Source organism: Zootoca vivipara, chromosome 13 (genome assembly GCF_963506605.1).
Source record: "Zootoca vivipara chromosome 13, rZooViv1.1, whole genome shotgun sequence".
Lineage (NCBI taxonomy): Eukaryota > Metazoa > Chordata > Lepidosauria > Squamata > Lacertidae > Zootoca > Zootoca vivipara.
The window spans coordinates 41,635,258-41,699,551 of record NC_083288.1 but is presented as its reverse complement, the minus strand read 5'-3'; the positions used below and the strand labels follow the sequence as shown (position 1 = coordinate 41,699,551).

Sequence of the window (64,294 nt, the reverse complement as noted above, 5' to 3'; positions counted from 1 at the left end):
GAAAAATGGCAGGTTCTGCACTTAGGCTGGAAATATCAGCTGCACAAATCTAAGATAGGGAAAATCTGGCATGCCAGTAGCACATGTGAAAAGGATGAAGGAGTCTGCATCAACAGAAGTATAGTGCCCCAATCAAAAGAATTAATGGAGCAGTGCTATTCTGCCATGCTCAGTCCACACCTGGTGCCTTGTGCTCAGTGGTGTTCAGCACTATTTAAGAAAGATATTGACAACCTTCAACAAGTGCTGAGGAAGGTGACACATATGATCAAGTGTCTGGAAACCAAACCTTGTGAGGAAAAGTTGGGAGTGGGTGGGTATTTTTAGCTATGAAAATATAAGGCTGAGGTGAAGTAGGATTGCTATTCTCAAGTTTCTCAAGGGCTGTCACCAGGAAAATGGAGCAAGCTTGTTTTCTAAACATCTGGAAGAACTTGCTGATTATAATAACTATTCAGCAATGGAATCGAGAGGTAGTTAACTCCACTGTGTTGATATGTAAAATGATATATCAGTTCCTTCTGATACTGTTTGCAACTCTCATTCTAGGGTGCTGCCTAAGCTTTACCAGCATATCATTGCCTTGGCATTTGCAGTAAATGAGATCAACAAAGACCCTCACATCTTACCCAATATCACCTTGGGCTTTCACTTATATGACAGCTATATCAATGCAAGGAGCACATATCTTGCCACACTGCTGCTTTTATCCATGGCAAAGAAATTTGTCCCAAACTATATATGTGATGTTGAAAATCATCTGGCTGGGATCATTGGTGGACTTGATTCTGAAATCTCCTTTTATTTGGCAACTGTTTTGGATATCTATAAGATTCCACAGGTAAGACACCTATGTACAATACCTCTATTAGCTTGCATTGAGAAAGAGGCTGAATTCACAGCACCAGTTCTGGGTGAGGATGAAATTGGGAGCAGAACCAGTTCCTTGTAAAAAAAAAAGTACAGAATAAAAATAAAATAACCTGAACAAAGGAAAAGAAAGACTGCAATACTTGAAGAAAATATGTCACACACACCTCAAGGACACTGATATCCCAAAGGCCACTGAATGTTTAGGGGGAAAGGACTTTCAAATTAAACACACTCTGGAGGTATGAGAAATTGCAGATACTGTCCAATGCTGCAGGCGTTCATAAACTGAAGCGAAATTTCCCATTGAAAGTAATGGAAAGTGGATTAATCCGTTCCAGACAGGTCCGCAGAGTACTCAACCTGAAGCGTACTTAACCCGAAGCATGGGTGTAATTGGTTCTGGAAGTCTGTTCATACACTGAAGCGTTCATAAACTGAAGCGAACTTTGCCATTGAAAGTAATGAAAAGTGAATTAATCCGTTCCAGATGGGTCCGTGGCATTCTAAACCGAAAATTCATAAACCGAGGTGTTCATATACCGAGGTTCCACTGTAGTACTGTGCATCTGGTACCAATGTGAAATAAATGTTCATCAGTGAAGTCTGAGAAGCATTGGAGGGGAAAGAGGCAGAAATGGAAGTTGTGGCAGTTGGGGTATATGCACCATGAAGACAAAAGAAACTTCAGAGAAGAAATGTATATCTGACCCATGTTGCAATTCTGACACGGCTACCGTAAATATTGTCTCATGTAGGGGTAGACAATCCTCTATTTAGGGCATAGTGTGTCCTTCCAAACAGTTTTATCCATCATACAAGACCCTGCAAGTATGCATAGGTTTTTGGTTCGGTATGTTTTTAAAAATAGGAACAATGCCCCCCCCCAACCCGTCAACAGAACAAATATTTAACAAGCAGGAATGGGAGATGACCCCAATTTTCAGGCCATTTGCATGTGTATCTTTTGTATAAATGAGAGAGGCAATGCAACCTCTGGTGGGTGGCTAAGGGAATATTTGACTAACAGGATTCATCACATGATGTATATGAATACTTTGAAAAAACTCTGCAAATATTACTTTGCCTCTTCTCTTCCTCCATTTACTTTTTAGCTCATTTACGGCTCTGCTCCAGTGATGAATAACAAAACCCCAGGACTTCCCTTCTACCAGATGGCAGCCCCAGAAGCCCTTCAGTATAAGGGAATTCTCTCTTTGCTTCTGCATTTCAGGTGGACGTGGATTGGAGTCATTGCAACGGACAATGACAATGGAGAAAGATTTGTGCAAACCATTTTCCCAATGTTTACCAAGAGTGGTGTCTGCTTTGCATTCATAAAAAGAATCCCCAATTTTAGTTTTATTTCTGAAATTACTGGAATGATACAACAGGGTGCAACAATAAGCCAGAAAATGTTTATCAGCAACGCTAACGTAGTGGTTGCCTGTGGAGAATCTTATTCCATGGCAACTTTTAGATGGCTTCCTAACCTATCAGAATATGATGACATAAGAAATAATGTAAAAAGTAAAATATGGATAACAATAGCCCAAGTTGAGTTTGCTTCATTTGTCTTTCAAAGGAACTGGGATTCGGGAATATTCAATGGAGCTATAGCATTTGAAATTCATTTTAGAAACCCACCAGGATTTCATCAGTATGTTCTGCACAGAAACCCTTCCAGCACTGAAGGGGATGGTTTTATCAGGGACTTCTGGCAACAGGCCTTTGAATGTGAATTCCCAGATATCACTTCAGACAAGGTAGTGGGGAATATTTGCACAGGAGAAGAGAACCTGGAGAACCTTCCTGGATCACTTTTTGAAATGAGCATGACAGGCCACAGTTACAGCATCCACAGTGCTGTCTACGCAGTGGCCCATGCTTTACATGCCATGTCCACATCCAGACTCAGGCACAGAGGAATGGTGTATGGAGGGAGAGGGAAGAATCTGGATCAACAGTTTTGGCAGGTAAAGGCTGAACATCCTCAACTGTGAAAGCCCTGTTCCTTCCTGACACTTTTTGGGTTCCCAAAAATCCTATTAGCTTTCTCGTTCTTCTCAGAGTTCAAACATTTGCACTAGTGTATGAGGAAGAAGAACCCAGAACTGAATTCATAACTTTGCAGGCAGAATAGCAGGTGGCATGGATATGATGAAATCCTAGATGATTCCCCACATATTGTGCTGCAGGAGACCCTATAGGAAAGGGAAATGATGGCTGTGTCCTTCTCTGAGCAGCCATTGCCCTGTATTTGAGGAGAAAACATTTTTATGAGGGAAGCTTTGCAACCCACTGAGATGCCACTGCATTCTCAGATAGGAAGCAGTGGAATGGTTTAGAGCAGGGGTCTCCAAACTAAGGCCCGGGGGCCCTCAGCATGTTTTTACATGAGTAGAATGTGTCCTTTTATTTAAAATGCATCTCTGGGTTATTTGTGGGGCCTGTCTGGTGTTTTTACATGTGTAGAATGAGTGCTTTTATTTAAAATGCATCTCTGGGTTATTTGTGGGGCATAGGAATTTGTTCACCCCCCCAAAAAAAAAATTATAGTCCGGCCCCCCACAAGGTGTGAGGGACAGTGGACCGGCCCCCTGCTGAAAAAGTTTGCTGACCCCTGGTTTAGAGAGATGTTCAGCATTCCCTCTATCCCATATTAAACAAATCCTTCCTTAGAGGAGATGGTCACACACCAGTGCCCTGTCTTCTGAGATATTCAGTGGGGTGGGAAGAGAGAGAGAGAGAGAATGAGACCTCACTACATAAACATATTTATGGGCTAAAAGAAGGGTTCTAAGAAAGACTGAGAGAGAGGCATGTGTGTGAAAGAAAACTGATAGGCTCTTTCCATGCTTGGACTTGAATCCACTGACAGTTGACTGAATCATCCCCCCCCCACTTGCTGTAGGTTCTGCCCACGGGGGGGGGGGATGCTCCACCCTGCATTAGACTGCAGTTTTTCCCAAATCTCTGCCTTTTCTGTTTTCATTCTAGCTCCATCACTTTCTGAGAAATATCTCATTTAACAATACGGCAGGAGATGTGGTCTTCATCAACCAGAATGGGGAGGCAGAATCTAGTTTGGACATTGTCAATTGGATCATATTCGCCAACCAAAGTTTGCACAGAGTGAGAGCTGGCTGGATAGATCCACAAGCTCCTGCAGACCAATCATTCATCCTTGAGGAAGATGCCATCACATGGCACAGTTGGTTTAACCAGGTAGGGTTGAATTGTTTGCTAATTCCAAAGAGATTCATATTGAATAAGCAATCATTATTCACCTGCAGGTCTGCTCACTGTCTTTTGAGTCGTAAATTGATGAGTGGTGTATGACCAAAGCATCTAGATACTAGATTATGAACCAAAAGCTTACTGCTAGAAGCCACACTTGGATTAAAGGCAAATATTTTATTAAGGAGGTTACAAAAAAGAAGAATACAATGTAAATATGCCTTAGGGGGATCCTAATTCAGACAAAAATAACAACAGCTAGGTTGTCTCAGCCTAATCCCAACCATTCACAGACCACACTACAAGCTGCATCCATGCAAATGTGGTTTTTGCACCACAGAATCCTTCATCTGAATGTGGGTCATTGTTGTTGTTGTTTAGTCATTTAGTCATGTCCGACTCTTCATGACCCCAAGGAGCATAGCACGCCTGGCACTCCTGTCTTCAACAGCCTCCCGCAGTTTGGTCAAACTCATGTTCATAGCTTCGAGAACACTGTCGAACCATCTCGTCCTCTGTCATCCCCTTCTCCTTGTGCCCTCCATCTTTCCCAACATCAGGGTCTTTTCCATGGAGTCTTCTCTTCTCATGAAGTGGCCAAAGTACTGGAGCCTCAGCTTCAGGATCTGTCCCTGCAGTGAGCACTCAAGTCTGATTTCCTTAAGAATGGGTAGGTTTGATCTTCTTGCAGTCCATGGGACTCTCGAGAGTCTCCTCCCGCACCATAATTCAAAAGCATCATTTTTTGGCGGTCAGCCTTCTTTATGGTCCAGCTCTCACTTCCATACATCACTTCTCGGAAAGCCATAGCTTTAACTATATGGACCTTTGTCGTCAAGGTGATGTCTCTGCTTTTTAAGATGCTGTCTAGGTTTGTCATCACTTTTCTCCCAAGAAGCAGGCATCTTTTAATTTTGTGATGGCTGTCACACGATCTGCAGTGATCATGGAGCCCAAGAAAGTAAAATTTCTCACTGCCTCCATTTCTTCCCCTTCTATTTGCCTGGAGGTGATGGAAACATGGCCATGATCTTGGTTTTTTGGATGTTGAACTTCAGGCCATATTTTGCGCTTTCCTCTTTCACCCTCATTAAAAGGTTCCTTAATTCCTCCTCACTTTCTGACATCAAGGTTGTGTCATCTGCATATCTGAGGTTGTTGATATTAGGTCCAGGTAAAAAAGAATCAGTTTTTCTATGGGAAGGCCTGGAGACAGAAGGACAGGTCTTCTTTCAGTCAAATAGAGCTTCTGGTTACATTTCCCCAGCACAAGAGGGTAGACATGCTTAGAGACCATGAAGCAACAAAGTGGATTTCTTCACAATCATTGTGACCTTGAAACAACCTTACATCTAACACTGCAGACAAGTGATGAGTTGGACTAATTAAATGCATTATTATTTTCCGCTGGAAGGCTTCAACCAGAATCCTAATCCTAAAAAAGAAAACTATTGTAATATAAACAGAAGCAATTGGGATTTCTTTACACTTATTAAATACTGATTTCTGACATAGTGAAAGATGATGTATGAATTGAATAGCCCCAGAGTTTTGTATTTCTTGCTAGAAAGGTGGGGAAATTATAATACCAGAGGAAGAAATCGAGGACAGCAGCAGATGCAGGAGACCACTTATCTTCTAAGGCTGCCAGTGGAAGAGATGGAAACAAGAGAAGTGGTGAAGACTGAGAGAGTGAAGGAGGGACAGACGAAGACAGGTGTGAAGAGCAAGAGACAGAGCATTAGGAATGGATGCATCAAACTTTTAAAAAGAGTGATCTCAAAATATGTTTTCAGAGGTATATTTTGTTCTTAACATGGTGAGAATTGTTTTGCAGCATTCCAAGGAGTGTCATAGGTCTTGGATAGCTTCACTCCAATTCACAAATTTGTCCAGAATATTTTTGTATTAGAAATCACAAAGATTGCATTCCTCAAACAACAACAACAACACACCCCAATCTGGGTAGGTTTCCCCAGCCACTCTGGATGTCTTATTCGGAACTTTTCCCCAGGCAGCATCTGATGGGTCCAAGAAAAGGTGTAGCCACTGGCACCAAAATCAGTTCTAGAGCTGTCTACCTAGTGGACAACATACTCAAAAGTATCAATTATAACAAAATTAACAGGGAAACTAGAGTAACTTCAAAGTGTACCTTAATGGACAGAGCAATCTTTGCAGAACAGATGGGGCACTGCACATCCCAGAGCAATATCAAGGGAATATCACATAACTTCAAATATTACTACTACAAATCATAGCTGCCAAGTCTCCCATTTTTCGCGGGAAACCCCCCACCGTAATCCCCAATAGGAAAAAAACCCATAAATCCCCCGATTTCCTACCTGCCAGGTTGGCTCCTTCTGCACATTTCTGGACATGCACAGAACCGATTTCGGGTGCCGCTCTGCCCATGTCTGGGCACCAGAAATCGGGCAACGGCAGCACCGGATGTTGCTAATCCCAGATTTTTCAATGGGAGACTTGGCAGCTATGCTGCTAATACAAAAAGAAGCAATTGCTCTCTATATAGCCATTACATATTACTGGAGTGCTGTGTCACATTAGTAACAGAGATAGGCCTGAGAACATAAAAGATTCCAAACTCATTAGACTCTTGATGAACCTTCTCTTCTTTCATTTATGGATTAGACTCAGCCTCTTTCGGTCTGTACTGGGAGTTGTCTTCCAGGATCCAGCAAGAAAGTGAAGGAGGGACAGCCCCCTTGCTGCTACGATTGCATCCCATGTGCAGAGGGGAAGATTGCAAACCAGGATGGTAGGAGAAATAAATAGATTAAATAGATCCAGATTTAGGACTTAGATTAAATAGAACATTAAACATTTCAGTAAGCTGACATGATTGAGCTAAAGGTCATTTCCTTATTATTATTTTCCCCAGATATGAATGACTGTAATAAATGCCCAGACAAAGACTATCCAAGCAAGAACCGGGATGCATGTCTACCCAAGGATATCAGCTTCTTGTCTTATGAAGAACCTTTGGGCATCAGTTTAGCCTGTTTCTCTCTTTCCCTTTCCTTGATCACAGCTCTGGTACTTGGTACATTTATGAAAAACCACAACACACCCATTGTCATTGCAAACAACCGAAACCTCACCTACGCTCTCCTCATCTCTCTCCTGCTCTGCTTCCTGTGTGCATTGCTCTTCATTGGCCGACCTGAGAAGGTGACCTGCCTCCTCCGACAAACAGCTTTTGGCATCATCTTCTCAACCGCTGTTTCTTGTGTCCTGGCAAAAACCTTCACGGTGGTTTTGGCCTTCATGGCTACAAAACCAGAATCCAGGATGAGGAAATGGGTGGGGAAAGGACTAGGCCACTCCATTCTCCTTTCCTGCTCCATAGTTCAAGCAGGGATATGTACTGTGTGGCTGGCAACCTCTCCCCCATACCCAGATGTGGACATGCACTCAATGACTAAAGAAATTATACTAGAATGTAATGAAGGGTCTGTGATAATGTTTTACTGTGTCCTCATCTACATGAGCTTTCTGGCAAGTGTAAGTTTTGCTGTGGCTTTCCTCGCCAGGAAGCTACCAGACAGTTTCAACGAAGCCAAGTTTATCACTTTCAGCATGTTGGTCTTCTGCAGTGTTTGGCTGTCTTTTATTCCTTCCTATCTGAGCACCAAGGGGAAATATATGGTAGCTGTGGAGATCTTCTCCATCTTAGCCTCTGGTGGTGGGTTGCTGAGCTGCATCTTTGCCCCCAAATGTTACATAATCATTCTGAGGCCAGAGCTGAACAATAGGGAACAGCTAATAAGGAAGAAAAATTAAAGAAATAATACTGTATTTTGTGCTTTTATCTGTGTGTACAGTAGAATATTTGCAAACACATTTTTGACAGCTGTCCCATTTCCATATGTAATGATACCTGCAGTTCAAGTTATGAAAGAGCTAAAAAAAGAAGGGAAGGCATTTTACTGCTATGGTTGCTTTCCATGTCTAGAAGGGAAGATTTTAAACCAGAAAGGTAAGGAATGTCATAAGTATAAGTGTTCTATTTAACAGTTGCCACCTCTTTAATGGATGGTGTGACGTTTTTACGCTGTTTGTTATAGCTTTATCAACCCGACCCATCAAGGATTAACTCAGACTCCGTGTCGACTGACTGGACATTCTAGGAGGTGGAGGGGAATGGTTGAATGTTTAAAGAGAAGGGACAGCCGTTTGGTCAGTTGAGAGGGTGCTGGTGAGTGGGAGTGGGAGGGTGGTTGTAAAGAAGATCTAGGAGAGTAGGTTTAGGTTAGGTAGTCGTTAGGTTATCTAGTACATGAGTAACAAGGTTATTACCATTGAAACTAAGCTTGTACAACAGGAATACCTTGAAGCAACCATTACGTTCTTGAGAAATAAGATTTCCAGTGTTAAAGTGCCAATCAGAAAATCGTCTGTGTTATTTGCCAGCCAAGGTACATGAAACTCATTCATGAGGACACCCATTAAGAGGACAACATTTCCTTCAAGAGTGAAACTGTTAGTTTGTATCTTTGGGGTGCACCAAGAGGGCGAGCCTTGCACACAGACCCAGGGTGTCCTAAAGTTACCTCAGGGAAGGGGAAAGCTTTTACAGGAAGGGATTCTTAGAGGCAGAACTCCCTATCCTGTGGACACAAGGGATAGTCTCAGATACAGCCCTGAACTTTAATAGCTACCTGGCCACGGTTGTGCTGGAAGAGGACTCTCTTTTGTATAAAAGAAGACGAAATAGAAAAAAAACCCTTGAGTGCAGGAGGGAATACAGAAAGGCTAAGGGGAGCAATAGGGGGGAGGCTCGGCTTACCCCAGACCACCCCTATTACTTCTGTTAATAACAGGAGAGGTAGAATAAATACGACGGAAGCAAGGGTCTTTCGTCGCAGATGGTATATTCTATTTCATAAATAGATCGACTACAATCCAGCTTGCTCCCATCAGTGTTTTAAATGCTTAAACTAATTGCTCTAACATTCAAAATTGTGAAATGTTAGCATCCACAAAGCATATGTGAAGGGTTAACGGCAAGAACTGTAGAACTCTGTGATGTCATACACTCTGTGGCAGTTATGGCAGTTACGGTAGTTGAACGGTCTTAACAGTTAGAACAGGTGGTTTGTTGTGTGCTGTTTCCGTCTGCCTAAGAGTTATCTGAAGAAGTGTGCATGCACACGAAAGATTATACCCAGAACAAACATAGTTGGTTTCTAGGGTGCTACTGGACAATTTTCTTATTTTATTTATATATTTATTTTTTGCAAAGATTAAACAGTTAGAGCAGCAGGTTTGTTGTCTGCTGCTTCTGTCTGGCTAAGAGTTAATCAGTCTGTAACAGTTTTAGCTGTGTAAGACATAATAGCAATTTAAGTATCACCTACCTGCATCGAACATAATAATATCCAAAGGCAAGAATACTAAAGCAAAGTTATTTGTTCTTTAAAGTTCAAACAGAGTGTGTCTTATGGAGTTTTTATAGGAGGGAAAATAGAAATAATAAAAGGGTCAAACGATCCCGGGCTGTCTTCCACATACTTCACATGAGGTAGCTTGGGTGGCTGAACAGAATATCAGACAAATTCATAGAGAATAAGAATATTAGTGGGTTGGATCAGCTGAAACAAAAAGACTGTGCAAACGCCAGCCACAAACACACAAATCAATAGACACAGAGGCCCCTGACACCTTCAGCTGCTAGCAGGATGGTTTCGATTTGTTTATATTTCTGGATTTGCTTGGAACCCATGAGAAAGCAGACCCTTGATGTCATCAAACTCAGATTATGCAAGTGGTAGAATTTCCTATTACACTATTCTTACTGCAAAATTAACTTTTGATATTTCAAGTTCACTCATTCATGAACAGAATGCCATAATTAAGTACCATTTTATGTTTATTTTTCATATTTGATTTAAGACATGGATGACTGTGTTCAATGTCCAGAAGATCAGTACCCAAACATTGGCCAGGATATATCCTCTGGGATATATACCTCTGGGGATCAGCTTGGTCACTTTTGCTCTTTTATTGATTTTCACTACAGCTTTTGTGCTTAGGATCTTCATCAAGCACAAAGAAACTCCCATCGTCAAAGCCATCAGTCGGACCCTCACCTATGCTCTCCTCCTAGCTCTCATTCTCTCTTTCCTTTGTCCTTTGCTATCATTGGCCAGCCCACAAAAATAACTTGCCTCCTTCGACAAACTGCTTTTGCAGTGATCTTCTCAGTAGCAGTGTCTTGCATATTAGCAAAAACAACTACTGTATGGTGGTTCTAGGTTTCATGTCTACCAAGCCAGGGTCCAGAATGAGGAGATGGGTGGGGGGAAATCTGGCCATCTCCATTGTTCTTTTCAACTTCCTCATTCAAATGATGATTTGTAGCGTCTGGCTGATAGTTGCTCCCCCACTCCCTGATTTAGACAAGCACTCAGGGACTAAAAGAAATTGTACTGGAATGTAAGGAAGGATCAGTCACCATTGCAGTGTGTGGCTGTCCTTTGTTCCTACCTACCTGAGTACCAAGGGAAAGTACATGGTGGCTGTGGCGATCTTTTCTATTTTGGCCTCTAGTTTTGGGTTACTGGGCTGCATCTTCTTCCCCAAAAGTTATATGATTTTGCTGAGTCCAGAGTTAAACAGCAGGGGACTTCTTATTATGAGAAAGAATTAGAGAATGAATTCGTCTATTTGTCAACACTGTCCCCCAAAGCCAATACAGCAGCCAGTGGAGATGGTCAACTTGGACTTTCCACTGACATGCAAGTAACATGAAACTAAATCTTAAATGCAAATTTAATGTGTATCTATTCTCCCTGTCCAGTTTTTTTCTTTGAGAAACAAAACTAAGTTGGCTGGAAAAAAATGTCTGGAGCTCAGGATGGAGAATATCTCACTCCAGTTGCCAAGCACATTCCTGGATGTGTAGCTTACACCACACCAGGGCTGAACACTGGGTAACTCCTGGGAAGGGAGTTGGGTATTTCTCAACTCCAAAAGAGTGTCATGACATCAGCATGGGCTGGTGGAATGCGGAACTGGATCCTTGCCCTAGTGCCATGCAGTAGTCAATAAAGATTTGGACTGATTTCACCCAACTCTAGTATGTGTCTGAGTTATCTTCACCATTGTCACAGGGCCAGAGAATGTGCCTACCTGGATGATTCTGTTTGATTCGCTATTAGGGTCCAAATTTCATTTCTTTGGCTGCCTTGACTATAATGGGGACTCTAAAAATGTCTATAATAGTTTCCGTTTCTATATAACTAGATGGAATTTGCAAGGAATTTGCAGGGAAACATGCTGAAAGCCAGGTAGAAGCCCTAACCTAAGCTAGACAGAAATATAGCAACAAGGAAGCCCGATAGTTTTAATTTATAATTATTATTGACTTAAGGTAGAATCATAGAATCATAGAATCATAGAGTTGGAAGAGACAACCAGGGCCATCCAGTCCAACCCCCTGCCAAGCAGGAAACACCATCAAAGCAATCTTGACATATGGCTGTCAAACCTCTGCTTAAAGACCTCCAAAGAAGAAGACTCCACCACACTCCTTGGCAGCAAATTCCACTGCCGAACAGCTCTTACTGTCAGGAAGTTCTTCCTAATGTTTAGGTGGAATCTTCTTTCTTGTAGTTTGAATCCGTTGCTCCGTGTCCGCTTCTCTGGAGCAGCAGAAAACAACCTTTCTCCCTCCTCTATATGACATCCTTTTATATATTTGAACATGGCTATCATATCACCCCTTAACCTTCTTTTCTCCAGGCTAAACATACCCAGCTCCCTAAGCCGTTCCTCATAAGGCATCGTTTCCAGGCCTTTGACCATTTTGGTTGCCCTCTTCTGGACACGTTCCAGCTCATCAGTATCCTTCTTGAACTGTGGTGCCCAGAACTGGACACAGTACTCCAGGTGAGGTCTGACCAGAGCAGAATACAGTGGTACTATTACTTCCCTTGATCTAGATGCTATACTCCTATTGATGCAGCCCAGAATTGCATTGGCTTTTTAAGCTGCTGCATCACACTGCTGACTCATGTCAAGTTTGTGGTCTACCAAGACTCCTAGATCCTTTTCACATGTACTGCTCTCAAGCCAGGTGTCTCCCATCCTGTATTTGTGCCTTTCATTTTTTTTGCCCAAGTGTAGTACTTTACATTTCTCCTTGTTAAAATTCATCTTGTTTTTCATTTTTCTAATTTTTCATTTTCATTTCATTTTCAGGTCTTTCATTTTTCTAATTTTTTTTTGAAAATTCAATAGTACACTGAAAAGAAGAAGGGACCTAGCATCTATCTCTCCCACTTGAGAAAAGACTTTGGCGGAGATATGATAATCATGTTTTCCTTAAAATATTACACAGAATCTGTAATTCAAAGCAAGTGATTACCTCACCTGTAATTACCAGATTATTCAGAATTACATCTTCTCCCCTTCCCTAGGGACCTCTTTTGTCCACATGCAGAATGATGAAACTAAGACTGCAAGGTCTTATTAATAACCATGAGGTATACATGGTTGGGTCTATAGATATACAGAGGCTCATCAGTATGGCTTTGAATCCGCTAAGTGAGTCATCATTCAAGTTAGTCTCAACTGCTCACAATCACTTGAAGAGGTGAACTTGTGCCTAAATGAATAATCCCTTGCAAGATGGTAGTGTTTCGGTTGCTGCTGCTCTTACTGCCACTGCAGGGGCTGTGCAAGTTTCTTCATATTCCTCAATGTTCCCTCAGAGAACCTGCCCCTATTCTTCACAAATACTATCAGTCAGGAGACCTCATCATTGCTGGCATTATTTCTCAGATCTACATATTTTCAGAAAGCCTATCCTTTGAAAAACACCCATCTCAGGAAATTTCAGATGACCATATGTAAGTAGTTGAATGTTTCTTAAAAAACATATTATATACTGATGAAATGTGTCTGGTCTGCTCACTTTTGCATGCATTTACTCCTAAATCTCTTTCCCCATCTTTCTGCATTAATCTGTTTCTTTGTTTTTTTCAAAAAGAACAAACATTCCACAAACAAAAATAAATTAACATTTGTTTTAATTTTGCCACATCAAATACTCTTTAATTCACACAAACTTTATTGAAGAATTTAAAAACATTTATATAATGTTAGCTTCCAGGACAACGGCTTGTACAGATGTCAAGTCTTGCATGCAGACATCCACATGGCATCAAAACAGGCTTGAAACATATTTTACATTATAAATTAAGCTCACATCCACAGGATATACTTAAAACTGGGGCATTAAGATAATTTCTCCATAGTGGCTGCTGTAACCCTATGTATTTTTTAGCCCCTTCTAACATAAACCCAAACAAAAACACTATTTGCTTATTACGGAGGATATTCTGTGTGAATGAAGAACATGCACACTACAAATAACATTTGAACAGCAGATATTAAACATACAAAACATCTCATCCAGATTCCCTAGAGGAGAGAATAAATAAAAACACCTTACTGAATTATGTCTTCTGTAGATATACCAAGAGACTGCCTATGAAGTCCTGGAAGTTGAGGTGGTTTTAAGAGAGGTCATAGATTCATGAGCCAGTTTACTTTTACACGCCTGTGAAATGTGAGATTACAACCTGGTTTTGTACAACATTTGAACTGGATACTGAACTGAAAAGCAGTCAATGTTATGATCTGAAGCAGATGACCTTTGATGCAGCATGTAACTCTCAATACAGGGTGCTGACTCACCTCTACCAGCACATCCTGGCCTTGGCATTTGCTGTAAAGGAGATCAATGGAACTCCCCAGATCTTGCCCAACGTCACCCTGGGCTTCCACATTTATAACAGCCATTTCAGCGCAAGCTGGACCAATGAAGCCTCAATGGAGCTTCTCTTCAGAAGGACCAGGGTCATTCCTAACTATAAATGTGATGCTGAGAGCACTCCAATAGCAGTCATTGGGGGACCTAATTCTAATGTCTGTCTTCACATGACACCCATCCTGTCTACCTACAAGATACCACAAGTAAGATCTAAATACATTCACACGTGAATTTCATTGAATTCACGCTTTCAGAAGCAATACATGAAATGCATCCATTCTTTGAATTTCCCACTTCTCTGGATTTTGCAAAGCAGTTCTCCAGTCAAATAATGTGTCCAAAAATGCACAGATTAAGGTAAACTCTGCATTAAAAATACATGTTAGTAAAAATATCCTTAAAATGCATTGTATCAGTGATTATTGCTTTGCAAAAATGTGCATATTAGGCAAAATTTGCATACAAGTTATGTATTTTATGAGAAATTTTCCTGAGGCTTAAAAAAACTCTAATTGATGTGGTTAAATAAGAAATTTAAGAGAAATATTGACAGATCCTCTCATTCCTAACACACAGATGAGTCAGATTTAGCCAGAGCCCAAATCCTGAATTGGACAAATTTGGGTGAAACTAGATGAGTTAAGCAGAAACAGTCCCAGATTCGGTCTGGTCTGCAGGAGTGATCTGGGGCTGTTGGGACACGGTCTTGGTAGGAAGAATAAGATTTGTGTTCACGTGGCTGTACAAAGCAGTGGATTGAAGCACACTCTAAAACTGAGCAATTATATACCCTAGGCTGAGCATCTGGTGAGTTGAGGTTTCAATCCTGCTAGTTGCAGGGGCCTGCTTCCTCAGTGTGTTCTTTGCAGGAAATGCACAGGGAAAGTAGACTCCAGTAGGTGAACAGAAAATTCAATCCTGCAGTCTGCAGGATCTACTTGATCTACTTAACCATTATGGTCCTGGCCAGAAATAAGCAGAAGAAAGAAAACAAAAGTACACACAAGTAATTGTTTCATATTGAAAACCATTCTTCTCATCTTTCTTTTTTATTTTTATTTTTTTTAAAAACTTAGCTCATATATGGCTCTTCCCCAGTCATGAATAAAAAGTCTCAAGGAGTTTTCTTCCACCAGATGTTCCCAAATGGGGACCATCAATATAGAGGAATTATCCAGTTATTGCTGCATTTCCAGTGGACATGGATTGGAGTGGTTTCTCAAGATAGGGAAAATACAGAAGGTTTTATAGAGAATGTACTTCCAATGTTTTCCCAGAGTGGCATCTGCTTTGACTTCATAGAAACATTCCCAAAGTTAACATCTTCCAGTGGTGTCACGGACATGGTGAAGGAAGGCTTTCACACTATCAGTGTTATTATGGGAAGCACTACCAATGTTGTGGTTGTACATGGAGAAATTCATTCCATGATGGCATTGAAAATGGTGCCCCAGGTTTTAAACTTTGAGCATCAACCAATGAGGACCAAGGGTAAAGTCTGGTTCATGACAGCCCAGATGGACATCACATCATTTCCATTTCAAAGAAATTGGGACATAAGTTTCCTTCATGGTTCTCTGTCCCTTGCAGTTCACTCAGTGGATCTGTTAGCTTTCCAGAAGTTCCTTCAGATCAAGAACCCAAGCGCAGAAAAAGAAGATGGTTTTATCAAGGACTTCTGGGAAGAGTCATTTGAATGTTCATTCCCAAGTTCTGTGACAGATAATATAGGTAGGCAAATTTGCACTGGGGAGGAGAAGATGGAGGCACTTCCTGTGTCTGTTTTTGAAATGAGAATGACTGCCCATAGCTACAACATCTACAATGCAGTCTATGCAGTGGCACATGCTTTGCACATCAGACATTCATCCCAATTCAAGCAGAGGGGAATGGCAGAGGGAGAAAGATGGGAGCTTCCAAATCCACAACCATGGCAGGTAATGTCCTGATCAGATGGAAGCTGAAGATACCTACGTATCTTTTGGTGCAAGAATAATGGGCGAGTTTTCTCAACCTTCCATGAGATTAACAAGAAAGTTATCTCATAGAAAAATTTTAAAAAGTTAATCTCATAGAAAAACATACTTCAAGCCTTTTATTTTGCCTCCACAGCAGAGATTAACAGAAGTCCTATCAGTTTGTCAAATAATTCTTTTCCATCCCTTCACAATCAAGGTAGCAGGTGCAGCTGTGCTTTTTTTGTTTTGTTTTGTGGAGGGAGTTGCAAAACATTGTGCTGCTCTGTATGTAATTCATTCCTTGAGGAGGATGGGAGAAGATGGTAGCATCATTTATTTGATTAAAACTTTGGTTAGGTTTTGTTTTTGTTTTGTTTTTTGGTAAATAATTTTTATTCATTTTCAATTAAAAACATTTAAATTAATAACAAACCAGATTGAATCTTGCCACCAATTATACAATCTGCATAAAATAATTTCAACAAGGTTTCCCATGTTCTGGATGTCAGGAGAGATGCCCCCCCCCTTTCTCTGTTGTTTTCCCAATTTCCCAATTCTTATCTTAACCTATTATCATATCTCCACAGTCGCCGGCTTATGACTCCTGAATCGTATTGAGCCCTTGTTGTCCCTCAATAAGTTCTTTTTCCTTTTCCTTTTTTTCCTTTCAGCACAGACCCCCCCCCTTCCTTTCCACCATCCTGTCTCCAGATCTGGGCTGTTTTCCAACTCTCAGTTGTTTAACAAGCTGTTATTCCAAAGTCTTTTGAAGAAAATTAGTATCAGTATCATAGGGTAAATTTCACAGTCTGCAATCATTTGGTGATTGATCAACTTTTCCAGAAACCAAACCTGCCCCCCAGCCCCCCCCCCCCCCGGAGGGGCAGCCAGATCCTAGCTTAACCTTCACTTGAATGAATTTTTCCCCAAGTTAAAATCCAAATGGTATTTTCAACTCACTCGAAAGGGGGTGGAGTTCGTTTCTTTCTCTTCTGTGCCACACCAACAGACACCATTTTCTCAGCTCCTTCATCTTTTGCTAAGTCTAATTAAAACATACCACAGGGACTGCACAGCCAAATAGTGAGTTAAGATTAAAAGTCCTCCTGCCTTCCATTTAAATAATTAGTTCTTTCTTGGTGAGGTTCGGCATATAACAGCAGATGTAGGTATATAGAAGGAAAATTAACCGCTCACCTCACATTAATGAAAACACAACAATAGGAGTCGTTTTCAAATCCCAACCTTGACATCAAGTGACTGGTTCATTTAGCAGATCTTTTTTATCTCCTTCTTTCCAGAACACACCTATTTCTTAGTTCGAATTTTAATAATTTTTAGAAACAGGGATCCTTGGCTCGTAAGACTGACTCTGGAGAGTTTCCAATTCGTGAGTTGGTTCACCCAGTGTCCTTGCCCCCTATCTTGATGTGGATTGTAGATAACGGACAATCTGTGGGTGACACAGCCCCCCCCTCTACCCTGGGGGAGTCAGCAGGGCTAATTACCCTCATATTAACCCTGAATTACTGGCACGAGTGGGGGGCCAATCTCTTGGGAGGCACTCATATCTCATGTCCGGAACTGGTACCAAAACTTTGGTTAGTTTTAAGTTCATCTGTTCTTTGGTGGAGATTAAAATGCCTGACATATTAAATCCGTGTGACTTCTATTGTTGATGTTTTATTTAGCTGTATCATTTAGGTCTGATTATGTATTGCACTTCACTCTAGGATTTCTAAGTGTAGAGTGGGCTTGAAATATGTTTTTAAAAGCAAAACAAAATAAATAACCAAGTTGGGGCTAGGGTATCAAATATTTCTTCAGAGTGTCTCACATTGCATAGAAAGCTGCTTTATACCAAGTAGAGAACTCTGGTCCATGTTGATCAGTATTGTCTACACTGACTGGCCGCAACTCCCCAGTATTTCAGGCAAAAGCCTTTCCCAGCCCTACATGGAAAGGTCGGGGATTGAACCTGGAACCTTCTGCATTTAAAGCATGAGTCACCAGTGAGCCAATGCCCTTCCCCAGGTGCCTTACTGGAGAAGGTGACGAGGGTATCACTGCCCCTTTTCCTTGCAGCTTTGCAAATACCGGAAGCAGCAACAGGGCTGCCAACCATATGGTTGGCAGTCGTGATATCTCACTCCACAATAGATACATCCATACCACAGACTTAAACAATGAGGATTGTGGTCTTTTAAAGGTAGTAGAGGTCTCTTGATGAAAAAATCAACCTCTGTTGATAAGCCTACAATGTGCAAGGTTCTTTAGTGTAAGCCAAAACAGTGAAAGTTAAAGTAGTGGTGCAGATGTGACCAATATTCCATGATGTAGGATTTTATGTGACCTTTTGCTGTTTCTAACATTAGCTTGCACAAAGCTTTCAAGCGATCATAATCCTGAGCCTTCCTGTTGCATGTATTTTCACCACATCGTATGATAGCATAGCTTGAATATATATATAAATCTCCCTTCTTATTTTCATTATTTAGCTCCATCACATTCTCAGAAGTATTTCGTTTAACAACAGTGCTGGAGAAAAGGTGCACTTTGACGAAAATGGCAAATTAATTGCTGACTTTGACATTATAAACTGGCTCATGTTTCCAAATCAGTCCTTTCTTAGAGTCAAAATTGGGAAGATAGACCCTGTGGGTACCGAGGAAAAATCGTTCACCATTCATGAGGATGCCATTGTATGGCCCAACCAATTTAACCAGGTGGGTTCTCTGTACCTTTCAGGGTTCATTCCTCCACTTGCCCAATGGTCAGGAAGAAGATAGTTAATCAAATGGCTGTTTCTCAATATTCTGTAAATATAGTGAGACTTTCATGTTCCACTTAATGCTCCTCCTTCTACACTTACAAGGAATCATTAATTCAGAGCGGTAGCACCAACACTCTAGAACCCACTCCCAATTAATATTAGGCATGATCCTTCTCTTCTTCTTCTTCTTCTTCTTCTTCTTCTTCTTCTTCTTCTTCTTCTTCTTCTTCTCTCACTCTCTCTTTTCATTTGTTAAGCATGTGATGGCAGCATAGGTAAGTACCAATATCTCTCCACATTGAACACTACTGTCAGCTGATTGAAGCAGGTGGCGCTGTGGTCAAAACCACTGAGCCCCTTAGGCTTGCCAATCAAAACGTCAGTGGTTCAAATCTGTGCAATTGGGTGAGCTCCCATTGCTCTGTCCCAGCTCCTGCCAACCTAGCAGTTCGAAAGCATACCAGTGCAAGTAGATAAATAGCTACCACTGTGGCAGGAAGGTAAACAGCATTTTTGTGCATTCTTGCTTCTGTCACGGTGTTCCGTTGCACCAGAAGCGGTTTAGTGATGCTGGCCAAATAATAATAATAATACATTAAATACATACACATTACCCGGAAAGCTGTCTGTGGACAACGGCGGCTCCCTCAGCCTGAAGAGAGATGAGTGCCACAACCCCATAGTCACCTTTGACTGGAGTTAACCATCCAGGGATCCTTTGCCTTCACCTTTTTATCTACACAGATACAGGGAGGAGGAGAGAGCAATGGAGGGGGAGATGGGGGAGGGAGAGGGGGGAGGGAGGGAGAGAAAGAGAACTCGCTACTTACACACATTCAACTTGTGGGTATTCAGCTTTACGCACTTGGCAGTATTAAAGAGGTGACAACACACTTCTTCCAATAGACATTTACTTTTGTATTGAATTTGATTAAAATAGTCATTTTAAGTGTTTGTGTTGCACAGTTGCTGTTTTGTGTTGTTACTGAAAAGTGGTAAATAAATTTATTAATTTATAAATAATGTATTTATTTATGAGATTATTGAGGCACTACAAATCTGAAGGCCTGTCTCTTTTGGGAAAAAGATAAGCAAAAGTTCCCTCTTGGTACTTCTGCCACGCTCAGAAACCTGGGGAATAGCAGTCTGGGAAAGGATGTTCTCTGTGGCAGCTCCCAAAATATGTCCCCTTCTCCACAGTCGCATGTCAAACATCCTCATTTTATAATTACTATTGATTGCTGAAGATGCACGTCTTTAACCTGGCCTTTGACAATTAATGACAATTAAGGCCACCTCTGTTGTTTGATGTACAATCCTTTGGTTTGTTTTAAAATGTGTTATTGATTTTAATGATGATTTATGATTTGATTTAATAACATATATATGACTGTATTGATGTTGCTAACTGGTTTTGTAGCCTTTGATCTAAAAAGTGGTATATAAATAAGCCATACCATAATGTGAGCCAAGTTCTCAAGTCATGGTGGAAGTTCTAAAAGTCCACTGCATCCACAATACTCTCTGGTGTTCATGCTATTACCTAAAACATTAAATTCTGATATTTATGGACAGACCAGGCCCATTTCTATATGCAATGATCACTGCAGTTCAGGTTACAGTCGGACCAAGAAGGAAGGGAAGCCATTTTGTTGCTATGATTGCTTTCCATGTCCAGAAGGAAAGATTTCCAACCAAAAAGGTAATAAAGGGTTTTTTAATGTTATATATAGATGTATGTATGCCAACTATGTAAAATATTATTTTGACCCAGGTGGCACTGTGGGCTAAACCACTGAGCCTAGGGCTTGCTGATCAGAAGGTCGGCGGTTCGAATCCCTGTGACGGGGTGAGCTCCCGTTGCTTGGTCCCAGCTCCTGCCAACCTAGCAGTTCGAAAGCACATCAAAATGCAAGTAGATAAATAGGAACCGCTACAGCGGGAAGGTAAATGGCATTTCCATGTGCTGCTCTGGTTTGCCCAAAGCGGCTTTGTCATGCTGGCCACATGACCTGGAAGCTATACGCCGGCTCCCTCGGCCAATAATGCGAGATGAGCACGCAACCCCAGAGTCGGTCACGACTGGACCTAATGGTCAGGGGTCCCTTTACCTTTATGGTATATAAATGTTCAAGGAGGTCACTCTGGGCTACTAATGGGTCTTGTGTTTTATTTAATCTGTATATGCTCTCAGCTCAGATAAAGCCTTACCAAGCACCAGGTTCAGGCAAACAGAGCCCTTTCTGTCATCAAAACAAACTTTCCGATCTGTTTAAACCATGAGCCAGAACTTTCTTGTCAAAATCTTTCCTCTATTCCACTAATCACCTTCATCAAGCACACAGATTCACCCTTAAAATAAGCTGAGTAACAGGCTGCAGTTCAGAAAGGGTAGAAACACCAATTCTGGTCTCATATCCTCCAACATTTCTCTGATCAAAATAGGGATGTCCTATTCCATAATAATAATAACTTTACTATTTATACCCCATCCATCTGACTGGGTTGTCACCCTGGGTGGCTTCTAACATATAAAGCATGATAAAACATTAGACATTAAAAAAACCTCCCCGATACAGAAGGCTCGGGGGGGGCAGGTAACTCCATACCCTCCAACATTTCTCTGATGAAAATAGGGACATCCCGCCAGACCCTCCAAACATTTCTCCTATGAAAATAGGGGTGTCCTAAGGAAAAGTGGTCAGGGATGTGGGTGGCGCTGTGGGTTAAACCACAGAGCCTAGGGCTTGCCAATCAGAAGGTCGGCGGTTCAAATCCCCGCGACGGGGTGAGCTCCCATTGCTCGGTCCCAGCTCCTGCCAACCTAGCAGTTCGAAAGCACGTCAAAGTGCAAGTAGATAAATAGGTAGCGCTACAGCGGGAAGGTAAATGGCGTTTCCGTGCGCTGCTCTGGTTTGCCAGAAGCGGCTTTGTCATGCTGGCCACATGACCTGGATGCTGTACACCGGCTCCCTCGGCCAATAATGTGAGATGAGTGCCACAACCCCAGAGTCGGTCACAACTGGACCTAATGGTCAGGGGTCCCTTTACCTTTACCTTTAAGGAAAAGTGGGGCATTCTGGGATCAAATCAGAAACCAGGATGGTGTTAGGGATGTGTAAACTGATCTCTCTACACACACAGAAGCCTTGACACTGCGATGGTTTTATAGTCCTTACTTATTGCTGTTTATATAACCCAGGCGGGAGCCCACGTAATTCAGTCTTCCTCGGAGCTGTCAGTTGGGACCACTGACTTCCTCTTCTGACTAAAACACAGAAAGCGCGGGATCTTTACAACATTTTCCCTGTGTTCCCGAAGTCTCCCAAGACGCCTTGAGTGTGGAGATTCATGCAACCGCTCCGCCTCCGACCCTGAACTTAACCCTTGCAACGCCTATGAATCTGCCTGTTCTCTCCCCTGTGTCTCTTCTCTCTCCGTTCCCTTCCAGACCAAGTCCTCCCCCCGCCCAGGCTGGGAATACAAATCACCCCTGCTCGCTCCGTTGCCTCCTTCCCCTTCAGAAACTCCATCTTCAATCCCATCCTCCTGCCTCTCATGCAGCTCAGTCTCACGGGTGTAGATTATGTCAGGGACCTCAGAATGCTCTGAGGGCACCCTGACAGATGGCTTCTGTAAAGCGGGGACATCCATGGAAAATAGGAACACTGGGAGGGACAGTAGCCTGCTGAAATTTAGTTGTATTCCACCAAAATACTGAAGTAGTTTACAAAGTGTGCAGCTATTTGCATTATTTCCACAAATATGACACTGAATCAGAGATGGTCAGATGTGAGGGGAGCAATGTGGCCTAGTCTATGAGAGCCAACAGACACTTGCCTTTTGGGAAGGAATAACAGAGCAAAAGGAGACAAGCAAAGACCACATCAGGGCCTGGTTCAGTTCGCTAAAGACAGGGCTAACTGAAGTAAGAAACATCTGGTGCCTGCTGCTGGTTCAAGAGGCTGGTTGTTTTGCTTTGTCGTCTGCTGTGTTTTCTAAATGTTGTTGACTGCTTTGAAGAGTCGAGTAAAAAAAGTGGGATATAAAATAAAATGCTATGGAAGCCTTTCCCCCTACCACCAATGAACTCTAAAAGTCTTTGTTTTTGTTTTTTATTTTCAGACATGGATGACTGTTTTCAATGTCCAGAAGATCAGTACCCAAACAATGGTCAGCATATATGTCTTCCAAAATATATAAGCTTCCTATCTTATGATGAACCTTTGGGGATCAGTTTGGCCACTTTTGCTCTTTTATTGACATTCATTACAGCTTTGGTGCTTAGGATCTTCATCAAGCACAAAGATACTCCCATCGTGAAAGCCAACAATTGGACCCTCACCTATGTTCTCCTCCTAGCCCTCCTTCTCTCCTTCCTTTGTCCTTTGCTCTTCATTGGCCAGCCCACAAAAATAACCTGCCTCCTTCAACAAACTGCTTTTGGAGTGATCTTCTCAGTAGCAGTGTCTTGCATCTTAGCAAAAACAACTATAGTGCTTCTAGCTTTCATGGCTACCAAGCCAGGGTCCAGAAAGAGGAGATGGGTGGGGAAACAACAAGCCACCTCCATTGTTCTTTTCTGTTCCCTGATTCAAGCCATTCTTTGTAGTTTGTGGCTGGCAACATCTCCCCCATTCCCAGAATTGGATATGCATTCTGTGACTAAAGAAATTGTACTGGAATGTAATGAAGGATCAGTCGCCATGTTCTACTGTGTCCTAGGCTTCATGGGAATGCTGGCCATGATCAGTTTCACTGTGGCTTTCCTAGCTAGGAAGTTACCAGACAGTTTTAATGAAGCCAAGTTTATCACCTTCAGCATGTTGGTTTTTTGCAGTGTGTGGCTGTCCTTTGTTCCAACCTACCTGAGCACCAAGGGAAAGTACATGGTGGCTGTGGAGATCTTTTCTATTTTGGCCTCTAGCTTTGGGTTACTGGGCTGCATCTTCTTCCCCAAATGTTATATCATTTTGCTGAGGCCAGAGTTAAACAGCAGGGGACAGCTTACCATAAGAAAGAGTTAAAGCTTGAACAAGTCTATTTGATGTAGCAAATCATAACTGGACTAAATCTCCTTGAATTCATTTTTCTTCTCAGAATGCTTCTTTTTTCAAAAAAATTGTATATATTTTATTAGGATTCTAATGTTACAATGATAGACATTTTATGTTACATCACAGGACTTCTTATGTTTATGTTACATCACAGGACTTCTTATACTATGATTTTCATCATAAATACAAGAATAATATGCAAACAACAATGGGGGGAAGGGGGGGGAGAACGAGACAAGAGTATTCCAAAATCATATACATACCACCACTTTGGACTTCCTGTCAAGCCCCGTTGTATATTCTAATTTTACAAATGAATGTACTCTTGTACATTTTTCTTTCTTTCTTTTTTTAAAAAAATAAACTTTATTGAAATTCAAATCAAAACAAACAAATCATACAAATCATCTTGTAACAAAACTTACAAATAAAAATATAAATAAAATCTAATACAGGAATCCACTGAAGTTTATCTATATATTCCTTTTACTCAATCATATTAAATGAATCAGACATTAAACAGACATAACAACAAAACAAATAAACAAAATTATCCTCTCCAACCATTAAGCTTCCACTTGTCCTCTCGGGTTAATTAACTATTTTAACTAATTACTGCTTCCATTACCACAATATAATTCCCTGTTACTTTCCTATATATATATATATATATATATATATATATATATATATATATATATACATACATATAAATACGTCCAAACATTTCACTTATAATCCCTTATACATATATATATATATATATATATATATATATATATTCTTATATTTATGAACAACACGCAACGCGGCTGCCCAAAAGAGCCCCATATAGTGCTTTATGGGGACGAAGTGCTTAGCAGCTCCCTAATCCCGACTCTCCTACTCTCCGGTAAGCTCGAGAAGAGCCCCGGGAAGAGCGGGGTGGTAGTCGTGGGGGCCATCTTAAGCGTCATCATTGTCCTCGCAGTAGCGAAGCTTCGTGCTGGCGGCGGAATGCAGTGGATTCTATCGCAATTAAAGATTTAAAACCTGGAAACCGTGAGTAAAAAATCTAAGAAGAGTTTAAAAATTGAAAGATTTAGCCACGGATGAGCTTAAAAAAGGAAGTCGACCTCTCCTAATTGTGAGACTGTGATACAGTAAACTGATCCCCTGCCGGGAAGAGAAAGGAAGCATTTAATTTATTAACAATTGGACTTTGAGCCCTCGCAGGAAGCCAGATCCAGGGCCCCGGAGGCTTCTGCGATTGACTTTGAGGACTAGAAATTGCAAAAAAATAAAAGTGAGCTGATTGAAAGAATATTAAAGGACAAAGTAACCAGATCAGGCAACAAAATGGATTACAATGTTTCGGAATAAACCCTCCGCCATTTCCTGCGGTGTAACTGGTGGGTTTCCCACGGGACTGGAACAGATAAGATGGCCTCAGACCCAGCAGCTGAAAAAGATCAGCCTTGGCAAAAAATATTTGCAGAGCTGCGTGACATTAGAAAGGGACTGAACTCGTACACCACCTTGCTGTGGGAATGCGCTTTGTCGCGGGAACACAATGAACAACTAAGAGAGGTGAACAGAGAAAGCAGCACGGATAGAAGAATTGACATAGAAGTTGAAAAATTGGACGTGGAGGATAAAAAGGAAGCACCAACATTGAACATTTTCACGACACATGAAGAATTGACACAACAGGAAGAGGAAGAAGAAGAAGAATGGCAGAATGTTCCACAAGTGGGAGATGTGGAACAGAAAAAGGACTGGACTCAAGAACTTCTCAAGGATGGACCAGAGAGGGCTCTTACCCTCCCAGTGAGAGAGGGAGGACAGGGTACCCTCTGGGAAGGTAGACAGAAAGGTATAGGTGGGAAACTGCAGAAGTGGGAGGAAAGGGTTTTGTGGAAGCTTTGGGAAAGGGTGGGAGTGGGTTAATAGAATGTAAATGTAGATAGAGATGGATGATATGGAATGGCCTTATACTGGTATGTCATATGGACTTCGCTGTAAGCTTTTGGAAAATCTGGATCTGGGGGAAGGGGGGAGCAATGTTATAATGGTCTGAAATAATAGCTGATTTAAGAGTTAATATTAGAATGATGATTCATTGTTAATAAAAATTATAGGCAGAAGGGAAAACATTTATAGAATGAATAAAGGGAATTAGAAATATTTGACATGAAATATTAGATAAAGGTGATTGCAATAGTATATGGAAGAAGGGTTGAAAATAAGAACAAATGATTGAGAGAATAATATGTAAGATTAGCAAAATTACAATGAATACTGTTTAAACAATATCGTAACAGGGACCCAAGGTGGGGGAGGTTGAGGGAGTCCAAAGGGTGATGATCAAGATTTAAGTTAGAGATTTTGTCTTTGATATTTTTTGTTGTTTGCATTTTTGTTTTTGTATTTTATATTTTTGTACTGTGTATTTTTGTGTTTTGTATTTCTGTATGTGTGTGTTGGAAAATCTTCAATAAATATATTTTTTAAAAAAATGAAATAATAACAGCGAAGAAGAGGAACTCAAATGGAAAATGGGGTAAATATAAAGATCTAATAGAAGAAAAGGGAGGGAAGCTCAAATTAAAGGAATATGAGGAAATAAAACATTTTTTGACAGGAAACTCCATTGTTTACAAGGTCTTCTATTTCTTACTTCTAACTTCACCAATACACTACTGGTCGATTTTTAACTAATGAAAGGGAATTTAAAATGTGACAAACACATTTTCTTCAGCAATTCCAGAGGGAATCCTTAGAATTGAATAAATACCTACATTCCTTCTTGATGATTAACAGGGCTATAATTTGAGCTGCTGCTTCTCAAAAAACCCTGGTGGACTTACAGTGGCCACTGGGAAACCTAATGCAAGTCTGATTTTGGATTCCATCATCTTGGGAAAATAAACTACCATTTAAACAAGACAATTTTAACTCAGAAAAGAGAAAACGTGGTTTCTGCATAGAACAAACATTTGCCTTTGTATTGAGAATGGTGGTTTTAGTGGTCTTGCTGCTGGAACTGTTTTCTTACAAAGCATGTAGGGCTCACCTAGCAAAATGCAGGCTCCAAGGTCCACACCATCCACTTCACATGTATCATCAGCCAGGAGAGTTCCTCATTGGTGGCATCGTTTCCCACGGTGGCTTCATCTCCTCTCCGGCAACATTCACTGAGGAACCCCCACCAGCGCTGCCTGAACAGTTTGTGTGAGAACTAAGTCAGACATTTTTTTACTGCAGAGGAATGATCAAACCAAGAGCTGCAGCCTCAGCATAATGACTGAGGCTGCAAACCTCAACCCATTTACCTTGGGATAACCACTTTTGATTTCATTGGAATGAAAAAATCCATAGGAATGTCTTGTGAATTAAAAGAATACTATAGAAGCTTCCATTTCTCAATAGGGAAATGAATATAAATGTATTGAAGTTTGTGTGTGTGTGTGTGTGTGTGTGTGTGTGTGTGTGTGTGTGTGTGTGTGTCTGAGATAACCCTTTTGAAAAAGTCGGTTTTGATAGACTTTATCTGAACAGGAGTGTTAGTGGAAATGAATTAAAAAGCTTTACAGAAGCTAAATGCTCATATTGTTTCATTTCCTGATCTTAGGCTAAAGTTTGTTTCATGATGATGAAGTATAGAATTCTGTGAATTGCAACCACCATCTCTGCCTCATGAATAAGGAAGGGGTCATTGCAGGATAGAGCTCAGAAACTTTGTAAATGTCAGGGAAAGGCTTCAGATGTTTCAGGGAAAGACCCCAGGGGTTCCAATGTTCCTATGGGCACCACATTAGCAACCACTGGTCAAGATACCATTGGCTTTAACACATTAGAGAACTGGGACAAAACTAACAAAATGTATTTCAATAGGGACAAATGTCAGGTTCTGCACTTAGGCAGGAAATACCAGCTGCACAAATATAAGATGGGGAACACCTAGCTTGCCAGTACAGTGGTACACCTCGGGTTACAAACACTTCAGGTTACAAACACTTCAGGTAAAAACTCCACTAACCTGGAAGTAGTACCTCGGGTTGAGAACTCTGCCCGAGGATGAGAATGAAAATCGCGCACCAGCAGTGCAGTGGCAGCAGGAGGCCCCATTAGCGAAAGCACGCCTCAGGTTAAGAATGGTTTCGGGTTCAGAATGGACCTCTGGAATGAATTGAGTTTGAAACCTGATGTACCACAGTAGTACATATTAAAAGGATGAAGAAGTTTATATCAACAGAAGTATAGTGCCCCAATCAGAAGAAGTAATAGAGCAGCTCTGTTCTGCCCTGCTCAGACCACACCTGGTGTATTGTGTTCAGTGCTGTTCCCCACAATTTAACAAGGATATTGACAAGCTGCAACATGTGCAGAGGAGGGTGACACATAACATCAAGGGTCTGGAAGCCAAACCTTATGAGGAAAAGGTAAGGGGGTTGGGTATGTTTAGCTATGAAAATAGAAGACTGATGGGAGGTATGGCAGCCATTTTCAAATATCTCAAGGGTTGTTACCAGGAAGATGGAGCAAGCTTGTTTTCTCTTGTTCCAGAGGGTAGGACCCAAACCAATGGATTCAGGTTTCAAGAAAGGAGATTCTGTCTAAACATCAGGAAGAACTTGCTGATTATAAGAACTGTTCAGCAATGAAATGGACTGGGAGTTAACTCCACTAAACTCTATATGATTAACTACTGTGTTGATATGTAAATGGATATATCTGTTCCTTCTGATACTGTTTACAACTCTCATTCTAGGGTGGTGCCTAAGATTTACCAGCACATTGTGGCCTTGGCATTTGCAGTCAAGGAGATCAACGAAGACCCTCACATCTTACCCAACACTACCATCGGCTTTCACTTGTATGACAGCTATAACAATGCAAGGAACACATATCTCGCCACATTGCTGCTTTTATCCAGGGTGGAGAAATTTGTTCCTAACTATATATGTGATGTTGAAAATAATCTGGCTGGGGTCATTGGAGGACTGGATTCTGAAATATCCTTTTATTTGGCAACTGTTTTGGATATCTATAAGATCCCGCAGGTAGGACACCCATGTACAATACCTCTATTAGCTTGCATAGACTGAGAAAGAGGCTGAATTAACGGCACCAGTTCAGGGAGCATCACGAGTTCAGGCTGAGGGTGAAATTCGGAGCAGAACCTTCAGATCCTTGGAAAATGAAGGTGGTACAGAGTTAACATAAAATAAAATAAAATAAAAATGACCTTAATAAGAAAGTGTGCAATACCAGAAAAAATATGTCACACTACCAATCTCTTACACACACCTCAAGGACACTGATATCCCAAAAGCCAACTGAATGTTTAGGGGGAAAGGCTTTTCAAATTAAAGACACTCCAAAGGTACGGCAAATTGCAGATACAGTCCAATTCTGCAGGAGAACATTAATAGTACTCAGCAGCTGGTTCGAAAGTGAAATCAATGATCATAAATGAAGTATGAGAAGCCATGAAAAAGAAAAGGCAGAAATGGAAGTTGTGGCAGTTGGGGTATGTGCATCGTGAAGACGAAAGAAGCTTCAGAGAAGGAATGTGTATCCGACCCAAGTTGCAATTCTGACATGGCTACAGTAAATAATGTTTCATATAGGGGTAGGCAATCCTCTGTTTAGGGCATGGTGTGTCCCTCCAATCAGTTTTATCCATCTTACAAGACCCTGCAAGTATGCATAAGCTTGGTTGATTGTTTGGTTTTTTTAAAAAGATAAAATAGGAACAATGCCCCTCTCTGGTCAACAGAACAAATGTTTAAGAAGCAGGAATGGGAGATAACCCCTATTTTCAGGCCATTTGCATTTGTATCTTTTCTATAAATGAGAGGGCCTGCAACCCCTGGTGGGTGCCCAAGGGCATATCTGACTAACATGATTTACCACATAATGTATATGAGTAGTTTGAAAGAATTCTGCAAATATTACTTGGTCTCTTCTCTTTCTCCATTACTGCTTTAGCTCATTTATGGCTCTGCTCCAGTGATGAATAACAAAACCCCAGGGCTTCCGTTCTACCAGATGGCAGCCTCAGAAGCCCTTCAGTATAAGGGAATTGTCTCTTTGCTTCTACATTTCAGGTGGACGTGGATTGGAGTCATTGCAACAGACAATGACAATGGAGAAAGATTTGTGCAAACCATTTTCCCAATGTTTACCAAGAGTGGTGTCTGCTTTGCATTCATAGAAAGAATCCCCAATTTTAGTTTTATTTCTGAAATTACTGGAATGATACAACAGGGTGCAACAATAAGCCAGAAAATATTTATCAGCAAAGCTAACGTAGTGGTTGCCTCTGGAGAATCTTATTCCATGGGAACTTTTAGATGGCTTCCTTACCTATCAGAACATGATGACATAAGAAATAATGTAAAAAGTAAAGTATGGATAACAACAGCCCAGGTTGAGTTTGCTTCATTTGTCTTTCAAAGTAATTGGGATTCAGGAATATTCAGTGGTGCTATATCCTTTGAAATTCATTTTAGAAACCCACCAGGATTTCATCAGTATGTTGTGCACAGAAACCCTGCCACCCCAGATAGGGACGGTTTTATCAGGGACTTCTGGCAACAAGCCTTTGAATGTGTATTCCCAGATATCAATGCATACAATGCAGAGGGGGATATTTGCACCGGAGAAGAGAAGCTGGAGAGCCTTCCTGGATCACTTTTTGAAATGAGCATGACAGGTCACAGTTACAGCATCCACAGTGCTGTCTACGCCATGGCCCATGCTTTGCATGCCATGTCCACATCCAGACTCAGACACAGAGGAATGGTGTACGGAGGGAGAGGGAAGAATATGGATCAACAGTTTTGGCAGGTAAAGGCTGAACATCCTCAACTGGCAAAGGCCTGTTCCTTCCAGAATCCTATCAGCTTGCTCTTTCCTCTCAAACATTTGCGCAGGTGTATTAGGAAGAAAACCCAGAACTGAATTTATAATTCTACAGACAGAGTAGGAGATAGCACTGTTATGATAGTATCCTAGATGATTCCCCACATATTGTGCTGCTTGCAAATGGCAGTAGACCCTATAGGGAAGGGAAATGATGGTTGTGTCCTTCCTTGAGCAGGTACTGCTCTGTGTTTGAGCAGAAAGCATTTGTATGAGGAAAGCTTTGCAGTCCAAGGATATCCCACTCCATTGAAAGGTGCCACTGCATTTATATATAGGAAGCTGTGGTAACGGTTGGGAGCGATGTTCAGCATTACCTCTATCCCATATCAACCAAATCCTTCCTTAGAGGAGGTGTCGCACATTAATGCCTTGTCTTCCAAGATGTTCAGTGACAGGGAGAAGGAGGAGAGAGAGAAAAACCTCGCTACTCACACAGATTTAGCTTGTGGGCATTCAGAGGGAGATGGGTTATAAGGAAGTTTGAGAGAGAGGCAGGCATGTGAAAGAAAACTGGTTGACTCTTTCCAAGTTTGGACCTGAATCCACTGACAGTTGACGGAATCACCCCTCACCATTTGCTGTAGCTTCTGCTCATAGGGGGGAAATGCTCCTCCCTGCATTAGACTGCAGTCTTTTCCAATCCCCTGTATTTTCTGTTTTCATTCTAGCTCCATCACTTTCTAAGAAGCATCTCATTTAACAATACGGCAGGAGGTGTGGTCTTCATCAACCAGAATGGGGAGGCAGAATCTAGTTTGGACATTGTCAATTGGATCATATTTGCCAACCAAAGTTTGCACAGAGTGAGAGTTGGCTGGATAGATCCACAAGCTCCTGCAGAACAAGCATTTATCCTTGATGAAGATGCCATCACATGGCACAGTTGGTTTAACCAGGTAGAGTTGCATTGTTTGCTAATTCAAAAGAGATTCAGTATTGAATAAGCAATCATTATCCACCTGCAAGTCTACTCACAGTCTTTTGAGTCGGAAATTGATGAGTGGTGTATGACCAAAGCATTCAGGTACCAGATGAAAAACCAAAGGTTTACTGCTAGAAGACCAATATTTTATTAAAGAGGTTACAGAACTGAACAACCCGTTTACTAAAAAATATAGTTAAGTATGGCTAACAGTGTATATATGCCTTAGGGGGATCCGAGTTCAGACAAAAATAACAAAAGCTAGGTTGTCTCAACTTAATCCAAACCATTCACAGACCCCACTACAAGTTGCATCCTTGCAAATGTGGTTTTTGCATTGCACAATCCTTCATCTGAATGTGGGTCATTAGGTCCAAATAAAATAAAATAAACCAAAGCGATTTGGATTTCTTTACACTTATTAAATACTGATTTCTGACAGAGTGAAAGATGATGTATGATTTGTTAAGTCCCAGGATATTGTCTTTCTTGCTAGAAAGTTGGGGAAAGGAGGCATAATAATACCAGAGGAAGAAACTGAGAACAGACAGCAACAGTTGCAGGAGAACATTCATCTTCTCAGGGTGCCGGTGGAAGAGGTGGAAGGAGGAGAAGTGGTGGGGAATGAGAGAGCGAAGGAGGGACATGGGAAGAAACGTGTGAAGAGGAAGAGAGCATCAATCTTTAAAAAGGAATGATCTTTAAAATTAGTTTTAAAATGTATTGTCAGGGACTGGGTAGAGGAGGAATGGTGGAGAACGCCTCCCCAGCCTGACCCTTCCAGGGAAGAAGAAGACAGTTCAGAATTACAACAGGGTTTTGAGGGAGGTCACAGCTCAGAGGAGGATGAGCGGGGAAGTTGGGAAATAATGGGAGAGGAGGAGGAGGCAGAGCTGGAGCAGGGGGTTGACACTTTACCACTAGAAAGCATTCCAGACCCACCATCTCCCAGATCCTGACGAACCTTAAAAGTATGAGAGTGAAGGGCTTGAAGAGAGATGGCCATAGCTGCCAAGTCTCCCGTTTTTCGCGGGAAACCCCCGGATTTTAATCTGTTTCCCGCTGCCATCCCGAAATTAGATAAATCCCGTAAATCTCCCAGGATTTCCTACCTGCTATGGAGGTTCCTTCTGCGCATGTCTAGACATGCGCAGAATGATTTTGGGTGCCAATCTGCCCATGTCTGGCCACCGGAAATCGGGCAGAGCGGCACCGGAAGTCACTTCTAAGCGACATCCGGTGCCGTTCTGCCCATTTCTGGGCACTGGAAATTAGGCAGCGCACTGCTGATCCCGGATTTTTCTTACCAGGAGTTGGAGGGTATGCAGATGGCCCTAAGCAGCGACCATAGGCAGGGTGCTGTTCACGAATGAGAATGTGAGAGAGAAGGGGTTGGAGATTTACTCAGGACAATGCCATTATTCCAAGAGGCTGCATTCCCAAGCCTCTCTCTGTAAATTTTGAATAAAAAGTAGATGGTAAGGACTTTTCCTTTTCTTATCCATTCCTGGCAACCTGCAGTGGGAGTTGGTTCCTCTGCCGCCTGACAGGTATATTTTGTTCTTAACATGCTGAGAATTGTGTTGCAGCTTGCCAAGGAGTATCATGGGGTTTGGATAGCTTCATTTCAATTCACGTATTTGTACAGAATATTTTTGTAGTGGAATTCACAAAGATTGCATTCCATAACAACAACAACAACAACCACAATCACCACCACTCTGGGTGGGTTTCCCCAGCCATTGTGGCTGCCATATTCAGAACTCTTCCCCAGGCAGCATCTTATGGGTCTAAGTATAGGTGTAGCCACCGGCACCGAAATCAGTTCTACAGCTGTCTACCAAGGGGACAAAATACTCAAAAGTAAAAATTATAACAAAATTAACAGAAAAAACTAGAGTAACTTCAAAGTGTACTTTAATGGACAGGGCAATCTTTGCAGAACAGATGGGGCAGTACACACCCCATATTAAAGGAATATCACAAAACTTCAAACATTACTACTACGACGAATTTGAAAGAAAGCAATTGCTCTCTGTACGGCCATTACATATTACTGAAATTCTATGTCAGTTTAGTAACATAGAGAAAGGCCCAAAACATAAAGGATTCCAAAGTCTCTTAATGAACCTTCTGCTCTTTCATTTATGGATTAGACTCAGCCTCATTCTGTCTGTACTGAGAGATGTCTTCCAGGATCCAGCAAGAAAGTGAAGGAGGGACAGCCACCTTGCTGCTACGATTGCATCCCATGTGCAGAGGGGAAGATTGCAAACCAGGATGGTAGGAGAAATAAATAGATTAAATAGATCCAGACTCAGTATTTAGGACTGAACGGTGCTGTAAGGAAGGCTGAGTTTAAGTTTCAAAAGAGATGATCTAATGTGCGCGTGATTCTGCCTCTGTGAGCATTGCCCTTCAGATAGTCTAAATATGCTAATCAAATGAGAATGACTATGCATTGAGAGTAGTTGGGTGGTATGTGGTTCAAATAATATATAGAGGGGGCCTTGCCACTCCTTCTGACTTACACAGGCTGCACCCAGGCAAGTATGTATAAACATTCAGATGTCAATGGCTCTGGTTGAGACATTTACAGGACCACATAGCTCTGAACCAATTAAATTCAACAATACCACATCGAACAGTATTCAATATGTATTTTAATTTGAGCAGAGCTTTTTTTCTTCTCAGACAGAAAGTCAACATCAGACCCAACAAGGTGATATGAGCTAAAGGTCCTTTCCTTATTTTTTCCAGATATGAATGACTGTAAGAAATGCCCAGACAAGGACTATCCAAGCAAGAACCGGAATGCATGTCTACCCAAGGATATCAGCTTCTTGTCTTATGAAGAACCTTTGGGAATCAGTTTAGCTTGTTTCTCTCTTTCCCTTTCCTTGATCACAGCTCTGGTACTAGGTACATTTATGAAACACCACGACACACCCATTGTCATTGCAAACAACCGAAACCTCACCTATGCTCTCCTCATCTCTCTCCTGCTCTGCTTCCTTTGTGCATTACTCTTCATTGGCCGACCAGAGAAGGTCACCTGCCTCCTCCGACAAACAGCTTTTGGCATCATCTTCTCAACTGCTGTTTCTTGTGTCCTGGCTAAAACCTTCACGGTGGTTTTGGCCTTCATGGCTACAAAACCAGAGTCCAGGATGAGGAAATGGGTGGGGAAAGGACTAGGCCACTCCATTCTCCTTTCCTGCTCCATAGTCCAAGCAGGGATATGTACTGTGTGGCTGGCAACCTCTCCCCCATACCCAGATGTGGACATGCACTCAGTGACAGAAGAAATTATACTAGAATGTAATGAGGGGTCTGTGGCCATGTTTTACTGTGTCCTCATCTACATGAGCTGCCTGGCAACTGTGAGTTTTGCTGTGGCTTTTCTCGCCAGGAAGTTACCAGACAGTTTCAATGAAGCCAAGTTCATCACTTTCAGCATGTTGGTCTTCTGCAGTGTTTGGCTGTCCTTTATTCCTTCCTACCTGAGCACCAAGGGAAAATATATGGTCGCTGTGGAGATCTTCTCTATCCTAGCCTCCGGTGGTGGGCTGCTGGTTTGCATCTTTTCCCCCAAATGTTATATAATCCTTCTGAGGCCTGAGCTGAACAATAGGGAACAGCTTATTAGGAAGAAAAATTAAAGAATTAAGAAACCTGTCCTTTCTGCATTTTGTGCTTTTCTCTATGTGTACAAAAGAATATTTGCAAACATGTGTTCAGCAGCTGCCTTACAAAAAAAAATTCTAGACCTGGTGATTGATGAAAGTTAGTCATAAATGTTGATTATTGAATTCACTCTTTAGAAAAGAGTGAACAGGTGATTTACCTCTGATGCTCTGAAAAAGCCATTTTCTTTTGGGCTTTATTTTTTAAAAAAAAAATGTGTATGGGCAGCTCTGATTTAGTCTCTGGCTCTGTTTTGGCATCTAGTTTTGGGTTATTGGGCTGCATCTTCTTCCCCAAAACTTATATCGTGTTGCTGAGGCCAGAGTTAAACAGCAGGGGGCAGCTTATCATAAGAAAGAATTAAAGCACGAACAAGTCTATTTGATGTGGCTTAGGTGGCGCTGTGGGCTAAACCACTGAGCCTAGGGCTTGCTGATCAGAAGGTCGGCGGTTCGAATCCCTATGATGGGGTGAGTTCCCGTTGCTTGGTCCCAGCTCCTGCCAACCTAGCAGTTCGAAAGCACATCAAAGTGCAAGTAGATAAATAGGAACCACTATAGCGGGAAGGTAAACGGTGTTTCCATGTGCTGCTCTGGTTTGCCAGAAGCGGCTTTGTCATGCTGGCCACATGACCTGGAAGATATACGCCGGCCATAGCTGCCAAGTTCTCCCTTTTTTTAAGGGAAATTCCCTTATGCTGAATAGGCTTCCTCGTGAGAAAAGGGAAAACCTGACAGCTATGACGTCGGCTCCCTCGGCCAATAATGCGAGATGAGCGCGCAACCCCAGAGTCGCTCACGACTGGGCCTAATGGTCAGGGGTCCCTTTAACTTTACCTTTATAATAGCTGGACTGAATCTCCTTGTATTCATTTTGCCTCAACACAACAAAAGTGTCCCACAAAGCCCTTAGAGCAGCCAATGTAGCTGTTCTCCCTTACAAAATACACTCATTAAGGGAAGCAGTGGCTCATGTAACCTAGACTCATTGAGCTGGTGAGGACCCTAATTCTAAGATGCTGACTACATATTTTGGAAACCCAATTGGTTACAAGGTCTTCTATAATGAGCTTCTAACTTCCAACTTCAACAATTCACCACTGGTCTCTTATTATCTAATGAAAGGGTAATAAAAATAACAGTTCTGAATATGTGACAAACAAATTTTCTTCAGCAATTCCAGAGTGAATTCTTAGCAGTAGATGAATAAGTGCATTCCTGCTTGATGATTAACAGGGCTATAATTTGAGTTGCTGCTTCTCAAAAAAAAAAAAAAACCAACCCCTGTGGCCACTGGCAAACCTAATGCAAAATATACTAAAATTGATCAGAATTAATCAGACTTGTGATCCACATATCTGATTTTGGATACTCCCAGATTGCGTCATTTTGGGGAAATAAACTACCATTTAAATGAGACATTTATTTTATCTTGGAGAAGAGAAAACATGGTTTCTGCATTGAACAAACTGTTGCCTTTGTATTGAGAATGCTGGGTTTAGTGTTCTTGCTGCTGGAACTGATTTCTTACAGTGTATGTCAGGTTCACATAGCAAAATGCAGGCTCCAAGATCCACACCGTCCACTTCACATGTATCATCAGCCTGGAGAGTTCCTCATTGGTGGTATTGTTTCCCATGGTGGCTTCATCTCCTCTCCAGCAACATTCACTGAGGAACCCCCACCAGCACTGCCTGAAGAGCTTGTGTAAGAACTAAGTCACTCATTTATTACTGCAGAGAAATGATCAAACCTAGTGTTGCAGCCTCAGAATAATGACTGAGGCTGCAAACCTCAACCCATTTACCTAGGGATAAGCACTTTTGATTTAAGTGGGACATAAAGGTATAGGTAAAGAGACCCTGACCATTAGGTCCAGTCGTGACCGACTCTGGGGTTGCGGCGCTCATCTCACGTTATTGGCCGAGGGAGCTGGCGTACAGCTTCCAGGTAAGCCGCTTCTGTCAAACCAGAGCAGCACACAGAAACGCTGTTTACCTTCCCGCTGTAGCGGTCCCTATTTATCTACTTCCACTATGACGTGCTTTCGAACTGCTGGGTTGGCAGGAGCAGGGACCAAGCAACGGGAGCTCACACGGTTGCAGGGATTCCAACCACCAACCTTCTGGTCAGCAAGCCCTAGGCTCTGCGGTTTAACCCACAGTGCCGCCTGCGTCCCTTAAGTGGGACATATGCTGATGTAAAAATCCATAGGAATCTCTTGTGAATTAAGAGAATACTGTAGAGGCTCCCGTTTCTTGATAGGGAAATGAAAATAAATGTATTGAAAAATGTGTATATATTTGTATTTCTGAGGTAGCCCTTTGGAAAAGCCATTTTTGATAGACTTTATCTAACAGGAGTGTTAGTGAGAATGAATAAAAAAAACCCTGTTCTGAAGCTGAATACTCATATTGTTTCATATTGAATTCACTCTGTAGAAAAGAGTGAACAGGTGATTTACCTCTGATGCTCTGAAAAAGCCATTTCCTTTTGGGCTATATTTTTCAAAAAATAATAATGTGTGTGGGCAGCTCTGGTTTAGCCTCTGGCTCTTTTTTGGCCTCTAGTTTTGGGTTATTGGCAGGGCCGTCTTCAGCAAACCTGGCGCCCTGGCGTGACAGATCACTCTGGCGCCCCCCGCCCCGTTTTCCAGCACCATCCAGCATGGCCGTAGAGCCGGCCCTGGGCCAGGGGGCGCTGCCCACCCCCTATTGTGATGCCCCTGCGCGCGGCGGAGGCGGCCCCAGGCCCGCGCGCCTCCAGAGAGCGGCCTGAAGCCGCTGAAACAGCTAAGAGGCATACCTAGGGCTGCATCAGTTGCGCCTGGGGCGGCCTCTGCCGCGCCTCGCAGCGGGTGCAGCGGGCGCAGCGTCGCCCCTGGTGGCCTGGCACCCTGGTGCCCTGCGCCACCGGACCCGGGCCTAGAGACGGCCCTGGTTATTGGGCTGCATCTTCTTCCCTAAATGTCATATCGTTTTGCTGAGGCCAGAGTTAAACAGCAGGGGACAGCTTATTATAAGAAAGAATTAAAGCACTGAATCTCCTTTTATTCATTTTGCCTCAATGCAACAAAACTGTCCCCCAAAGCCCTTAGAGTAGCCCATGTAGCTGTTCTCCCTGGACTTTCCCCTTACACAATACGCTTATTAAGGGAAGCAGTGGCTCATGTAACCTAGACTCATAGAGCTGGTAGGGACCCTAATTCCAAGATGTTGACTACATATTTTGGAAACCCAATTGGTTACAAGCTTCTCTGCAGCTTCTAACTTCCAACTTCAACAATACACCACTGGTCCCTTATCATCTAATGAAAGGGTAATAAAAATAACAGTTCTGAATATGTGACAAACAAATTTTCTTCAGCAATTCCAGAGTGAATTCTCAGGAGTAGATGAATAAGTGCATTCCTGCTTGATGATTAACAGGGCTATAATTTGAGTTGCTGCTTCTCCAAAAAAAAAAAACAACCCTGTGGCCACTGGCAAACCTAATGCAAAATATACTAAAATTGATCAGAATTAATCAGACTTGTGATCCACAAGTCTGACTTTGGATACTCCCAGTTTGCGTCATTTTGGGAAAATAAACTACCATTTAAATGAGACATTTTTTAGCTTGGAGAAGAGAAACCATGGTTTCTTCATAAAACAAACAGTTGCCTTTGTATTGAGAATGCTGGGTTTAGTGTTCTTGCTGCTGGAACTGATTTCTGACAATGTATGTCAGGTTCACATAGCAAAATGCAGACTCCAAGATCCACACCGTCCACTTCACACGTATTATCAGCCAGGAGAATTCCTCATTGGTGGCATTGTTTCCCATGGTGGCTTCATCTCCTCTCCAGCAACATTCACTGAGGAACCCCCACCAGCACTGCCTGAAGAGCTTGTGTGAGAACTAAGTCACTCATTTTTTTTATTGCAGAGGAATGATAATGACTGAGGCTGCAAACCTCAACCCATTTACCTTGGGATTTTATTGGGATGCAACGATCCATAGGAATCTCTTGTGAATTAAGAGAATACAATAGAAGCTCCCATTTCTTAATAGGGAAATGAATATAAATGTATTGGTGTGTGTGTGTGTGTGTGTGTGTGTGTGTGTGTGTGTGTGTGTGTTTGTGTGTCTGAGATAACCCTTTTAAAAAGTCAGTTTTGATAGACTTTATCTGAACAGGAGTGTTAGTGAGAATGAATTAAAAGAACCTGTTCTGAACCTGAATGCTCATTTCATTTCATTTTCTGATCTTAGGCTAAAGTATGTTTCACAATGATGGTATATATTATGAAGCATAGAATTTTGTAAATTACAAAATGAATTTCAGTAGGGGCAAATGTCAGGTTCTGAACTTCGACAGGAATTACCAGCTGCACAAATCTAAGATAGGAAACACCTGCCATGCTAGTAGTACATGTGAAAAGTATGAAGAAGTTTATATGAACAGAAGTATAGTGCCCCAATTAAAAGAAGTAATAGAGCAGCTCTGTTCTGCCATGCTCATTCCACACCTGGTGTATTGTGTCCAGTGGTGTTCAGCACTATTTAACAAGGATATTGACGAGCTGCAACATGTGCAGAGGAGGGTGTCACATAACATCAAGGGTCTGGAAGCCAAACCTTACGAGGAAAAGTTGATGTGGTTGGGTATGTTTAGCAAAGTAAATAGAAGACTGAGGGGATGTAGGATAAACATTTTCAAATATCTCATGGGGTGTCACCAGGAAGATGGAGCAAGCTTATTTTCTCTTGTTGCAGAGGGTAGGACCCGAACCAGTGGCTTCAAGTTGCAAGAGAGGAGATTCTGTGTAAACATCAAGAAGAACTTGCTGATTATAAGAACTGTTCAGCAATGGACTGGACTGGGAGTTGACTCCACTGAACTCCATATGAATAACTACTGTGTTGATATGTAAAAGGATATATCAGTTCCTTCTGATGCCATTTGCAACTCTCATTCTAGGGTGGTGCCTAAGGTTTACCAGCACATCATGGCCATGACATTTGCAGTCAAGGAGATCAACGAAGACCCTCACATCTTACCCAATATCACCTTGGGCTTTCACTTGTATGACAGCTATGACAATGCAAGGAACACATATCTCGCCACACTGCTGCTTTTATCCAGGGTGGAGAAATTTGTTCCTAACTATATATGTGATGTTGAAAATAATCTGGCTGGGGTCATTGGAGGACTGGATTCTGAAATCTCTTTTTATGTGGCAACTGTTTTGGATATCTATAAGATCCCGCAGGTAGGACACCCATGTACAATACCTCTATTAGTAAGCTGGTTTGTGACCGTAAGAATAAATTCAATTCAATTCAATTCAAATACCTCTATTAGCTTGCTGAATTAACAGCACCAGTTCAGGGAGCATCACAAGTTCAGGCTGAGGATGAAATTGGGAGCAGAACCACGTATACCACCTTCAGATCCTTGGAAAATAAAGGTGGTATAAGAAAGCGTGGTACAAGAAAGGGTGCAATACCAGAAAAAATATGTCACCCTACCAATCTCTTACACACACATCAAGGACACTGATATCTCAAAGGCCACTGAATGTTTAGGGGGAAACGGTTTTCAAGTTAAAGACTCTCTGAAGGTACAGCAAATTGCAGATACAGTCCAATTCTGCAGGAGAACAGTAATAGTACTCAGCAGCTGGTTCCAATGTGAAATAAATGTTCATAAGTGAAGTCTGAGAAGCCTTGAAAATGAAAATGCAGAAATGGAAGTTGTGGCAGTTGGGGTATGTGCATCGCGAAGACAAAAGAAGCTTCAGAGAAGAAATGTGTATCCAAGCCAAGATGCAATTCTGACATGGCTACAGTAAATAATGTCTAATGCAGTGTTAGGCAATCCTCTTTTAGGGCATGGTGTGTCCCTCCAATCAGTTTTATCCATCATAGAAGACCCTGCCAAATTTTGAAAGTATGTGTAAGTTAAATATATATATAAAATAATATAGGAACAATGCGCCTGTCTGGTCAACAGAACAAATGTGTAACAAGCAGGAATAGGAGATGATCCCAATTTCCAGACCATCTGCATGTGTGTCACTTATGTAAATGAGAGAGGGCATGCAATGCCTGGTGGGTGGCCAAGGGCATATCAGACTAACAGGATTCATCACATGATGTATATGAATACTTTGAAAAAACTCTGCAAATATTACTTTGTCTCTTCTCTTCCTCAATTTCCTCTTTAGCTCATTTATGGCTCTGCTCCAATGATGAATAACAAAACCCCAGGGCTTCCCTTCTACCAGATGGCAGCCCCAGAAGCCCTTCAGTATGAGGGAATTCTCTCTTTGCTTCTGCATTTCAGGTGGACGTGGATTGGAGTCATTGCTATGGACAATGACAATGGAGAACGATTTGTGCAAACCATTTCCCCAATGTTTACCAAGAGTGGTGTCTGCTTTGCATTCCTAGAAAGAATTCCCAATTTTAGTTTTATTTCTGAAATTACTGGCATGCTAACTCAGGGGGCCATAATAAACAAGAAAAATTTTAGCAGCAAAGCTAATGTTGTGGTTGCCTCTGGAGAATCTTATTCCATGGCAACTTTCAGATTGCTTTCATACTTTTCAGAACATGATGACATGACCAAGAATGTAGAAAGTAAAGTATGGATAATAACAGCCCAGGTTGAGTTTGCTTCATTTGTCTTTCAAAGGAACTGGGATTCAGGAATATTCAATGGTGCTATATCCTTTGAAATTCACTTCAGAAACCCACCAGGATTTCATCAGTATGTTGTGCACAGAAACCCTTCCAGCACAGATGGGGATGGTTTTATCAGGGACTTCTGGCAACAAGCCTTTGAATGTGTATTCCCAGATATCACTGCACACAATGCAGAGGGGAATACTTGCACCGGAGAAGAGAAGCTGGAGAGCCTTCCTGGATCACTTTTTGAAATGAGCATGACAGGCCACAGTTACAGCATCCACAGTGCTGTCTACGCCATAGCCCATGCTTTGCATGCCATGTCCACATCCAGACTCAGACACAGAGGAATGGTGTACGGAGGGAGAGGGAAGAAACTGAATCAACAGTTTTGGCAGGTAAAGGCAGAACATCCTCAACTGGCAAAGCCCTGTTCCTTCCTGACACTTTTTGGGATCCCAAAATCCTATCAGCTTGCTCTTTCCTCTCAGAGGAAGAAGAACCCAGAACTGAATTTATAATTCTACAGAGAGAGTAGGAGGTGGCACTGATATGATAGCATCCTAGATTATTCCCCACATATTGTGCTGCTTGCAAATGACAGTAGACCCTATAGGAAAGGGAAATGATGGTTGTGTCCTTCCTTGAGCAGGTACTGTCCTGTGTTTGAGCAGAAAGCATTTGTATGAGGGAAGCTTTGCAGTCCAATGATATACCACTTCATTCAAAGATCGGTTTCTGATCATCTCCGCTGCCAAACGTTTCAGCTCTGAAATATCGAAAACCCGGAAGTAAATGTTCCGGTTTTTGAACCTGTATTGAAAGAGCCAATTGGAAGCCACACCTCGGAAATCGAACGTTTCAGAAGTCGAAGGTCCTTCTAGAATGGATTACATTCAAATTCTAAGTTTGACTGTACTGTACTGTGTTTGAAGAGAAAGCATTTTTATGAGGGAAGCTTTACAGCCCAGTGAGGTGCCATTGAACATCTCTCTCATCCGTAATTACAGCTTCCTATATATGAATGCAGATTCATATATAGGAAGCTGTGGTAATGGTTGAGAGAGATGTTCAGCATTACCTCTATCCCATATCAACCAAATACTTCCTTAGAGCAGGTGTTGCATATCACTGCCATGTCGTCCGATATATTCAGGAAAAGGGAGAAGGAGGAGAGAAAAACCTAACTACTCACATATATTTAACTTGTGGGCATTCAGAGGGAGAAGGGTTATAAGGAAGTTTGAGAGAGGTATCCGTGTGAAAGAAAATGGGTTGACTCTCTCCAAGCTTGGACCTGAATCCACTGACAGTTGACTGAATCACCCCTCATCATTTGCTGTAGGTTCTGCTCATAGGGGGAAAATGCTATTCCCTGCATGAGACTGCAGTCTTTTCCAAACCCCTGTCTTTTCTGTTTTCAATCTAGCTCCATCACTTTCTGAGAAGCATCTCATTTAACAATACGGCAGGAGGTGTGGTCTTCATCAACCAGAATGGAGAGGCATCATCTAGCTTGGACATTATCAATTGGATCATATTCACCAACCAAAGTTTGCACAGAGTGAGAGTTGGCAGGATTGATCCACAAGCTCCACCAGACCAAACATTCATCCTTGATGAAGATGCCATCACATGGCACAGTTGGTTTAACCAGGTAGAGTTGCATTGTTTGCTAATTCAAAAGAGATTCAGTATTGAATAAGCAATCATTATCCACTTGCAGGGCTACTCCCTGTCTTTTGAGTGGTAAATTGATGAGTGGTGTGTAACCAACGCATTCAGGTACTAGATTAAGAGCCAAAAGTTTACTGCTAGAAGACCAATATTTTATTAAGGAGGTTACAAAACAGAAGAACCCTTTTACTACAAAATAAAGTTAAGAATGGCTAACAGTGTAAATATGCCTTAGGGGGATCCTAGTTCAGACGAAAATAACAAAAGCTAGGTTGTCTCAGCCTAATCCCAACCATTCACAGACCCCACTACAAACTGCATCCGTGCAAATGTGCTTTTTGCACCACCTAATCCTTCATCTGAATGTGGGTCATTAGGTCTAGATCAAATATCAGCTTTTCTATGAAAAGGGCTGGAGACAGGAGGGCATGTTTTCTTTCAGTCAAATAGAGCATCTGGGTACATTTCCCCAGCACAAGAGGGTATTCATGCTCAGAGACCATGAAGCTACAAAGTGGATATCTTCACAATCATTGTGACCTTGAAGCAACAATATATCAAACAATGCAGACAAATAGTAAATTGAACTAATTAAATGGTAGCTAATTTTGGATAGCTTCATTCCAATTCACGTATTTGTCAAGAATATTTTTGTATTGGAATTCACAAAGAATGTGTTCTTCCCCCAAAAAATTATTTATTTATTTATTTATTTATTTATTTATTTATTTATACATACATACATACATACATACCCCGCCCATCTGGCTGGGTTTCCCCAGCCACCCTGGGTGGCTTCCAACAAAATATTAAAATACAATAGTCTGTTAAACATGAAAAGCTTCCCTAAAAAGGGCTGCCTTCAGATGTCTTCTAAAAGTCTGGTAGTTGTTTTTCCCTTTGACATCTGGTGGGACGGCGTTCCACAGGGTGGGTGCCACTACTGAGAAGCCCTCTGCCTGGTTCCCTGTAAATTGGCATCTTGCAGTGAGGGAACCACCAGAAGGCCCTCGGTGCTGGACCTTAGTGTCCAGGCAGAACGATGGGAGTGGAGACGCTCCTTCAGGTATACTGGACCGAGGCCATTTAGGGCTTAAAAAGTCAGCACCAACACATTATTATTATTATTTATACCCCCAATCTGGGTGGGTTTCCCCAGCCACTCTGGGAAACATATTCAGAACTCTTCCACGGGCAGCAACTGATGGGCACCAAAATCAGTTCTAGAGCTGTCTATCTAGTGGACGTCATACTCAAAAGTAAGAATTATAACAAAATTAACAGGGAAATTAGAGCAGGGATCCAAACCTAAGGCCCGGAGGCCGGATGCGGCCCAATCGCCTTCTAAATCCGGCCCGCGGAAGTTCTTTTTTTTTTTTCCAAAATATGTTTCGGCCCGCCACAAGGTCTGAGGGACAGTGGACCTTCCCCCTGCTGAAAAAATTTGCTGACCCCTGAACTAGAGTAACATGGCTATCATATCACCCCTTAACCTTCTCTTCTCCAGGCTAAACATACCCAGCTCCCTAAGCCGTTCCTCAGGGAGCTGGGTATGTTTAGCCTGGAGAAGAGAAGGTTAAGGGGTGATATGATAGCCATGTTCAAATATATAAAAGGATGTCATATAGAGGAGGCAGAAAGGTTGTTTTCTGCTGCTCCAGAGAAGCGGACACGGAGCACTGGATTCAAACTACAAGAAAGAAGATTCCACCTAAACATTAGGAAGAACTTCCTGACAGTAAGAGCTGTTCGGCAGTGAAATTTGCTACCAAGGAGTGTGGTGGAGTCTCCTTCTTTGGAGGTCTTTAAGCAGAGGCTTGACAGGCATATGTCAAGAATGTTTTGGTGGTGTTTCCTACTTGGCAGGGGGTTGGACTGCATGTGTCATGTGGTCTCTTCCAACTCTATGATTCTCTTCCAACTCTATGATTCAAAGTGTACTTTAATGGACAGAACAATCCTTGCAGAACAGATGGGGCACTGCACATCCCAGAACAATATTGAGGGAAAATCACATAACTTCAAACATTAATACTACTATGAATATGAAAAAAGCAATTGCTCTCTGTATGGCCATTACATATTACTGAAATTCTGTGTCAGTTTAGTAACATAGAGAAAGGGCCCAAAACATAAAGGATTCCAAAGTCATTAGTCTCTTGATGAACCCTCTGCTCTTTCATTTATGGATTAGATTCAGCCTCTTTCTGTCTGTACTGAGAGATGTCTTCCAGGATCCAGCAAGAAAGTGAAGGAGGGACAGCCACCTTGCTGCTACGATTGCATCCCATGTGCAGAGGGGAAGATTGCAAACCAGGATGGTAGGAGAAATAAATAGATTAAATAGATCCAGACTCAGTACTTGGGATTGAACGGTGCTATAAGGAAGGCTGAGTTTAAGTTTCAAAAGAGGAGATGGGCTACTGTGTGTGTGATCCTGCCTCTTTGTGATCATTACCCTTCAGATAGTCTAAATATGCTTGTTGTTGTTGTTTAGTCGTTTAGTCGTGTCCGGCTCTTCGTGACCCCATGGACCATAGCACGCCAGGCACTCCTGTCTTGCACTGCCTCCCGCAGTTTGGCCAGACTCATGTTGGTGGCTTTGAGAGCACTGTCAAGCCATCTTGTCCTCTGTCGTCCCCTTCTCCTAGTGCCCTCAATCTTTCCCAACATCAGGGCCTTTTCCAAGGATTCTTCTCTTCTCATGAGGTGGCCAAAGTATTGGAGCCTCAGCTTCACGATCTGTCCTTCCAGGGAGCACTCAGGGCTGATTTCCTTAAGAATGGATAGGTTTGATCTTCTTGCAGTCCATGGGACTCTCAAGAGTCTCCTCCAGCACCATAATTCAAAAGCATCAATTCTTCGGCGATCAGCCTTCTTTATGGTCCAGCTCTCACTTCCATACATCACTACTGGGAAAACCATAGCTTTAACTATACGGACCTTTGTCGGCAAGGTGATGTCTCTGCTTTTTAAGATGCTGTCTAGGTTTGTCATTGCTTTTCTCCCAAGAAGCAGGCGTCTTTTAATTTCGTGACTGCTGTCACCATCTGCAGTGATCAAGGAGCCCAAGAAAGTAAAATCTCTCACTGCCTCCATTTCTTCCCCTTCTATTTGCCAGGAGGTGATGGGACCAGTGGCCATGATCTTGGTTTTTTTGATGTTGAGCTTCAGACCATATTTTGCGCTCTCCTCTTTCACCCTCATTTAAAGGTTCTTTAATTCCTCCTCGCTTTCTGCCATCAAGGTTGTGTCATCTGCATATCTGAGGTTGTTGATATTTCTTCCGGCAATCTTAATTCCGGCTTGGGATTCATCTAGTCCAGCCTTTCGCATGATGAATTCTGCATATAAGTTAAATAAGCAGGGAGACAATATACAACCTTGTCGTACTCCTTTCCCAATTTTGAACCAATCAGTTGTTCCATATCCAGTTCTAACTGTAGCTTCTTGTCCCACATAGAGATTTCTCAGGAGACAGATGAGGTGATCAGGCACTCCCATTTCTTTAAGAACTTGCCATAGTTTGCTGTGGTCGACACAGTCAAAGGCTTTTGCATAGTCAATGAAGCAGAAGTAGACATTTTTCTGGAACTCTCTAGCTTTCTCCATAATCCAGCGCATGTTTGCTGTTTGGTCTCTGGTTCCTCTGCCCCTTCGAAATCCTGCTTGCACTTCTGGGTGTTCTCGGTCCACATACTGCCTAAGCCTGCCTTGTAGAATTTTAAGCATAACCTTGCTAGCGTGTGAAATGAGCGCAATTGTGCGGTAGTTGGAGCATTGTTTGGCACTGCCCTTCTTTGGAATTGGGATGTAGACTGATCTTCTACAATCCTCTGGCCATTGCTGAGTTTTCCAAACTTGCTGGCATATTGGGTGTAGCACCTTAACAGCATCATCTTTTAAAATTTTAAATAGTTCAGCTGGAATATCATCACTTCCACTGGCCTTGTTATTAGCAATGCTTTCTAAGGCCCATTTGACTTCACTCTCCAAGATGTCTGGCTCAAGGTCAGCAACCACACTACCTGAGGTGTACGAGACCTCCATATCTTTCTGGTATAATTCCTCTGTGTATTCTTGCCACCTCTTCTTGATGTCTTCTGCTTCTGTTTCGTCCTTACCACTTTTGTCCTTTATTATGGTAATCTTTGTACGAAATGTTCCTTTCATATCTCCAATTTTCTTGAACAGATCTCTGGTTTTCCCCATTCTATTGTTTTCCTCTATTTCTTTGCATTGCTCATTTAAGAAGACCCTCTTGTCTCTCCTTGCTATTTTTTGGAAATCTGCATTCAGTTTCCTGTATCTTTCCCTATCTCCCTTGCATTTTGCTTGCCTTCTCTCCTCCGCTATTTGTAAGGCCTCGTTGGACAGCCATTTTGCTTTCTTGCATTTCCTTTTCCTTGGGATGGTTTTTGTTGCTGCCTCCTGTATAATGTTACGAGCCTCCATCCATAGTTCTTCAGGCATTCTGTCCACCAAATCTAAATCCTAAAACCTGTTCCTTACTTCCACTGTGCCATCTCATTTTCCACCACATCTAGCTTACCAGGGTTCATGGTTCTTACATTCCAGGTTCCTATGCAATATTTTTCTTTACAGCATCAGACTTTCCTTTCGCTTCCAGGCATATCCGCAACTGAGCGACCTTTCGGCTTTGGCCCAACCGCTTCATCAGCTCTGAATCTACTTGTACTTGTCCTCCGCTCTTCCTCAGTAGCATGTTGGACGCCTTCCGACCTGAGGGGCTCATCTTCCAGCGTCATAACTTTTATATGCCTGTTGTCTTTGTCCATAGAGTTTTCTTGGCAGGGATACTGGAGTGGCTTGCCAATTCCTTCTCCAGGTGGATCACGTTTGGTCAAAACATAACTTCTCTAAGTTATTTAAGCCCCTTCGCCACGACAAGGCAGTGATCCATGAAGGGGAATATGCTAATCAAACAAAAAGTACTATGCATCAGGGGTCAGCAAACTTTTTCAGCAGGGGGCCAGTCCACTGTCCCTCAGACCTTGTGGGGGGCTGGACTATATTTTGAAAGAAAATATGAACGAATTCCTATGCCTCACAAATAACCCAGAGATGTATTTTATATAAAAGGACACATTCTCCTCATATAAAAACATGCTGACCGTCTGCGGGCAGGATTTAGAAGGTGATTGGGCCGGATCCAGCCCCCAAGCCTTAGTTTGGTGACCCCTGCTATGCATTGAGAGTAGCTGGGTGGTATGTGGTTCATCTCATATCAAGAGGGGGCCTTGTCACTCATTCTGACTTATTTGGACTGCACCAATGCTACTGGAATGATATGTTACAAACCACATAGCTCTGAACAGATTGAATTCAACAATACCACATTACAGAACATCAGACAATATTCAACTTGTGTTGTGATTTAAACAGAGTTTCGTTTCTTCTCAAACAGAAAGTAAGCATTTCAGCAAGCTGATATGATATGAGCTAATTTCTTTATTTCCCCCCAGATATGAATGACTGTAATAAATGCCCAGACAAAGACTATTCAAGCAAGAACCGGAATGCATGTCTACCCAAGGATATCAGCTTCTTGTCTTATGAAGAACCATTGGGCATCAGTTTAGCCTGTTTCTCTCTTTCCCTTTCCCTGATCACAGCTCTGGTACTAGGTACATTTATGAAACACCACGATACACCCATTGTCATTGCAAACAACCGGAACCTCACCTACACTCTCCTCATCTCTCTCCTGCTCTGCTTCCTTTGTGCATTGCTCTTCATTGGCCGACCAGAGAAGGTGACCTGCCTCCTCCGACAAACAGCTTTTGGCATCATCTTCTCAACCGCTGTTTCTTGTGTCCTGGCAAAAACCTTCACGGTGGTTTTGGCCTTCATGGCTACAAAACCAGAATCCAGGATGCGGAAATGGGTGGGGAAAGGACTAGGCCAATCCATTCTCCTTTCCTGTTCCATAGTTCAAGCAGGGATATGTACTGTGTGGCTGGCCACCTCTCCCCCATACCCAGATGTGGACATGCACTCGGTGACAGAAGAAATTATACTAGAATGTAATGAGGGGAGTGTGGCCATGTTTTACTGTGTCCTCATCTACATGAGCTGCCTGGCAACTGTAAGTTTTGCTGTTGCTTTCCTTGCTAGGAAGTTACCAGACAGTTTCAACGAAGCCAAGTTCATCACTTTCAGCATGTTGGTCTTCTGCAGTGTTTGGCTGTCCTTTATTCCTTCCTATCTGAGCACCAAGGGAAAATATATGGTAGCTGTGGAGATCTTCTCCATCTTAGCCTCCGGTGGTGGGTTGCTGGGCTGCATCTTTGCCCCCAAATGTTACATAATCATTTTGAGGTCTGAGCTGAACAACAAGGAACAGTTAATAAGGAAGAAAAATTAAAGAAATAAGAAACCTGTCCTTTGCTGTATTTTGTGCTTTTCTTTGTGTACAGTAGAATTCTTCTTCTTCTTCTTCTTCTTCTTCTTCTTCTTCTTCTTCTTCTTCTTCTTCTTCTTCTTCTCCTTTTCTTCTTCTTCTTCTTCTTCTTCTTCTTCTTCTTCTTCTTCTTCTTCTTCTTCTTCGTTTCCTTGACATTTCAGAAGTTTGTAACAGCAAAGGAATGCTTCTTTGAATGTTGTGCAGTGACTGCCATATTTACCCTAGTATTCTTCCTGTCAAGATAGCTTTTCTAAAGATATGTATATCACTGCTAAATTTTCTTGATGATTTTTTAAATATAAATGCAACATGAGGTGATCATGCAGAAAATTAAATTTGGGGGCGGGGGGAATGACAGATTGCTTCATCTCTAACACACAAATATACACAAGGAGCAACACTGAAGGGCTTGCTAGGGCTGCCCAGCAGATTCAGCCAATGTTCGAATCTTGAAATGAATCAGGCAGATTTGGGTGGACCTGGACTTTGACTGAGTTAGGTGGAAGCAGCCACAGATTGTCTCAGGTTGGGTCTGGCCTCTAGGAAGCATCACATACATACTGTCAGAAAGAGCAGTGTTGTATACTCTGCTGACCAGCTGGTAAGTTTAGGATTAAATCTTGATTTTTGTAGTGGTCTGCTTCAACAGTGTGTTCTCTTCAGGGAACAACCTGGGAAAGAAGACCCAAGCAATATTGGGTCCTTTGCTCATGAGCTAGTGAGCAGATGATTCGATCCTTCAAGCTGTGGGGTCTACATCACCAGTATGATCCCCACGGGGGTGGGGGGGAGAAGCAGACCCTAGAAGCATTTTATCCTCCACTCATCAACTGCAGTTGTAATTCAACAATATCTGGAAGTCTATGGTAAGAGATAAGAGAGTTGCTCTGCTCCAAAGGAAGAACTGTGAGGCAATGGCGTTTCCACCTGCTTGCCCCACCCAGCTGGGAAGAGAGTTCAGGGATAATGTTATTTTTAAAAATAGTTTTATAAGTTGTGTGTCTTACAAACCTAGAGAGCGAACAGACAGTTGAACAAGAAGTGACACATCCTGTCAGAGACATGGCTAGCAGAGAGGAATCTGCAGAGGGGGAGGAAGAGGCAGAGGAAAATAGAAACTTGATTCTTTCACACAACGAAAGTGAGATAAGCCCTTCTCACTCTGGAATGCTGCCTGTAAATTTTCGCAGCAGCACAGAGATGAAGGAGCAGGGTGCAGGTGATAGGAGGGAGTTGAATTCAACTCCAGAGGAGGAAGAATTGGCTGTACCTGAGCCTCCAAGAAGTAGAAGGCAGAGCAAGTGATCAGAAAAAAAAGGAAGACCAGCAGGAAGCGGGGGCGGGCCTGGGGTATATCTGGCCTTGGGAAGGGCAGGAAGCCTGTCAAGTCAACTGACTCCAACAGTGAGGAATGAGTTGTGGGAAGCTCGGATTGCTGAAAGCTTGTTATTGCTAATAAACCTCAACTAGTTAAACTGCCAGTGTGTTATGTCTTGTGTGAGAGAAGTACTAAACCTAACACATCCCATGAAGAACCAGCTCCCCAACCCTTGATTATTTTCCTGTTGGATCAGGCCAATGGCCCATCAAAATAATAATTATTATTATTATTCATTTCATTTCTGTTCCATGTCTGGGAATTCCCAGACATGTCCTCTTTTGTGGGTCCTGCATGCCCATCTGGGGGGAATTTTATATTTCAATGCAAATGTCCTGGATTTGGGGATTTTTTATAAAAAAAAAAGTGTGTGGGTAGCATTGTGGGAAATATATAGATCTCCTCGCATTTTAGGTGGCTTACTATTATTTCTACCAGGATTAGCCTACATACATCCTTTAAACGAAGGAAACATATTCCAAAATCTTCATGTCTGATAGATTATAACCAAAATGTATATTTGTGTCATGTACGGGAGTTCCCCTCTCCCTTCTGGTAGCTCACCGATAAGAATTAATGAGCATTTGGTAGATTCATAGTCCTTTTATTACAGCATTATGTTGCAAGCACAAAGAGGCAATCCTCCGCAAGGATATCAGTTGCCTATTCTGACTCCTCCTCATTTCTGCAGCAGGAAGCGCACCAATGGGAAGTCCCGTCCCCCCGCGGTCTCCTTTGTTCTCTGATACACTCAGACATCTGAGTTTGGGGGGGATGGAGGGGGTTCCCACACACACTCTTGATTGACAATTTGCATCCAGGTGGCTCTGTGGGTTAAACCACTGAGCCTAGGGCTTGCTGATCAGAAGGTCAGCGGTTCGAATCCCTGTGACGGGGTGAGCTCCTGTTGCTCGGTCCCAGCTCCTGCCAACCTAGCAGTTCGAAAGCACGTCAAAATGCAAGTAGATAAATAGGAACCGCTCCAGCGGGAAGGTAAACGGCGTTTCCATGTGCTGCTCTGGTTCACCAGAAGTGGCTTTGTCATGCTGGCCACATGACCTGGAAACTATACGCCGGCTCCCTCGGCCAATAATGCGAGATGAGCGCGCAACCCCAGAGTCGGTCACGACTGGACCTAATGGTCAGGGGTCCCTTTACCTTTACCTTTACCTTACACCTTTTAAGTACAGCCTTATAATTCCCCCCCCCCAATAAATTAGCTCCACCATGTTCTCAGATGTATTTATTTTAACAAGAGTGTGGAGGAAACAGTATCCTTTGGTCAAAATGGGGAAATAGTTGCTGTATTTGGCATTATAAACTGGGTCACATTTCCAAACCACTCCTTCCTCAGGGTCAAAGTTGGAAAGATTGAGCCAATGGTTCACCAGGACAATGTCTTCATCATTAATGAGGGTGTCATCGTATGGGCTGACCAGTGTAAACAGTGACAGTGCACATTTTGGGATATATTTGAATAATGTTCAAAAAGTCACTTTTTCTCCAGATTTTGAAGTGGATGTGGTGGAGTTCTCAACACCCTGGGTGATAACCAAGTTATTCATACTTATTGTACATCCACATAAATATAATCCATAAAGCCCTTGATTTTAATAGGCCTGATCTGGTTATGACTTGGATTAGACATCACCCTTTCAGAACCATATGAGTATAATTTATAATTTTTATTGATTTAAAGTCCTCCTGTTTCCTTTTTTCCCTAAAATCCAGTGGTACATTAAAGAGAAGAAAAGAATAAAGGGAATTAGAAAAGGCTTTGGCTGAGATAAATATGTTTTCCTTAAAATATTACACAGAATCTGTTATTCAAATAATAATAATAATAATATAATAATAATAATTTATTATTTATTATTTATACCCCGCCCATCTGGCTGGGTTTCCCCAGCCACTCTGGGCGGCTTCCAACAGAAAAATAAAACACAGTAATCTATTAAACATTAAAAACCTCCCTGAACAGGGCTGCCTTCAGATGTCTTCTAAAAGTCTGGTAGTTGTTTTCCTCTTTGACATCTGTTGGGAGGGTGTTCCACAGGTCAGGCGCCACCACCGAGAAGGCCCTCTGCCTAGTTCCCTGCAACTTGGCTTCTCGCAACGAGGGAACCGCCAGAAGGCCCTCGGTGATGGACCTCAGTGTCCAGGCAGAACAATGGGGGTGGAGACGCTCCTTCAGGTATACTGGACCTGAAGCAAAGCAATCAAAGCAAGTGATTACCTCTCCTGTAATTATTCAGAATTACATCTTCTCCTCTTCCTTAGGGATCTCTTCTGCCCAAATGCAAAATGATGAAACTAAGACTGGAGGGTCTTATTAATAACTATGAACTATACATGGTTGGGTCTATAGATATACAGAGACTCATCAGTCTGGCTTTGAATCAGCTGTGTGAGTGACCATTCGAGTTAGGCTTTGCTGATCAGGATCATGGGAATGGCAGTAACAGAAGAGGTGAACTTGTGCCTAAATGACCAATCCCTTGCAAGATGTTAGTGTTTTGGTTGCTAGTGTTCTTACTGTTGGTTCAGGGAATGTGCAAGTTTCTTCATATTCCTCAATGTTCCATCAGAGAACCTGTTCCTATTCTTCACAAATATTATCAGTCAGGAGACCTCATCATTGCTGGCATTATTTCTCAGATCTACATATTTTCAGATACCCTATCCTTTCAAAAACACCCATCTCAGGAATTTTCAGATGACCATATGTAAGTACCTGAATTTAGAAAACAAACAAACAAACAAATTATACCCTAAAGAAATTTATAACCTGTTGGACTTCACTTGGATTTAGTTCCAGTGGTCTGACAAATAATTATACCCTCATTTCTTTACATCCACTGCATTTGATCTTACATTTATACAGACAGCAATCTGGTATCTAAACCCATCCTCTGGAAGTTATGTAAACTCAAGATGGCAATAAACAGTGTGTTAGGAAAGATCATGTAAGAGAGAGGGCTTGCAGAGAGCAGCAGCAAGTCTGGGAGTTTAAATCAGGAACAGGAAGGGTTAAGACGGGTCCAGGGCTCTGCAGAGTCCTGGTGGCTCAGCTCCAGGCTGGTAGCAGGGAAGCAGGGGAGGAGCTAGCTTCAGCAGGGGCTGGAAAGGAGGTAGACCGGCACCTCAGGAGCCTGGTTTGGGACCACGGAGGACCCATAGAGCAAGGAGGAGGGGCGTTTGGATGCCGAGTCTTAAAAAGGGGGTCAGAGCCCACGAGACGCCATTGTGGGCTTCTGCCCCATGCAGAGCATGCACAATAAAACTATGAAAATCCAGAGGATGTGTGGAGTGCTTACTCGGGAGTAGCCAACACCCCATCTGTGACAGATCATATTTGTGTTCTCTCTCCATTTCACTTTGGGAGATTTGACAGAACTCCTGGAACTGATTTAAATAGGGGTATTGTAAACAGATCATTAAGTTTTAAGATTCTCTTTAAATTGGCATTGCTTACTCAATCAGGTAGGGAAAAGTGGAGGTATAATGCATCTTGAAAGATGTAGTGTATTTCCTAGGACAGAGCAGCTAACCCATATGCCAAATTCAGATGTAGTGTATGGGAGAGCACGTTCACTGCTGATATTAATCATTTGAAGAATAGAGAGGGAGCCATTTTTCTGCTTATAGGGATTCTTGCTTGCACACATACTAACCTGATCAAGTCAGTGAAAATGTGGGGAGAGGGTCTGTACACATCTGCTTGTGTGTGTGTGTGTGTGTGTGTGTGTTCATGCATATGAAGGGTGACCACATATACTACTGATTCACATACTGTTTCATGATCTAGTCTTCTTTTGCAAACCTGTGAAATGTGAGATTACAACCTATTTTTGTACAATATCTGAACTGGATACTGAACTGAAAAGCAGTCAATGTTCTGATCTGAAGCAGATAACCTTTGATGCAGCATGTAACTCTCAATACAGGGTGCTGACTCACCTCTACCAGCACATCCTGGCCTTGGCATTTGCTGTAAAGGAGATAAATGAAACTCCCCAGATCTTGCCCAACATCACCCTGGCCTTCCACATTTATAACAGCCATTTCAGTGCAAGCTGGACCTATGAAGCCTCAATGGAGCTTCTCTCAAGAAGGACCAAGGCCATCCCTAACTATACATGTGATGCTGAGAGTACTCCAATAGCAGTCATTGGGGGACCTAATTCTAATGTCTGTCTTCATATGGTACCCATCCTGTCTACCTACAAGATACCACAAGTAAGATCTAAATACATTCACACCTGAATTTCACAAAATTCACGCTTCAGAAGCAATACATGAAATGAAATGAAACGAAATGAAGCCATTCTTTGAAATTCCCACTTCTCTGGATTTTGCAAAGCAGTTCTCCAGTTAAATAATGTGTCCAAATGTTTGCATAAAAATGTACGTATTAGTAAAAAGAACTTGAAAATACAATGTATTAGTGAAATTGTTTTGCAAAAATGTGCATGTTAGGCAAAATTTGCATCCAAGTTTTGTACTGTATTTTAGGAGAAATTTAATCCTGCAGTCTGTAAGGTCTAGTTAACCAGTATGGTCCCTGTCAGAAATGAACAGAATAAGGAGACTAGCATGATGGTATCATTTACTCATCACTGGAGAATTCACTCCTGCAAAGCTCAGGGGTCTGCTAAGCAACTAGTTCTGAGATTTTCAATCACTGTGAGTTTGCATTGTAATAGTGATTGCAATATGTTTTTAATAAATTAATGTTGTCATTATTGTGAGCAGTTTTGAGATCAATTTTGTTGTTTAGCAAGCAAATGCAAATATTAGTTCAAATTCCCTCCAGGGAATGTGCTGGCAAAACAGTATCAACAGGATTGAATCTACTCATCTCTGCAATATTATGGTAGTGGTTCAGTGGTACCTCGGTTTATGAACACAATTGGTTCCGGAAGTCTGTTCATAAACTGAAGCGTTCATAAACTGAAGCGAACTTTCCCATTGAAAGTAATGGAAAGTGGATTATTCTGTTCCAGACGGTCTGCAGAGTACTTAAACTGAAGCGTTCATAAACTGAAGCGAACTTTCCCATTGAAAGTAATGGAAAGTGGATTAATCCGTTCCAGACGGGTCCACAGAGTACTCAACCTGAAGCGTACTTAACCCGAAGCATGGGTGTCATTGGTTCCGGAAGTCTGTTCATAAACTGAAGCGTTCATAAACTGAAGCGAACTTTCTCATTGAAAGTAATGGAAAGTGAATCAATCCGTTCCAGATGGGTCCGCAGCGTTCGTAAACCGAAAATTCATAAACCGAGGTGTTCGTAAACCGAGGTTCCACTGTATGTTATATTGTCTCCCACTGATAGAAGCAATTGGCCTTAATTCACATTAATGCCTCCTAATATAAATATTGAGGGATGGGTTGGGTTTCTGATGGTGTTTGAATATAATCACCACAATATGGGAAGCCTCTCAGTAAAAATCCACACAGAGAACACAAATACACACAAGCAAATGTTTTATATTGAAAAATCACTATTCCGCTCTCATTTCTTTTTAAAAATCCTTAGCTCATATATGGCTCTTCCCCAGTCATGAATAAAAAGTCTCAAGGAGTTTTCTTCCACCAGATGTTTCCAAATGGGGACCATCAATATAGAGGAATTATCCAGTTATTGCTGCATTTCCAGTGGACATGGATTGGAGTGGTTTCTCAAGATGGGGAAAATACAGAAGGGTTTATAGAGAATGTACTTCCAATGTTTTCTCAGAGTGGCATCTGCTTTGACTTCATAGAAACTTTACCAAAAACTTTACCAGTGGTGTCACAGACATGGTGAAGGAGGGCTTTCACACTATCAATGTTGTTATGGGAAGCACTACGAATGCTGTGGTTGTACATGGAGAAATTCAGACCATGATGGTATTGAAAATGGTACCCCAGATTGTAAAATTTGAGCATATACCAATAAGAACCAAGGGTAAAGTCTGGTTCATGACAGCCCAGATGGATATCACGTCATTTCCATTCCAAAGAAATTGGGACATAAGTTTCCTTCATGGTTCTCTGTCCCTTGCAATTCACTCAATAGAACTTCTAGCTTTCCAGGAGTTTCTTCAGATCAGGAACCCAACCACAGAAAAAGAAGATGGTTTTATCAAGGACTTTTGGGAAGAGTCATTTAACTGTTCATTCTCCAGTTCTGTGCCAGATAATATAGGTGGGCAAATTTGCACTGGGGAGGAGAAGATGGAGGCACTTCCTGTGTCTGTTTTTGAAATGAGAATGACTGCCCATAGCTACACCATCTACAATGCAGTCTATGCAGTGGCACATGCTTTGCACATCAGACATTCGTCCCAATTCAAGGACAAGGGAATGGCAGAAGGAGTAAGATGGGAGCTTCCAAATCCACAACCGTGGCAGGTAATTTCTTGAAGATACCTCCATATATTTTGGTGGGGTGAAATGGACGAGCTTTCTCAAACTTCCATGAGATTAACAAGTTGTTGGACTTTTATTGTTTTATTCAGCTATATCATTTAGGTCTGGTTATGTTTTGCAATTCAATCTGGAATTTATTAGCACAGAGTGAGCTTGAAATGTGTGTTTTTAAGATTCTGTTTTTTTATTTTAAAAACACCACTTTGGGGTTAGGATATCAAAAAATCCTTAAGCATTAATGTCATTGAATAGAAAATTGTCTTATACCGAGTACAGACCACTGGTCCATGTAGATCAGTATTGTCTCCACTGACTGACAGAAACTCCCCAGGACTTCAGGCAAAAACCTTTTCCAGCCCTACTTGGAGTTGCCTGGGATTAAACCTGAAACCTTCTGCATTCAAAGCATATACTCTACCACTGAACCAAAGCCCTTCCCCAGGTGCCTTACTGGAAAAAGCAGGGGGGGGGTATAACTCCTCATTTTATTGCTAGTTTTGCCCATACCAGAAACAGCAACAGGGCTGCCATCAGCAGCATTGCCAGCCATGATATCTCTCCCCACAATAGGTGCATCCATACCACAGACTTAAATCATGCACATTGCAGTCTGAAGGTAATAGAGGTCTCTTGATAGAAAGGCATTAAGCTCTCTTGGTAAGTCTACAATGCGTAAGGTTCTTTGGTGTAACACAAAACAGTGGAAGTTAAAGTAGGGGTGCAGATGTGGCCAATATTCCATGATGTGGGGTTTTAAGTGACCTTTTGCTGTTTCTAACATTAGCTTGCACAAAGCTTTCAAGAGATCATAATCCCAAGCCTTTCTGTTGCATGTATTTTCACCACATTGTGTGATGTGAATTTTTGAATATTTTGAATATATATATAAATCTCCCTTCTTATTTTCATTATTTAGCTCCATCACATTCTCAGAAGTATTTCATTTAACAACAGTGCTGGAGAAAAGGTGCACTTTGACGAAAATGGCAAATTAATTGCTGGCTTTGACATTATAAACTGGCTCATGTTTCCAAATCAGTCCTTTCTTAGAGTCAAAATTGGGAAGATAGACCCCCTGGGTACCCAGGAAAAATCATTCACTATTCATGAGGATGCCATTGTATGGCCCAGCCAATTTAACCAGGTGGGTTCTCTGCACTTTTCAGGGTTCATTCCACCATTAGCCCAACAGTCAAGAAGATAGTTCCCTATGTGGCTGTTTCTCAATATTCTGTAAATATAGTGAGCCCTATTTAAACTACAGCTTTCAATCTGAACATTTATGTTGTAAAATAAAAAAATTCCTTCAGTAGCACCTTAAAGACCAACTAAGTTTTTATTTGGTATGAGCTTTCATGTGCATGCACACTTCTTCAGATAGAAGAAGTGTGCATGCACACGAAAGCTCATACCAAAATAAAAACTTAGTTGGTCTTTAAGGTGCTATTAAATGAATTCTTTTATTTTGCTTCGACTCAGACCAACACGGCTACCTACCTGTAACTATTTATGTTGTAGTTACATATTAATGTGCCACATAATGTTCATTCTGCACTCACAAGGAATCATTCATTCAGAGTGGTAACACTCTGAAACTCCTTTACCATTAATATTAGACATGTTCCTTTTCTGTTATTTGGGGGGTTGTTTGTTTGTTTGCTAAAACCCTTTTTTCATTTCTGAAAACTATTCAGCAATGCCAGTGATGGCAGGATAAGTAAGTACTATTATCTCTCTACATCAACCATTACCACCATCTGATTCGAGAATTGATGTGATATATATGTTATGGTGGAAGATCTAAAAGCCCACTGCATTTGCAATACTCTCTAGTATTCATGATATTACTTAAAACATTATATTCTGCCATTTATGAACAGACCCAGCCCATTTCTCTATGTAATGATCATTGCCGTTCAGGTTATAGTCGGACAAAGAAGGAAGGGAAGCCATTTTGTTGCTATGATTGCTTCCCATGTCCAGAAGGAAAGATCTCCAACCAGAAAGGTAAGAAAAGTTAAAACATGTTATATATTGACGTATATGCCACCTATTTCATAGTTGATTTTGATCTGGTTATGTATATCAATGTGTGGGGGGTGGTTTTACAGTGATTTCCTTGATGTTCAAAACATTGCCCCAATTCCCGGGTAATTGATTAGAAATACATTATAATTTAACTACAAACCTGTTTTTATACACTATTATATCATTATTTAGTTATGTTTCGAGACATCCATTTGAATACATGGGAATTCACGTAAACAAGTACCAGTCATTTCAATGGATCTTCACTAAGCATTACTAAATCTAAATGAGATCCATTGGCAATTGAATGAAACAAATACTACAGCCTGAGTGGAGAAAATGGAAGTAATGTTAAGTGGCATTGTGTAATATCTAGGAAAAAAAGACAACTTCACAATGTGGCTATCTTTACTTACAGAAAATGGTCACAAGACCTAGATTTCTTGTGACACTACTGTTATTAGTTACATGGTAAGGCTTGCCGATCAGAAGGTCGGTGGTTTGAATCCCCATGACGGGGTGAGCTCCCATTGATCAGTCCCTGCTCCTGCCAACCTAGCAGTTTGAAAGCACATCAAGTGCAAGTAGATAAATAAGTACTGCTTGGGCAGGAAGGTAAACGGCGTTTCCATGTGCTGCTCTGGTTTGCCAGAAGTGGCTTAGTCATGCTGGCCACATGACCTGGAAGCTGTACGCCGGCTCCCTCGGCCAGTAAAGCGAGACGAACACCGCAACCCCAGAGTCGTCCGCAACTGGACCTAATGGTCAGGGGTCCCTTTACCTTTACCTTTTAAGGCTGTTGAATATGAGTTTCTTAATTTGCCCAAATGGGTAAGAAGGTAGTGACCAAACAGGGCCGGTGAGATGAAAAGCTGTTTGGAGAAATGTTTTTCATCAGCAGAATGATGAATATACTTCAGCTTATGAAAGTGTGGACATGTTAATATTGAACAGAAGTCAACAACACATTTTACATGGGCAAAATTTGGTGAAGGGTGAAATGAGAAGCTGCATATGCGAGCAATCATTAAATGAATATGAAATAGAGTACAAAAAAATTAACTTTTAAATTTGGTCTAGACAGAACAGCACTATGCAAGATTTAATTTAATTACACTTTAACCATTGCCAAATCCTACACCCTACACCGACCCACCTATACCCAACAAGCCCTCCTATTAAAACTTAGTACAATATTCCACACGGACTAACTACATTGTCTTTTAGTTTAAAAGAAGCATATACCTACCAACCCAGAGTGCATATTAGTAGTGATCAATCTGGTATCTGGGATATTATATCCAGGACAATCCAGTAAGAAAATAGTTCATGTAAATTTTTTTTTTTTAAATCCACTCCCTGCATTCACTCACTACAACATACGTTCTGTACTAATAAATGATGGGTTAAGCATCTGGCAAGAAAATGTTTTCCATTGTTTTAGGGGTTAATGTGATCCCAAGCCTCTTAGGGAGATACAAGAAGGTCACTCAGAGCTGCTAATGAGTCTTGAATTCTTTTATCTATTCATGCTCTCATCTCAGCTAAAGCCTTACCAAGAACCAGGCCCAGGAAACAGAGCCCTTTCTGTGATTAAAACAAACGTTCCGGTCTGCTTAAACCATGAGCCAGAACTTTCTCATCAAAATCCTTCTTCTTTTCCATTCCACAGCTGATCACCTTTACCATGCACATAGATTCACCCTTAAAATAAGCTGCGTAACAGCTGCAGATTCAGAAAGTGTGGAACCACCCATTCTAGTCTGCTGAGATTTAATTTAATTCCAAACTACTGAAGTAGTCTACAAAGTACACAGTAATTTCCATTACATCCACAGATAAGACACTGAGTCAGGAATGGTCAGATGTGTGTGGGGGGGGGTGCAGGGTGGGGGCAGTGTGGCATAGTCTGTGTGGGCCAACAGACACTTTGACGAATCAAGTAAAAAAGTAGAATATAAAGCAAAAGGTCTGTGGAAATCTTCCCTCCTACCACCACAGACACTTAAGAGTGTACAATTAATATGTTTTCTTTCTTTCTTTCTTTCTTTCTTTCTTTCTTTCTTTCTTTCTTTCTTTCTTTCTTTAGACATGGATGACTGTTTTCAATGTCCAGAAGATCAGTACCCAAACATTGGCCAGGATATATGTCTTCCAAAAGATATGAGCTTCCTGTCTTACCATGAACCTCTGGGTATCAGTTTGGTCACTTTTGCTCTTTTATTGACTTTCACTACACTTTTGGTGCTTAGGATCTTCATCAAGCACAAAGAAACTCCCATTGTCAAAGCCAACAATCGGACCCTCACCTATGTTCTCCTCTTAGCCCTCCTTCTCTCCTTCCTTTGTCCTTTGCTATTCATTGGCCAGCCCACAAAAATAACCTGTCTCGTTCGACAAACTGCTTTTGCAGTGATCTTCTCGGTAGCAGTGTCTTGCATCTTAGCAAAAACAACTATAGTGCTTCTAGCTTTCATGGCTACCAAGCCAGGGTCTAGAATGAGGAGATGGGTGGGGGAAAATCTGGCCATCCCCATTGTTCTTTTCAGCCTCCTCATTCAAATGATAATTTGTAGTGCCTGGCTGATAGTTGCTCCCCCACTCCCTGATTTAGACAAGCACTCAGGGCCTAAAGAAATTGTACTGCAATGTAATGAAGGATCAGTCACCATGTTCTACTGTGTCCTAGGCTTCATGGGAATGCTGGCCATGGTCAGTTTCACTGTGGCTTTCCTAGCTAGGAAGTTGCCAGACAGTTTTAATGAAGCCAAGTTTATCACCTTCAGCATGTTGGTCTTTTGCAGTGTGTGGCTGTCCTTTGTTCCAACCTACTTAAGTACCAAGGGAAAGTACATGGTAGCTGTGGAGATCTTTTCTATTTTGGCCTCTAGCTTTGGGTTACTGGGCTGCATCTTCTTCCCCAAATGTTATATCATTTTGCTGAGGCCAGAGTTAAACAGCAGGGGACAGCTTATCATAAGAAAGAATTAAAGCATGAACAAGTCTATTTGATGTAGCAAATCATAGCTGGACTAAATCTTCTTGTATTCATCTCATCTTCTTCTCAGGATGCCTCAACCCAACAGAACTGTCCTCCAAAGCTAACAGAGCAGCCCATGTAGCTGGTCTGCCCAAAAAGTACTCTGATTAAGGGAAACAGTGTCATAAGAGTTCTGGTCTGATGATTGCCAAGATGTGTTTAGTCCTCTTATGCTATGGTCACTTCCAGTTTATTCTGAGAATGACCAAAGGGGTCAATTTCGTATTTGGGAGCCTGTTAATCCATTAGTTCATAGATGGTGTCCCTTTTGCTGCTGGAATCCTCCACCCCATCTACCACACGAAACATTGAGCAATGAATGGTCAATCAGAAGGTCACCTGTTCTTGAAAAATTTCCAGGATGTTTTAAATAATAAAATCTCTGAAAGTATTTGCAGGGATTCCCCAATAATGCCTGGGGTGTGTGAGAGAGAGACCTAAAAAAGAAGAAGGTAAAACTAGGTGGCGTGAACCTTTCCCACTTCTTGGAATATTAATTGACAAGTTTAGCGAGATTTCAGTGAAATGGGTACAAAATTTGGGGAAATGTAAGTAACATGAAACTTAATGCAAATTTAATGTATATCTGTTCTCCCTGCCCTGTTTTCTTCTGTGAGGAACAGAACCAAGCTGGCTGGAGAAAAGCCTGTAGCTCAAGAAGGGGCAGGTATAGAGGGGAATCTCTCACTCCAGTTGCCTGGCAAGTTCCTGAATGTGTGGCTTACACCACACCAGTGACTGCTAGGGAGGGGGGTTGGGTATTTCCCAACCCCAAAAGAGTGTCATTCCATCAGCACCGACTGGTGGAATGAGGAGCTGGATCCTAGGCCCAGTACCATGCCAACCCCACCTTTCACAGTAGTCAATAAAGATGTGGACTGATTTCACCCAACCCCAGTATCTGTCTGAGTTATTTTCATCACTGTCACTGCACCAGATAATGTGCCTGCCAGGGCAATTTCATCTGATTCATTAATCAGGTCCAAATCATTTCTTTGGCTGCATTGAGTGTAATGGGGAATCTTTAAAAAAAATATCATTTCTGGATTGAATCATAATTGGATTGAATTTGCAAGCTGTTAGTCAGGCTAAGTCTCCATCCCAATCCCCTTATAGCACTTATATATGTAAGTGAAATTAGTACAAAATTGGGGGAAATGTAAGTAACATGAAACTAAATCTTAAATGCAAATTTAATGTGTATCTATTCTCCCTGCCTAGTTTTTTTTCTTTGAGAAACAAGAAACTAAGGTGGCTGGGGGGAAAAATGCCTGGAGCTCAAGTGGAAGAATTTATCACTCCAGTTGCCCGGCAAGTTCCTGGATGTGTGGCTTACACCACACCAGGGCTGAACACTGGGTGACTTCTGGGGAGGGTTTTTTTTTTTGGAATTTCCCAACCCCAAATGAGTGTCATTCCATCAGCATGG

General features: G+C 41.9%; 4 protein-coding genes and 1 pseudogene across 4 annotated transcripts; all 5 read left to right on the top strand.

Moving 5' to 3' along the window:
* The first annotated feature begins 6,780 nt into the window (after positions 1-6,780).
* LOC132592968 (vomeronasal type-2 receptor 26-like) lies at positions 6,781-7,914 on the top strand. The gene is made up of 2 exons (XM_060281274.1): positions 6,781-6,889; positions 7,013-7,914. Exon 2 carries the CDS (start codon positions 7,015-7,017, stop codon positions 7,912-7,914), a length of 900 nt encoding a protein of 299 aa, XP_060137257.1. The 5' UTR covers positions 6,781-6,889; positions 7,013-7,014.
* A 3,060-nt stretch (positions 7,915-10,974) lies between these two features.
* LOC132592967 (vomeronasal type-2 receptor 26-like) lies at positions 10,975-23,670 on the top strand. The gene is made up of 7 exons (XM_060281273.1): positions 10,975-11,066; positions 12,849-12,986; positions 13,824-14,115; positions 14,989-15,849; positions 18,369-18,596; positions 20,219-20,345; positions 22,769-23,670. Exons 1-7 carry the CDS (start codon positions 10,975-10,977, stop codon positions 23,668-23,670), a joined length of 2,640 nt encoding a protein of 879 aa, XP_060137256.1.
* Positions 23,671-26,797: 3,127 nt separating this feature from the next.
* Positions 26,798-35,199, top strand: LOC118095643 (vomeronasal type-2 receptor 26-like). The gene is made up of 5 exons (XM_060281272.1): positions 26,798-26,913; positions 28,454-28,745; positions 31,284-31,511; positions 33,694-33,820; positions 34,298-35,199. The coding sequence occupies exons 1-5, from the start codon at positions 26,798-26,800 to the stop codon at positions 35,197-35,199; spliced, it is 1,665 nt and encodes a 554-aa protein (XP_060137255.1).
* Positions 35,200-38,898: 3,699 nt separating this feature from the next.
* Positions 38,899-49,963, top strand: LOC132592966 (vomeronasal type-2 receptor 26-like). The gene is made up of 6 exons (XM_060281271.1): positions 38,899-39,116; positions 40,187-40,478; positions 41,436-41,855; positions 43,328-43,555; positions 45,770-45,896; positions 49,062-49,963. Exons 1-6 carry the CDS (start codon positions 38,899-38,901, stop codon positions 49,961-49,963), a joined length of 2,187 nt encoding a protein of 728 aa, XP_060137254.1.
* Positions 49,964-51,064: 1,101 nt separating this feature from the next.
* LOC118095644 (vomeronasal type-2 receptor 26-like) lies at positions 51,065-62,816 on the top strand (annotated as a pseudogene).
* The last annotated feature ends 1,478 nt before the right edge of the window (positions 62,817-64,294 follow it).

Excerpts from the sequence above, each read along its gene's own strand:
- LOC132592968 (XM_060281274.1), top strand. The coding sequence starts at position 7,015 with ATGAATGACTGTAATAAATGCCCAGACAAAGACTATCCAAGCAAGAAC.
- LOC132592967 (XM_060281273.1), top strand. The coding sequence starts at position 10,975 with ATGTCTGGAGCTCAGGATGGAGAATATCTCACTCCAGTTGCCAAGCAC. Across the intron at positions 14,116-14,988 it reads CTACCTACAAGATACCACAA|CTCATATATGGCTCTTCCCC; the intron begins GTAAGATCTAAA and ends TTAAAAACTTAG. Across the intron at positions 15,850-18,368 it reads CAAATCCACAACCATGGCAG|CTCCATCACATTCTCAGAAG; the intron begins GTAATGTCCTGA and ends TTCATTATTTAG.
- LOC118095643 (XM_060281272.1), top strand. The coding sequence starts at position 26,798 with ATGTATCATCAGCCAGGAGAGTTCCTCATTGGTGGCATCGTTTCCCAC. Across the intron at positions 28,746-31,283 it reads ATATCTATAAGATCCCGCAG|CTCCATCACTTTCTAAGAAG; the intron begins GTAGGACACCCA and ends TTTTCATTCTAG. Across the intron at positions 33,821-34,297 it reads GAAGATTGCAAACCAGGATG|ATATGAATGACTGTAAGAAA; the intron begins GTAGGAGAAATA and ends TATTTTTTCCAG.
- LOC132592966 (XM_060281271.1), top strand. The coding sequence starts at position 38,899 with ATGCTGGGTTTAGTGTTCTTGCTGCTGGAACTGATTTCTGACAATGTA. Across the intron at positions 40,479-41,435 it reads ATATCTATAAGATCCCGCAG|CTCATTTATGGCTCTGCTCC; the intron begins GTAGGACACCCA and ends TTTCCTCTTTAG. Across the intron at positions 41,856-43,327 it reads CCAAGAATGTAGAAAGTAAA|CTCCATCACTTTCTGAGAAG; the intron begins GTATGGATAATA and ends TTTTCAATCTAG.